The sequence below is a fragment of the Pithys albifrons genome, chromosome 11 (assembly GCF_047495875.1).
Source record: "Pithys albifrons albifrons isolate INPA30051 chromosome 11, PitAlb_v1, whole genome shotgun sequence".
NCBI lineage: Eukaryota > Metazoa > Chordata > Aves > Passeriformes > Thamnophilidae > Pithys > Pithys albifrons.
The window spans coordinates 10589450-10650107 of record NC_092468.1 but is presented as its reverse complement, the minus strand read 5'-3'; the positions used below and the strand labels follow the sequence as shown (position 1 = coordinate 10650107).

At 40.6% G+C, this 60658-nt stretch overlaps 3 protein-coding genes across 6 annotated transcripts; 2 read left to right on the top strand and 1 right to left on the bottom strand.

Moving 5' to 3' along the window:
* The first annotated feature begins 884 nt into the window (after nucleotides 1–884).
* LOC139676825 (thiamine transporter 2-like) lies at nucleotides 885–9579 on the top strand. Its single transcript, XM_071566173.1, has 6 exons — nucleotides 885–964; nucleotides 3582–3747; nucleotides 4074–4890; nucleotides 6274–6466; nucleotides 7834–7975; nucleotides 9202–9579. Exons 2-6 carry the CDS (start codon nucleotides 3598–3600, stop codon nucleotides 9379–9381), a joined length of 1482 nt encoding a protein of 493 aa, XP_071422274.1. The 5' UTR covers nucleotides 885–964; nucleotides 3582–3597; the 3' UTR covers nucleotides 9382–9579.
* Nucleotides 9580–14810: 5231 nt separating this feature from the next.
* Nucleotides 14811–22263, top strand: LOC139676828 (thiamine transporter 2-like). The gene is made up of 5 exons (XM_071566176.1): nucleotides 14811–14963; nucleotides 16964–17780; nucleotides 19109–19301; nucleotides 19783–19924; nucleotides 20707–22263. Exons 1-5 carry the CDS (start codon nucleotides 14814–14816, stop codon nucleotides 20827–20829), a joined length of 1425 nt encoding a protein of 474 aa, XP_071422277.1. The 5' UTR covers nucleotides 14811–14813; the 3' UTR covers nucleotides 20830–22263.
* A 1911-nt stretch (nucleotides 22264–24174) lies between these two features.
* AGFG1 (ArfGAP with FG repeats 1) lies at nucleotides 24175–60112 on the bottom strand. Of its 4 annotated transcripts, XM_071566166.1 has the most exons (14): nucleotides 59606–60112; nucleotides 51047–51140; nucleotides 40397–40512; nucleotides 39705–39867; nucleotides 38542–38698; nucleotides 32815–32934; nucleotides 30972–31181; nucleotides 29986–30169; nucleotides 29292–29371; nucleotides 28907–28999; nucleotides 27554–27601; nucleotides 26002–26160; nucleotides 25298–25389; nucleotides 24175–24922 (listed from the first exon to the last, which is right to left on the bottom strand). In XM_071566166.1, exons 1-14 carry the CDS (start codon nucleotides 59770–59772, stop codon nucleotides 24863–24865), a joined length of 1743 nt encoding a protein of 580 aa, XP_071422267.1. In that variant the 5' UTR covers nucleotides 59773–60112; the 3' UTR covers nucleotides 24175–24862. The 4 variants fall into 4 exon arrangements, with proteins under 4 accessions (XP_071422267.1, XP_071422268.1, XP_071422269.1 ...); XM_071566167.1 differs by lacking the exon at nucleotides 27554–27601 and having other exon boundaries at nucleotides 59606–60111; XM_071566168.1 differs by lacking the exon at nucleotides 32815–32934 and having other exon boundaries at nucleotides 59606–60111.
* Nucleotides 60113–60658: the final 546 nt, after the last annotated feature.

The window sequence follows — 60658 nt, the reverse complement described above, 5'->3', positions numbered from 1 at the left end:
AGCTGGGCAACTCCTCTGACCCAGCAGGAAATGTCATATGTTTTGCATATTCATGTTTGTGTCCCTAAAGTTACTGTTCCATTTTACTCTGTATGAACCAAAATGCTGCCTTTCTCTGATTGGATAACTTACTGTTATTTAAAAATATTTACAAATCACATTTTCCTACTATATTGGTTGCATTCCCAAGTAATTATTATATGACTCATTCCAGACCTACATGTTGTAGGACCAGGATGGGAGTGGATCTAGATTTGTAGGCACATGCTTTTTGTGAAAATACGTACATCTCAGAGAGTGTGCTCTGCTGTTTAAGTCCACAGAATCTTCTGCAGCTGACTATGGGCCATCTCCATCCTCAGCAGAGCTGTGAGAACCTGCCTAAGCAAAAGACCTGAGAAATTTGTCAACAAACAAGTCAAGGGTGCTTTACTTTTTAAACTTCCCAGAATAGTATGAAACCCCATCTATTTAATGGGGAAGCATTCAAATCTTACAACACTGGTATTTGCTTTCTCTCACCTCTGCCATTACCCATGCACAGCTACTGCTTCATCTTTAATACAGACCAGTTTGAAGCAAAGGTGGGTCTCAAACCACATATAGTGTCAAATAGATCCAAAGTTCTTTGGGAACAGAATTATCTCTATTGATTTTGAGCCAGTCAGACTCCAAAGTGTAGTTTCAGTCTTGATTTACTGCTGTCTTTCTTTGGGCAAAGGCAGGCCAGGATTATCTGGCTGTTCCTTTAAGGGTGCTGAATGTGGATGCTGCAAGAAAGCCAGCTGGAGGCGATTTCAAAGGAGGTGTCAGAGCAAGCTGAAATACCAGAAAAACAGGAAAACACTAAACCCAAACAGAGTCCAGTAGCTGCAATACTCACAGGACAGCCAGAAGAAAGATTGGAAATACTAAAAGGAGACTTTTCCTCTGGAAGTAAGAAAGAAGAGTTCCAGCAGACAAGGTATGATTATATATGAACTTTAGAAATCTGAAATCCTGCAGTGACATGACAAAGTGGGAGCAAAGAAGAGCTCCCTGGGCGGGGAACTGGGGAACTGGGTCAGGCAGTGTGGTAGAAGAGCTGACAGCTCTGGCACCAAGAATTGCTGGAGGAAACAGAGGATTGTTTTACTGCACAATGACACCAAGGCATCCTACATATCTTCCAAAGTTAAGAAAAACCTAGATTTATAAAAGACATTGACCATATGGAGTGACCGAATGGGAAGAAGTTGGATCATTGCTCTTTAAGCACCAAGGTACAGCTCTTGTGGTCAGGTTTGTGTTATGAAGGTAGACAAGTAGTGGTTATAGGAGCAGCTGGAGCGCTGAGCTGGGGCTGCACTAATGGCCAAGGGCTGGGGTGTGAGGAGAACACACACCTCACTGTGGATGGATGGGGTGGGACCCACCTCCCATTCCCCAAGGGCAGAGTGAGCTGCCCCTGAGAGCCCTCAGCCCACCACCTTTCCCAGCTCAGCACCAGTGGCAGGGTTTTTTTTTTTCTGCTCAGTTGCTTCCATCAAGTGGAAAACTTCTCCTCTGACTTAGTTGCCAGCCTAACACAGGCACCTCAAAGGGTAAAACTACAGATTGGAGGTACAGGTCTAGCCCAAACTCCCAAATGGTGCACGTGCTGGGGCTGGAGGGATGCAGTGGCCAAGGCACACCTGAAGTTTGTCTGTATATAGCTCAAACCATAAATCAGGAATTAGGCAGAGTCCTGTCCCCAGCGGGCAGCATCAGAAGGGCAGCACACAGCGCCCTGGGAGCCCGGGGGAGGCAGCAGCGCTCCCCACTCACCTCCCAGCGTGGGGAACATTTTGAAGCGATCCCTGAGACCTGCTGCCTTTGTGTCACACAGCCTGCTGCGGGGAGATCAAATATGGCAAGACCCGAGACAGACTGGAGCAGAGAATCTGGGCTGGGGAGGGAAGAACACAGCCTGGCTAAGTCACAGAGCTAACTTGTACAAAGGTTCTTCATTACAGTGCTAGAGATGCTCTTCACTTTGCTTTTTTTGATACCTTTCTCAAATCTCAGGGTATCACATGAAGCGTTCATGTGGCATTAGGGTGCTGTGAGCGTTTAATGATCATCACGTGAAGAGAGAGCAGGGGGATATTGTGGTGACTAAGTGAGCATGATGCTGGGCGGGACCAGAACTAGTCCTGCCAAAGCTGCGCTTGCAGCAAGCTAAGATTAAACAACTGGGGAGGGAGGAGAGCGTAGAAATACTTCCTTCCTTGAGCACTCGGAGTGTCTCACACTCCTCCCGTACAAATTTTCCCTTTGCTGAGGTCGCCTTGCCCTCTAGTGGTTCACACTGCAGAGCTGACACAGAGCTGAGTTGGTCTCTGCTGTAAATCCTGTCGTGCCTGTGGTTTCAGCCGTTATGCAGCAAAGGGAATAATTCCAGCTCCCTTTGATCCGCACCCATTTCTTCGTGCATCAGGCCCTTAGTAAGATGTGCTGTCATGGCATGAAGTTTCAAAATAAGATGGGTAATGCCTACTGCCTTATATATTATATATGTTGCATCCTGTAAGAGGATCCTCTGCCCATCCAATCTGGAGTGAGGTACTCATCAGGAAATGAATATTTTTGGCTGAATAGATCTTTCTTCGTATTTTACAAAAAAAGTGAGGAAAACACAACTTCATTTTCAAGATTAAAACCTTTGCCTAAGAGAGAAGTTCTCAGAAGGGATGGAAATCCAACCTACTGATTAGCAACCTCCAAAGGGCTCCAAAAGATAAACTGTACACGTTTAGATTCCTAGCATTGCCTATACCAACAAGAATATGGACTATAATTTACTGTCTGTTTCCTTTGCATGCCCCCATTTCACCTGCTTTAACTTCTCTTTGGGCTCTGTCCAGCACAGTAGCAAATCTTAATCTATTCCACCATCTCACCTAGAGAACAAAAATGTCTGCTTCATTTCATCTTAGTATGGACTATCATCTTCCATGACCACTTTTATAGATGGAAAATATGATGTCTTTATGCAAACTGGACTTCTGATGCAGTTAATTCCAGAATGTCAATTAATGACTCTCTGGCTTAACATCCTTTCTGCATTTACTAACAACTCCCAGCTGCTGGGCTCCAGAGTTATCAGCTCTCCATAACAGGAAAGCCGCACACATCTAAGAGGTGAAGAGAAAAAACAGCAATTGTGAACTAGTTGATTGCCACTCAACAAGGTGCTTGGCTGTGGTCAGTCATGGTGTCGAGGGAAATCTCCATGTTCTGCTGTCTTCAGCCACTTCTAGAAAGTCTAGAAAGGCTTTTCCTGTGTTTGTCGTTGTCAGTGCAGATTGAATGACAGCATATTTTGTCTCCCAGATCCTTCTGATTTATTTATTCTTTATGCACTTTCTACAAAGACAGAGAAGCAGCAGATACATGTAATGAAAAGCTGTTCACTTTAACTTTATAAAGAAAAATGTTTGCCAACTGACTGCCTCTGAAGAGCACTCCTTAGCATGAGAAACCACAAAATAGAAATTAATTACAAGACCACTTCGCACATGCATAGGCAGCATCATCCCTCTAACAAAACTTCTCCTCAGCTTTGCTGCAGAGGCCATGTGCTGCTGGAAGCAAGAGAAAAGTAACACTTGGACTTTTCCCACCCTGATCCTCTGCCTCTATGGATTCTTCTACATGATGAAACCATCAGAACCTTTCCTAACACCCTACTTAACAGGACCAGATAAAAACCTGACCATGCATGAGGTATGGTTTTACTCTGATTCTCTCATTTGGAGCTGCAGAAGTAGAAAAGGAAAACCTTGTTTAAAGTTTATAAACAAAGATCAAAAGAAAAGCACAACTCTAACTAGCTCTGACAGGTTACAATTTGCAGCAGACAGCATAAATAAAAGATCCATTTAATGGATCTAACATCCATTTGCCTGCCCAACAGTCCCATGCTGCATCTGTGTGGTTATATATTTTATGAACACCTTCAGAGCAAAAACTTCCCTCTACAAAGACATTCAAAATACTTGAACTTTCTTTCCCTTAGAATAAAAACAAAGCCATTTCCTCTTTGTCTGTAGGTTACCAACCAGATTTTCCCGGTTTGGACATACTCCTACCTTGCACTCCTGTTCCCAGTGTTCCTGCTCACAGACTATGTGCGCTACAAGCCCATCCTCCTCCTCCATGGCATCAGCCTCATCGTCACATGGCTCTTGCTCCTCTTCGCACATGGGGTGGTGGCCATGCAGGTGGTGGAATTCTTCTATGGGATGGTGACAGCTGCTGAGGTGGCCTATTACGCCTACATCTACAGCGTGGTCAGCACCGACCACTACCAGCGGGTGACCAGCTACTGCAGGAGCAGCACCCTGGTGGCAGCCACTGTGGCCGCCTTGCTGGGACAGCTGCTGCTGTCCTTGGCACACGTATCCTACTTCCACCTCAATGCCATTACTTTGGCTTCCGTGGCCCTGGCATTCCTGTGTGCCTTTTTCCTCCCGATGCCCCAGAAGAGCATGTTCTTCCACAGGAAAGACACCTCCCAGTCTCTCCCAGCACCTGATAAAGTCACGGCTCCGGCCGGTTCTGAGAGGCCCTCGAGCTGCCAGGAGGACATGAGCTCCAACTGTTCTGGCAGGGGAACAACACCCCCACAGCAGGCTGGCAATGCCAAGCCCCAGAGTCACATCCTAAGTGTGCTGGTGCAGCTGAGCAAGGACCTGAGGGATTGCTACAGCTCCAGGAAACTCCTCTACTGGTCCCTGTGGTGGGCTCTGGCTACGGCTGGCTTTAACCAGGTTGTGAATTATATCCAAGTGCTCTGGGACTTCCGAGCCCCCTCTCACAGCTCTGCAGTGTACAATGGAGCTGTTGAAGCCATAGCAACCTTTCTGAGTAAGTTAATGTCTAAATGTTGATGACAAAGGTAGTCTCTTACTTTAGAAAACTGCTGAAGTCCCATTGCATTGCAGGTGCTGCAGGGAGTCTTCCAGATCTAGTTCTTTGATCTACAGCAGTTCAAATGTGAGCTCTGCTGGTTTTTCTTTAGGACCAGACAACCAACTCTATTTCACCAGTATGCAAGAAAGCATGCAAATTACAGACTTTACATCCAGCTTGTAAATCCATTCAGAGGCACTTGTGTGTCTTTGGATGAGGCTACTGGGTGTGCTTTTTGCCCAAAACAAGTACCACACTGTTCCCATAACAATGCTATCAGCTTTCACAGATGAGAGAAGTTATTCACAAATATTTTCCAGAAAAAGAACATAATCCTCTCATTAAGATCTTTTTCTAGTGAAATACTCTCATGCAGCCAGAAAAAAAAAGAACAGTTTTGGTGACTGCAAGATACGGAGATTGCAGCAAATGTCCCTGTTGGATTCCTTATGCTACTGATGTTAAATATTCCACTTTCACGTCAGGATCAGATGTTCACAAGTAAAGTGAGGTTATCAAAAGGTAACATCAGAGAACACCACCCTGTCTTGGCAGGGTTTCATATACTCACATCATGCTGCTGTCGAGAGCTTGCACAAGACTTTGGGGTGTGATCTACCAGAGAAAAAAAATACCATAGCTCGTCATTCAGGTTACTCTCATTGTCATTAGGGAGAAACAGATACTACTCTCATCTTGAGGTAAGCAATTAAATAGACCAAGTAAATCATGAATTAGAATATTCATGATTCACTCCTGTAGTGTTCATTCCATGACTAATTCCTCTTTCTCACGAAATTGCCCATTTCTCTGTGTAGAAGTACAAAAGATTTTAGATCAGGTACACCTTCTAGGAGGCCCACCAAGAGCAAACAGTGCCTATCCTTTCTCATTTCCTTGGATATAGTCTCCTGATACCTCACAAAACTCACTTTTTTTGACAGCTTACCTCCTTTCTGAGGTACAGAGAGCTAAATAGTTAAATTAGGTTTTTGGAGAAGCTGGAAGAACTTTCTCCTTGAGCTCAAAACTGTGTTCCAAATTCTTTCCCTAGAGATATGTGCAGGGTACAGACAGCTAAATAATGAATCCTTCTACATTACAGTTTATCCTGTAAAGTGGAATAAAGCACCAGAATGGAATGGCAGAGATTTGATTTGATTGTCTAGAAATGACCAGTCATCTGCACGGCTGTAGAAGTCATTAGAAATGCTCTCAAACTTCAGATCTACTCCGCTTTACTATTCAGCATTGCCTTCTGGCCTGTGAGGGTGGCATGATTTGATGATACAGGCTATGGAACAGATACAGCAATTACATGTTTTTCTTTTTTTCTAGGCTCAGTAACAGCTTTCCTAGTACAATATGTGAAAATTAATTGGGACGTTTTTGGAGAACTGGCTTTAGGGATCTTCTCTGCAGTAGATGCTGGTTCTCTGTTTCTCATGCACTTCTCTACCAACATCTGGGCATGTTACACTGCCTATCTCATGTTCAAAGCCTGCTATATGCTCCTGCTGACAATAGCAACGTAAGTACAAAACCTGGCAGTGCACATTACGCACAAAACACTGACCCTACTTCGAGTTTGCTTTGGGCACTCCTCCTTTTCCTCAGAGAGCACCTGATGCTAGACATAACTGTTTAGCTAAGGACAAGGACTCTTAAATGTTTGGTTACGTTGTTTTTGTTCTTCTAAACAACCATGAAAGAAAAATCATCCAAAGAACGTTGAACATTTAGCCAGGCAGAAGTTAAACAAGGTACAAGGTAATGTTATTACTAAAGGCAATAGTAACAGCAAAACATAGAAGCTGTTTTCCTTCTTTCTGTTATGAGAGATACAAAGTCAGCAATAGGGACAAGCCCACCTTGACACCACACATGTCTAGACCACCTGCTGATAAACCTTTTAGCATGCCATGAACTGCATGAATGCAAGAAGAGATTGGATGTAGAGTCCCTCAACATAATTTTATACACATAATCCTTAATGATATTAGCATGTAAAGAAGGAGTAAAAGAGAATAGTGGACATATAGACTCAGACAAGATCTCTTAGGAGACAAAGCTATTCTGTTGCTAGAAATATATAAATAATGTCAATAGCAAATATTATATATAATCTGTGGAATAAATATAAAACATTATTGCTCCAGTTATTTTATTGCTTGGAATATCTTTAGACATACCACACTATTTCATTAACAGAAATACCAGATGTATTTCATGTTAAAACCCAAAATTAATCAGAAACCATTTAAAAAAACCTGCTAAAATTATAATGCATGGCAACATTATGCCTATCTTGAAGGAAGCCAAGAGAACTCTCTATTTTCAGTTTGGTGGATTGCTACTACACTGTAGCAAGTCACACCTGGACTACTTCAATATATTCTACCAAAACCACTCCAAACAAAGAAGAAGAACAACCAAAAAAAAGGTACAAGCTTACACAAAAACCATGCTAAAATCAATGAAAATGATTCTGAAGGAATAATACCCTTTTGTTCAGATCGAAACTTTGGAGGTAGATACTGCCAACAAAGCTGTTCTAATTATTGTCAAAAAAAGATATTACAAGTAAAATTGTACAGGCTCTTTCCAACCATGGAGACTTTACAGCCTATGAAGGCTGAGAAGGAACTGATGTTCTACCCCATCACCTGACAGTATGGTTTGGAAAAGCAGCATAGCCAAGTCTAAAAACCTCAAAATACACCATGGTAGTGAAGGCTTTTCATTCTAGAGAAAGCAAGGAGGCAAACAAACAAATGAAGCATCTTTTACTCTGTCCTTGATGTACCATCTTCCTGAATCATTTCTCTTCACTGACTGACTGGAGAGCAATAGCTTTCCACCCAGTGCAAAGTAACTGACCTGCCAGTCTCACATTAGGTTCCAGATTGCCATCAATCTGAGCATGGAACGCTATGCCTTGATGTTTGGATTCAACAACTTCATCGCCCTGGTGATTCAGACCATTCTTACAGTCATTGTTGTGGATTCAAGAGGCCTGGGGCTAGACATAGTGACTCAGGTAAGTATTATTACCTTATTACCTGTCTATGCTTCACCAGTTCATCTTCAAAAGTTTACCAAGAAAGGTATTCCTATGCCAAAGGACAAATTAATTCCTGCTTACTTCTAGAGAAATCTAAACATCGTGTTCTTCCCTCATGTTAGTCATCATTCTTCCCTCTTGTCTTTTAATAATGTATTTAGGATTAGAGATGCTGGTCTTTGACTTTTTAAAAGGAGATACACCGGAACATAATTATTCAGGCCCTGCTATCTGACCAGTTTTGGTAAATTATAGGACACTGAATGACACCTTCACTTTCCAAAAACTGGCTGGTTTTGTCAGATGCAGAATCAACATAACCACATGTTATTAGTGCAGCTCAAACCAGGAGACACAGCCTGGATTATTGGAGTTATTTCACCTCAAGTGAAAGGGACAGCTGACTTCTCAATCCAAATCAGGAAAAAACATGGTCTGTATCTCAACATGTATTATAATTTTCTGCCCACAGCTTGGGCACTTAATTTGGGATGGGATACCCTATCTCACAACAGTGGCTGTAACTTTAACCAACCCAGTGCCACCCATGCTGAAGTCAACTGAAACATACTGACTTCTGTGTTTTCTCACATGGGCTCTCAGCTGGGACAGCTTCTTACTCTTGTGGATTTGAAGATGACCAAAGCTATTCAGATATTCTGTAAAAGTTACTGTAAAAGAATAAGGATTGAAACAAATATTAAAAATTAAAACATAAAAATTAAGGACAGGAATATGTAGGGCTTCATAAATAGCCTTGCCACTGTTGTTGGAAATAGTGATACAAAGTCACAGTGTACTTACAGAAACTAGTGTGCTGATGGCACTGAAATGTGCAACCAAGAGCAAAACAAAGATGAGTTTTGACTCTTCACTTACATTATTCATGACTATGTGGGTAATGAAGCTACTTCTACATTTTGCACAAATGGAAAAAATTCCCATTCCTATCCCACTCCCCCTCTGATGTTTATTAAGAGGCATAAGGAATGAAAGCAAGGGGAGTTCTTCATTCCACAAATACCTGCTGTTTCATGGAAAAGCTAAGATTTTGCTTAATCACAGAGCAAAAACTTGAACATAGAGCAACTGTGCCAGAATACAGGTAAAGAAATTCATAGTGTCTGTCATCTCCAGAAGTAGCAGCATTTCACTAATGTGCTTTTCATGAATTCTTCTGCCTTTTTCTCTCCCTCTCCCAGTTTTTAATTTATGGCAGCTACTTTGCAGTCATACACGGGATTTTCATGATCAGAAGCATTTGCGTGCTTGTCTCAAGCAAATGCAAAAGAAAAATAGCAAGATGTTGCGAAGAGAAGCTGAACCATGCAGAGCACAAATCCAGAGAGCAGATTATCCCAGGCTATTTGACACGACTGTAGGAGGCAGGCAGGCTCCTTGGCCAGGCCCTCCTGGGAGCAGAGCTCGGGCTGCAGAATGCAGGGAGCAGCAGCGCCAGAACAACGTTGGATACAGCCTTAGAAGTGGTGCTGAATCACTGCCGCACTTCAGCACAACATATGCCACCTGACAGCAATCCATAATGGCCCTGTGCCAAGAATAAAAGATAAGTTGCTTTAGATTCTTATTTACTTGCCTATAAAGAGCTCACAGAAACACAACCATCACCTTTTCATCCTCTCCCCATGCATGATGGCAAAGATGACAGTTCACCCTGCCTTGCTTGTTCTGGCTCCTGTGTGCAGTGCCAGCAAAGCTGCTCCCATCCACATTTGCTCCTGCACATGGGTGAAAGGTGTCCTCCCTTTGCACATTCTTTGTTCTGAATGAAGCAACAAGGATTGTGTTTGCATCATCATGTTCTTTCCTGTCCAAGTACAGATGGGTGACAGGCTCCTCTTGTCTAATTGATCAGCCCACGTCTGAGGGGGCCCTGTGCTTCCAACAGCAGTGTTTGCACAACCAATCCCAGGAGTTTCACTGCAACACTGCTAAGCCACGGGTGTTGCTTGACCCACATTTGAAAAGCTGCAAACACTTTAGTGACTTCACAGAAATCTCTGTCGAGAAGGGAAAACCTTCTGAGCCCAAACAAAATGAAAGAACCCCTTTCCTTTGTGCTCCCAGTAAAATTAAATTCAGGACTGACTGTGTTCCTCTTTCAACAGGAAAAGAAAAAACTATCAAGGGGCTTAAGTAGTATGGACTAAAACCACAGAAGTATATTGTGGAGAAATATGGCTGATTGCACACAGGAAAACTCCAGATTAACAGGAATATCCAACAAGATTTATAACTGAAACAAACATCATGTGTGCTTTTGAGTGCCAAATAAGAGAGGCCCCTGATCTTGCCCAACAATTTGGCAGTATCAGCATCTCAAAGTTTATCAAGAAGCTTCAGGTCCTACAGCTAATTTAGTCCTGCACAAAGGATGGTTAGTCCAGAAGAAAAGAGAGACTATGAGTTTTCATAATGAACACCTAATTTAATATGAATAATATCCATATGCTAAAGTTATTTATGTACTGCTGTTTTCTTCTATCTTCCAATAACTACATCTAACTAATAAAAATAGAAAACATAAGTTACAGAATAGTATTTTCCTGTAAGAAACACAAGTTCTCATTTGCACATACCTGCTTTTTATACCAGTCACATACTGCAAGGAGACAAAGTGCCCGGAGGTGAGGGCAGGCAGGAGAGAAGCAATTTGTTACAAGTCACAAGAAGCAGCAGTAGGACCTGACCAAATGGACTCAGCTAATTCTTTATTTACTATAGTGCATTGTGTGGACATCATCCTCTGTTGTGATCTGGCTCTAAGCAGAACAGTTTAACCAACACAGTCACAAAAGTGAGATATGTATTTAGTGTCCTCTGAGCAGTGAGTATCTGTTATTCCCGCAGAACTGAGGGCATGATACTCCTGCCTGAAGAAACAGGGACAGGGTCCAGGAGAGCAAGGACTATTTTGTCCTATTCTTCCTTGTGAGTAGGAATCTTCGAGGCATTTAGTTTAGAACTAGGTGCCAGTCCTTGAATAAAAGTTAAATAGAGTCTCTGTTTAAATGAAAACGAAAAACTTGATATTTTGAGCTCCATGGCCACTGTCTCAAAACACCTTAGGTGCAGAAAGTTAACCATGTAGCATCTGACAAAAGGAATCAACAATGCGTGAAACCTTCTGCTATTATAAAAAAAATAATGCCAGTACTTGGTTGCAGGAAAGGAGCTACAACAACTGGTAGAAATATCCATGAAAATTCCTGTGTTCTGGTTAGAGCTCATGACCTTCTGTGTTTGTGGAATGCCACTGAGGAGCAAAGGAACCAAGCAGACACAATGTATTTGGCTTGCAGCTGTAGAGAACCCTATCTTCAGAAAAAATAAGACCTTAAGGAAAAAAAAAGATCCATTTCTATTCTCTCCAATTTCCAAAAGAAAGATTTTGAGTTTGAAAGTTGAGGGCAGAACTGTGGGAGAAATGGGGCTGTAAGAGGGCAGCTCTTAGGAGTGCTAGGAAGAGAAGGCAAGTCCTTGTGCAAATTGGAATAAACTGCACAATCAGAGATTACATACAAAAGATTAAGATGCACACATCTACCTGTGTGTTCATGTACCTACACACATACACACACACTGGAGAGCAAACAGTTGAGGCTTGGCAGGTTATAAACATGGCTGGAACCACAGACTGCCTAGCTCTGCAGGAAAAGGAAACTCAACACATCCACCTCTCCTTGCAGCTTTTACTGTTTAAATGCTTGTCTTTCTTCCAGCATGTCAAAGGATTCCATGTAAACATGAAACTCCAGAGCTGGGCACATTGGCCCCTGTAACTACAACTCCCTTGAAATACGACACTAACTGCCTTTGAAAGAGTAGTGGGTTTAGGCCCCAGTCTTAAATGAAGACACAGTCCAGCAAGCTGGTAAGGCCACTTTGGGCAAACAAGGAACAAATACCAGCTATTCAAAGCACTCAGGTGTTCCCTGAGCACTGTGCAGGCTACCAGAGAAACACCAGCCAGCAGCTGACCCACCCAGCAGCACCTTCCCCAGGGTTCTTCCCCTTTCTCAGAAGCCCTTGGTAAGGAAATAGAAGGAAGCACAGAGGTAAACCTGGCCCCCCTGACCACTTGCCTGTGTGGTTGCACCACACACTGGAGCACTGAGAGAACCTTCCAAACCTGCAGAAGGCTCTGTTGAGGTCACAAAGGGACCCCTCCTGTGCCACGGCCACAGCACCCACTCCCAATGTCAATGAACATCCTACCAACAGGCTTCAGTTGACTCCATCCTCTCATGAACCTTGGAACACTGAGTCCAAGTCTATGGTCTAAAAAAATTGGGTATGGGATGGCAAAATAGCAGCTTTTCCCTGAAGCAGGTCTGTTTTGATTTTTTCAGCTTAGAAGCTGGGTTTGGCAGCTTATCTTCCTGTCCATTTGTCCTTAAATTACAGATCAGTCCTTATATAGAAGTAATTCCTGGCCATCTAATAGTATGAGGCATTCCATGTCCTACCTCCAACCCCCCCAGCAAAGCTAGGATGGTCAGAAGAAACCCCATGAGCCCAGAGGCCACTGCACTGTGCACAGGGGAGGACCAGTGTTAGCCCAAACTGCAGAACTGGTGCTCTGTCTTATCCATTAGTCAGAAACCAGAGCTTTTAAAGGTATTTATTAACATAAAGAATGCAATCCTTGATTGCTTTCCTGCCATTGCAGGTTTTATTAATTATTAGCTACTATAAGTACTATGCTTTATCATAAAAATACAACTCAGTAGGCTGACAAAACCTGTAAAGGAGAATGCTTCCCCTGCAATCTTCATGGACAAGTTCTGTGAGCAAGAAGAGCTGTAAGGAGTCATTTTTATTCCAATTCTGGTAATGTTTTATGAAGTTTACAAAGAACATTACAGAAAAAAAGAGACATGGAAATTTCTTACTACCTCCAATCCTAAATGGTGGTTTCTGATCTTCTCTGCAAGACAAAGTCACCCTAGGAGGAACTGCACAAGAATCCACAAGAAATGCACCACAGCCACAACTCTGACAGGTAATTCATTACCTTTGGAGTTATTTGGGAGTATGCTGGTTACTCACTTGCTCAGGGCATTTGGAAGTGATGTAAGATTTATGCTGATGTTACCGATCAGCCCATGGTTTAATGTACTTTTATTCTGAAAAGAAAACATATCAAAACATTTCAAATCAGGTCTTGAGTCAAAGATAGCACAGGTTATATTTTCTATACAATGATTTATAAGAGAAAGATGGTAACTGGAGGCAATCATTTAAAATCAAGTTTCAAGGGTTAGGGCTGTTTTTGTAATGTTCCTCTGAGGTCACAAAAATACTGTCTTTATAACATACTATTTAAGTTTTAATAAATACAATCTCACAGTGCAAGTAGAAGCAGTTTAGAAAACTGCCTGCTATAAAGAGGAATTCAACAATTTAAAAGAAATAGCTTGTAACAGCATGATTAAATATCAGTTAATGCTTTGCTTTCATTCCCTTATGATTCAGAACGTTCTTGTTTCACTTGTTTTCAGGATCAGTGAAACTGACTTTTCCCCCCAAAACAAGTAAAATAAGCTTAAAAAACCAAATCTCTTTAGACTTTTTTTGCTGTTAACTACAGTGAAAAAAACAAGTCTCCTTTTCCTTTTGATCACCACTTTTAAAAGTCAAGATTTCTCTTTTCTAAGTCTGAGCAGGTACCACGAGCAGATAGCTTCTGAATCTTTGTTTAGCCTCTCAAATGACTGGAGTGCAATAAGTATTATGAGTATTAAAACATTTTGAAGAAACTGAGGTCGGAATGAGCTGAGCTGGCTGGTGGCTTCTCTTGTCTGCAAGAACACTTGCACTGTCATCGTGCCACTTGGCACTCAGGCTGCAAATCAACACAAGCCTCCATGAATATGCTGAGAATGAGTTTAATCTCAGTTTGCCTACTCATTTACTGGGAAACAAGACTGTAATGGAACTTTAATCTTCCCCTGCAGCACATGCACCCAACCCTAAGGACGTCACCAAGAACAACCTTTGACAGACAATAACAGAGCCTGGAGTTTGTCACAGCCAACGCACCTTGATCTGAGTTACTCATTTACCCGCTGCATCTGCGATCACAGGCAGGTTCACGGAAACACTGGCTTGGGCTTGTGTCACAGCTGGGGTCACTCCACTCACGACACAGAGTTCAATGGTAAATGTGACAGTGGTTTAACAAGGCTCAACAGCAAGGTACACTTGACATGGTGCACAGAGGACAACATGAGACAAGACTGTCAGAGAGACTCTTTAATTAAGTCATGGGCTTCTAAACTCCTCTCAGACAGGAGTCAATGTGCAGCTGTACCCACTCCTAGTCCCAGATTTGTTTAAGTGCCTATGTCTAAAGGATTATACATGTGCAATCAATTAGCCAAAATTTCAAAGCTGAGCAAGCTATTAGTCACTTTCCAAGGATCTTTTGGGGCAAGGAATCTCTCAACCTCCAGAAGTAACTGAAGAGGCGACCCTGCCCAAGGGGAGATCCAGGCATGCAGCTCCACTGCCCTGTGTGGGAGCTTGAGGTCACTGATTCACAGTTCCATCTGCATACCAGCAAGACCTGTGGGTCACCATTCTAGGCAGCCCTTGGCTATCACACTGCCATTCATTCCCCAGTGTCCAATTAAACTGGATGCCACCATCACAGCCCCCACTGCTGATCATGGCTTAAGGGGTGGGGAGTGTAGCTTTAGTTAAAAATTAAACTTGCAAATGATTTTTTACCAGTTGTGAAGAATATCTGTTCATTTCTTTGCCATCTTTTTTTTCTTTTAGGTAGGCTATGGATTCCTGGAAGGAAGCCATAAGCCATAGCTGGATTTATCCCACAGTGATCATCTGTGCAAATGGATTTTTCGCCACAATGAGGCCATCAGAAGCTTTTCTCACCCCTTATCTAACGGGACCAGATAAAAACCTAACGATTGAAGAGGTATAATAATATTACTCCTAAGTAATAATTAAAATGCTTAAAGCAGTAAGTCTTAGAGCAATAACTGAAAGGAAGATGAAGTGGTCAATAACACAGATATATTTTATCTAGAAATTCATAGTTAGGATCTACTGGGAAAGAGTAAGGAGTCACCTCTTTGGCAGAAGGTCACAACATTAAAGTCCCTGCATTCTTAGGACTGAAACCTTTGGGAGTTGTTTAAGCAGTTGGTATTTTGGGCAAAATCAGGTCCCCAGCTCCTCTCTCCACCTAGAATCACAGAGGAGCACCAACACTGGCAATTAGTTATCATAGAAGTGATTACACTGACAGTAACACACTGATAGCAAACACAAGAAAACTAAGCAACCTTCCCCTTATGAGCTGTTAAGATTATTACCTACATTATAGGGATGTTTTATGCATTCATTAACCCGTGGGGGCCAGGCGCGCATTCAGAAAAGTTGGTGTATTTTTGACAAAAACATGCACTGCAAGTTTCCTTGCTCTGCTCCTCTGTTCAGCACTGGTGCTTCAGCAGTACACTTCCCAGGAAAAGGGGACATGGTTGACACATGGCTGAGTCATGGAGCTAACAGAATAATTAGAAGACATAGGCTTGGTACACCCACATCCAGATAATATGAATAACAGTCATTCCTGATACGCAGTAGCAAATGTTAAGGCAGAATCTACCAGTACAGTGTGAACCCAAGGTTTCTTCTAGAAAAGGTATTTGTGGTTTAGGTTGTAAGGGTACTTTTTTCTCCCCCTTTTTTATTATTATTAATTCTTAACCACAAAGGGAAATTTTACCTCTCATATAAAATATACAAATAGCATCACAGAATGCCTTAATTCTGATTTCAACAAGAATACTTAACTCAAAAATAAGCATAGTACACATACTGGTTCTTTCAGCCAAACTCACCTCCAATGAGCTAATTCCACAAGGTAATTTTCAGTCAAACACTTAGAAATTCTAATTAAAATTCAGAGAAACAAAAGAAGTTACACAGAAAGATACAGTGAATCTGCTGCTCACCATGCAACTCACTCCAGTACCTGTTCAGAAGTAGAACATGACCACCTACTATTGTACCCCCAGCATTTCATGCAGTTCCTTTCCAGTCTCATTGCTTAAGCAGAGAACAAACCATCAGGAATGGACAGCCCCAGCAGAGCCCACAATTACTGGGCAAGACCTCTCCAAAACAGGCAACTTACAGACACAAAGTTCATTTTGTGATGTGCATATAAAAGGGGATACCTGCACTAAGGGTATGCAAAATGCCTGGGCAAGCACTGAGCTTTAGTGGCGACTGCAAACAGCACCTTCCAACCCAAATGCAGAGCAGTTTTAGAAAAAAGAGAATTTCTTTACAGAGCATCTATCTATTGAAGTCAAACTGAAACTTACCAAAATACTGTTTCATCAGAGACTTGTTTACTTCTTATACATTAAAAAGGTGCAGATAACCCGGTAGCAGGTGCACATTGACAATGTGCAGTTCCAGTTACATTGTAAGAAGCACATGTTTTAGGGGGGTTCTTTCTAATTTTTACAAGGGAAAGGGATGACCAAAGGTATAAAATGGCCCAAGTAAAAAGTTAAAACTAAATAGGTGCTCATTTCCAGCTACTGTGGGGAATAGGATTTGGAAGAGAGACAGCTTTTCCTCTGACATAAACAGTTACCCACTGGTTTGAACAACTGCACAGTAAATCTGCCTTCCTTATAGGCCTTTACCAGAATTAATTTTTAAGCCAATCTACCTGTTTCTGTAGCAGAGTGTAACATTACTGTCATTGCCCCTATACAGAGCATTTACTGTCTTGTAACTTAAGGCAGTTGAAGGCTGTACTGTCCATAGAATTCAATCTTTCCTGCCACCGCAACTATGTTCTTTCCTCAATGACATCATTGAAAACCTTAAAAATCAGTATTTTTAAGTGTTGGAGGGGTTTTTTTAAATATTTCTTCTTTTACTCTGTTCTAGGTTACCAACCAGATTTTCCCGGTTTGGACATACTCCTACCTTGCACTCCTGTTCCCAGTGTTCCTGCTCACAGACTATGTGCGCTACAAGCCCATCCTCCTCCTCCAGGGCATCAGCCTCATCGTCACATGGCTCTTGCTCCTCTTCGCACACGGGGTGGTGGCCATGCAGGTGGTGGAATTCTTCTATGGGATGGTGACAGCTGCTGAGGTGGCCTATTACGCCTACATCTACAGCGTGGTCAGCACCGACCACTACCAGCGGGTGACCAGCTACTGCAGGAGCAGCACCCTGGTGGCAGCCACTGTGGCCGCCTTGCTGGGACAGCTGCTGCTGTCCTTGGCACACGTATCCTACTTCCACCTCAATGCCATTACTTTGGCTTCCGTGGCCCTGGCATTCCTGTGTGCCTTTTTCCTCCCGATGCCCCAGAAGAGCATGTTCTTCCACAGGAAAGACACCTCCCAGTCTCTCCCAGCACCTGATAAAGTCACGGCTCCGGCCGGTTCTGAGAGGCCCTCGAGCTGCCAGGAGGACATGAGCTCCAACTGTTCTGGCAGGGGAACAACACCCCCACAGCAGGCTGGCAATGCCAAGCCCCAGAGTCACATCCTAAGTGTGCTGGTGCAGCTGAGCAAGGACCTGAGGGATTGCTACAGCTCCAGGAAACTCCTCTACTGGTCCCTGTGGTGGGCTCTGGCTACGGCTGGCTTTAACCAGGTCGTGAATTATATCCAAGTGCTCTGGGACTTCCAAGCCCCCTCTCACAGCTCTGCAGTGTACAATGGAGCTGTTGAAGCCATAGCAACTTTTTTGGGTAAGTAAAAGTTAATTAGCAAGTACTTCTAACCCACCCTATGCCGAGGCATTCTTCAGCATCTTTGGTGCCTTTCCCTCTCTTATAAGGAGCAAAGTCAATAGCCTGTGATGTGTAACATCCAAATAGTGTGCAATGCATGTTTTACTATAAATTTCTATCAGTGGGCCTTTCAAAAACTACATATTATATATATATATATATATATATATATATATATATATATATATATATATGAGTGCTTTTCCTTCCACCAAAGTGTGTTTTAGCTAATTCAGCTTTTAGCAGGGCCAGGTGATCTCCAGACATCTCTTCCAACCTCAGCCATTCTGACTCTCATCAGTTACTTGGTCCACCCCAATGACATTCCTCTTTGGCCACTGCAGGATATGGCTAAAGTGAAACTTCACTGACATGGCTGTGCAGTACCAGTGGAACTTCCTTTCTGAGCTCCCATTCACATGTCTTCCCCTTCATTCCAGGAGCTCCATCCCACATTTCTACAGGGAACTGTTAGTTTACTTTTCCTCCCTGCAATCAGCATGAAAGTTTGTTTTACTGAAGCTACTCCAGTACTACTCATACTAGTTTTGAGTACTGTTCCCAAGGGCTTTCTTGCTTTTACACCCTCCAGCACTTGACGCTATTCCAGAGAACAGAAGGCATTCACAGTACTGTGAACCTCTGCTTATAGCAGGGATGGACAAAGGGGTTGGTCTGCTCTAACTTAAGGAATTCTGATGAAGAGCACATACAACCACCAAATCAAGTCCAATTTGCTAACCTGCCTGAAAACATGGAGTTTGCTATACCGTGATACACCGAACTAAGGGTTTTGCTACATGTGATGGTCAATAAGGCATTGACAAATGCAGTTCCTGAAGTTTTTCCACCAGAAACTGACACTTTCATTAAAACGGCAAGCATGAAGGACAACGGATTTTCATTTTATGAAGATCTTTACATGAAGTAAGTTAACTCATTATGCCTATTTTGCCATAAAATACTTGGTGGGATTGTTCTTCCCTTTGCTCAGTTGTCAAAAAATGGGAGAAACAGCAATAGACTGTGCACAGATGCCTCCTGCCTTGGGCACGAGGCACTTTCCCAGAGCACTTCAGTCAGCAAAGGGTTTGTAAGCAAGGAGGAAAACACCCAAACAAACAGAATACTCTTATGCCACTAACAGGAAATACAAAACACACCATTATCAGAGTCCATCATGACTAACAGGTTGAAGAGCTCCTGGCTTGATCCAGCTACACAGTTGTGCAATGACTCTCAAGGATAATGTTTCAGAGTTTTAATTAGTACTTTTCCATTTTTAGGTTCAGCAACATCCATGGCAGTTGGCTATGTTAAAGTAAACTGGGATCTATCAGGAGAATTGGCTTTGGGAATTTTCTCTGCAATGGATGCTGGTTCCCTGTTTCTCATGTACTTCACTGGGAACATTTGGGCAAGTTATGCTGGTTACCTTGCTTTTAAAGCTTGCTATATGCTCCTTATAACAATAGCAACGTAAGTACAATACACAACTGTTCTAATTAAATGTATTTAAAACAGAGTCAAATTTTGTAATTTATCAACATTTTACTGGAATTTTCACTAGAAATTATAGGTTACGATAGCAGCATATATTTTTCCTAGCCTGTATAAAACTGTGCTTAGAATCATATGACCTGACCATTACAAGAGTACACTTCAGGTCAGAACTAGGTAGCTTCTGCATTTGGCTACTCAATGACCTATATACAAGTGTCCTCTATGTGACTGAATGAATACATACCAGTATTTAACAAAAATATCCACTTAAAAGGTAAGTAGTATGCACAAAAGTCACAAAGCTAGAAAAAACCAAGAAACTTCTGCAAAAATGAAGCTGTTAAAGCTTAATAGCCAAGACTGAAGTGACTTTGTCCTTTGAAGAGTCCACTGTGCACATTAAATTGCACATATCCTTGCTCTCCATAGTTTCGCCAATCTGTGCGTTCACTGGCAGGTTTCAGATTGCTGTCAACCTGAGCATGGAGCGTTATGCTTTGATGTTTGGCTTCAACAACTTTGTTGCGCTGGTGATTCAGACAATTGTAACTGTTGTTGTAGTTGATTCAAGAGGTCTGGGACTGGATATCAGCACTCAGGTAAGCTACACAATTGCTTTCAGTTCCCCACCTCTCTTCAGAAAGTGGGTTCTGCTCCAAGTTAGCCTTTGGGAAGATACCAGGTAACATGCAAGCATAGGGCAGTTACTCACTTGGAAAAAAGGCTCATAGAAAAGGGAACTGGCATAAACCACTACAACCTACTTGCCCCCTAGTCCTTCCAGTTTTGCATCTCTATGAAAATATTCTTAAAATTATTGCAGAGGGGAAAGAACATCACCTATTACTCAGGGTATTTTTGTAATCAAAAGCTTACTATTCACAAGTTTATTGTCAAAATACCCTAACCAGAAGCAGGAAGCAAAACAAAAGCCAATCAATGAGTCCATTACTAGGGTAATTCTGAGTCATGTAACTCCAGTGGATGCACCTTAAAAGTTATGTTAATTTTCAAAATTACAGTAATTTTCATTAAATTACTAAACTTGAAGTTGATACATGTCCTGAATGAGGTCCAAGCAAGTCTTTAGTTTTCATCTTTTCAGAGAAAAGACACAAGTATTAGACAGCTATCCTCCCTTAGTGAGGTGGGGAAGGGAAGCATGTAACAGAATATTCTCTCCCTCTTTTACAACCTCAGACTTCCTACAGTATGTAGTCAAGCAGTCAGACTTCTTGAGTCCTTTCAAATGGGATCACTTTGGGCATGGGAGACAGGGGAAGGGAAGGCAGCAGTTGAGGGACACCCCTCAAGTTATTGTCTAACTGCTAAAGCAGGTTTTGACTCTTATTCCTCCTTCTTCCCCACCTCCATTTCCCAGTTTCTCATTTACGGCAGCTACTTTGCAGTCATAGCTGGAATTTTCCTCATCAGAAGCATGTACACCATCATCTCCATCAAAAGCAGAAATACCAGTGTGGCTGGTGAAAGCACTGGTCATTAACAGCAGAGACAAGAAGAATGGCTGCAAGCAACAGTGCAGAAGGTTCCATCATCTAAACAAAAAATTAGAAGAAATATGTTCAGTCAAGCCAAACTGGTCCAGGTTGAAGCAGGCTGTTTATGAGCCTACAGCACAGAGAGCTTTGACAACAGCAATGCATTTTGCCTGTTTTCTTCATCAGCAGTTTAACTCAAAGTTAGTGACTGACACCCGAACATCCATTAATGCTCAGTGAGCACAAGGACAGGTGCCTGAACTTCACACCACAAGAACCCACAGAACAGAACTTCTGACATTTCACTTCTACTATTTCCATTAATGTCAGTTTAGTCCCCAACACAAGACCTTCAAACATTCCTGGGGCATATCAAGCAGCAGTTGCCCCTGCCAGCAAGGTATCTGTTGGAAAGCTTGCCACAGAGCCCCCTCTGGAAGTCTAACACTTTTTCAAGTGGGAGTTGTGACACAGATTTTTAAAACAAATTACACATATAGCAATAAACCATTTTTTCCCCTCAAATATGCTACTCAAATGTTGGATTACTACCATGTGACTTAGTATAGCAATGCTGTCACTTTACCAATGGCCAAATGCAGGCATTTCAGATTCCACACAGACAATGCACTCCTCAGAAACATTAAGTTACAGGACTGTAAGGAAAACACATCATTACATGCAGATCAACTGCTACGGATGCAGCGACAGCCGTACTGTGAGTGTGTTGAAGGTGTATGAACACCCTGACCTTCCCTTTGAGTGTCTGCCTTGATAAGCATATGGAATAATTATATCCAACAACTGCTATGACCCACACACACCTTTGGAAGTAAAGAATCTCCTAAACTAACTTATTTTTAAACCATGGGGAGACACTTCAGTTACTACACAAGCCAGTCTTAAATGACATGACAAAGTTTAAATATAACTAGAGCTCATTAGGGAACGTTCTTCCAACTGTCCACTTTCTAGTCAACTGTAGCAGACAGCAGTAAATTCCATTGCATTCCTTTACCACAACTTAAGAGATGTGTCAAGACTCAGAATCAACTGACCCAGTTCATCTCACAGAAAAGTAAAAATCATCAATTCCTTACAGAACACCTTGAAAAGCCACTTGAGCTCATCCTTACGTCCCAGTAAGTTCTCCCTTCAAGAGAACACAGTACTTGCATCACATAGCTTTCTTTCAGGAATTCCAACGAAATTTGGTCCTTTTAAAATTAGTTTTTTTCTTCAGCACTTGTTTCAACATGGAACTTGGATGTTTGCAGCCATTAAACAACTGTGAACAGCAGTATCTAGACACCACATCTGCCTTACAGAACTCAAGATAGACCCACTCCTACAAGTGTAGCATCTTACACATGTAACAGCCGACATTTTCGGATAAAAGACCTCCTGATCCAGGAGGTCTCCATATTAATTTCTGTGTAAGAGGGCTTAAGTTATCATGTGAAGCGTTTTGATGCTAAAGCACGAAAACATAGCTTCTTGGCAACTGTGCATGAGCAGTTGTGTGAACAACTGCAGAGACTTTCAAGATAAAAATATTTATAATCACAGGTGAAGAATTCCTTTTGTAAATATAGCTATTTTTAAAACTTAATCCACAAAACAGCTATGGTGTCAATTTCTGCTCAATATAAATAAGACTCTGTACAAGACTTTCAGCTGCTTGTCTGGAGTCTGAAAAACATAAAATTAGTGAACACAGACTAAACAGATGTGGTTGTGTGTAGGAAGAGCTGAAAACTTTTTATCTGCATTTAACCTAGTTATGAAAAATATGGTATTCCACTGCTTCTGCAGCACAGTCTAGAACTGCATGCCTGCCATACTTAAATCCATTTTGGTATCTTAGCAAGAATCAGCTTCATTTGGATCAGGACAATTTCAACAGGTGCTGATCTCATTAGCCCTTGCCAAAGCCTAATTTACACAAATAAAGGTGAAGCAGGCACATAACACTGTTAGTCTCATTTTCAAGACATTTGGTTGATTTGGTCCAGTTCCCTGCACTAGGATACTTAAGTGTTCCACAGGCCCTGCTGACCTCTTGCAGTTCCTCACTGTACTGCATTTACCTGTTACTACCCCAAAACAGCTCAGAGTGACAACAGGGAAAAACTACAGCTATTTATACTGTGCTAAAATACAACGGAGGGCATCATTAACACTCTGCTAACCCTCAATTGCTGGGCATTTGTTTAGTGAATTTCCCAGAGAATTTTGGGATGAAACTGTACACAACAGTCTGTCCAGCAGTCTCCATCAGAAGGAAAAAACAGACCTTAAGTCTATTTTAACGTGAAATATGACAACAAGACAAACCCAGGCATTTAAGCAAGGAAAGCTATTAAAGGCAGCTTGTTGTATGAACTGCCTGTGCTGTGCTTGGGATCTCCAAAGTCAAAAAACAAACAGAAATTACAGCCCATGTAGAAGGCAACAGAAGTCAAAAGCATTAGCACAAATGATTTTACAAGTGGAGCTCAAGCGTTTCAGATGTCCTAGAAATAAACAGATCTAACAATCAGGCAGTCAGTTACAAGTGAAATGTCTTACCTTAAAGAATTTTCATGGTTAGCTCAAACAGGCTTACACACCTTTTTCAAAAATCAATCTCATCTTCTTTATTCCTCTTATCCTCAAAGGTGTAAAATTTTTTCTCCAGCCGGTCCAAAAGCTTCAAGCTTGCAGTTTAAATATCCAGGATATATTTGTATTATTTGCTTATTTCCAGCATTACACTTGAACTTAAATCAATGGTTTTCTGTGTTTAAAACCACATCACCAACTACTCTGATGCAGTTATATCTTACTTGAACCTTAATACAGACTAGACAAGCCAGACATTTTTCCCCCCTCTACAAATTCCATTCTAGAAAGGCAGGAAACATTTCCGTAAATTAAAAGAAAATTATATATTTAATATTCCATAGGAGCTCTTACTAATATATATGTTTTTAATAAAAAGAGTGCTATTACATCTGTGGTACCTTGGCCTGCTGTCACATTTTGTTCTGGTCATAACTAAGGCTTGTTTAAAGCCTGTCATTAGTTACCCATTATCAGGCGTCTTTTGCAGCAAACCGCCCCCCGTGCTTCCAGTGTCCTTCACTATAGATATTCTATCCAAATAATCCAAGCTCATCTAACACTCCTGTTTGATGGGTCACTTCACTTGAGCTACAACAGCAAGCTTCATCACAGGATACAAAGAAACATTTTCAAGTGAAAATTTAAGTGTACCTCATGCTCTGGATACCTCATCTGTGTACAAGATTTGCAGTATGCACAATTTTATCCAATAAATGTTACTGCACAGAAATAATGCTACACAATTGTTTTTTCTAATATTTATTTTTTCACCTGCAAACTGTAGCAAAACATGATCAGCTTTATTATGCAGACAGGTATCCCTCTAACATTAGAGATTTAGGCATGTATAAATAGAAGAGCTCTTAGGAAAGGAAAATGTTTTGAGAAATGAACAAACCTTCAATTTAACTTCATGACTTCCAATACCAATGGTTAAAATGATGCAGCTCATTCATTCCAAGAGATACAACAGCACCTTGAAGTGGCTGATCTATTCCCCAGTAACATTTTTCACATAACAATGTGTTAAAGTTACAAATACTGATATGCACAAATAGCTATTTTCTAAGAAAAATATGTACAGTACTGCAGCATAATGAATGTGGTATCTGCAATAACTTATTAGCCAATTTAATATACATGATACCGCTACTTTTTACCTGCCAGTTCACAGGTTCAAGGATGTTACCACAGCCCTCTGTTTTGCACGTTATTACCTGGTGGGGGGGTTGGTTTTCTTGGTGTTTTGTGTTGGGGTTTTTTTTTCTTTTTGAAATTTTTTAAAGGTACACAATGCAGGCTTTTATTTTTACTTCTTAAAGACTTCTTTTGTGTTTAAAGCTAATATCAGTGAAACAAGACAACAGTGCAAGAGGCGCAGAGATGTTATGTGACCACATAAGAGTTCTTTTGGGTAAAGTGTCTATAAGGCTATAAGAAAGGATTGGTTGATGAGCGTCCTGTTGGGAACTGTCCCGTTGGTGCACCAGCCTGGGGGAGAAGGACAGAACAAAAATAAGGCAAGTATTTAAGACTTTTTTTTTCATATTTCAAGTCATAAATGCAAAATATATAAAAAACAGAATAACCTACTGGGAAATATTTCTGGTTTATACTACAGTCTCTTGTTTGGTGCTTCTCTGAAGTTACATTACTATAAGAACACAATATCCAAGTATCTGTTTTGAATTGAACAGCCTTACAAATGCCATGTCATAATATTGACTTACAGTTAGGAGAGGCACATGCTGTCTTCCCTTATTTAAAGCAAGAAAATCCCGGTATTTTTGTACATCTCTAAATTAAGTGTTACAGGTTATGTTTCTTTGGACATAGAGAAGTTATTAACATCATGCAACAACTCACCATAAAAGGGTTACTAGGTACTCCAACAGCTGCAACTTGTCCAAAAGGAGTTACTACAGGCTTTGCTTGCCCAAATGCAGCAAAACCTGCTCCTTGAAAAGATAAGTGAAAAATATTAACAATAGTAAACAATCTTCAAAGAGCATCTTTGGTGCAGCTCTCACCCAAAAATAAGTGGAAGCTTGAACTGCGGACTCAGCAGGACTGATCCTACTTAAACATCACCACAAATATAAACCTCAAACATGGTGACTGAGCTTTTAGTTTATTTTCAACTGTTTGTAACTACTAACCCATTTCCAATTTTTACATATGCAATTTTTTCAATGTTGTTTTATCGTATATATTTAGGGAGAAAATACTTTGCACTTTTCTCTTGCCTGTGTTCCATCAAGTTAGAGAAAGTAATAATGTGTTGCAGGCATTCCAAAACAGCCCTTCTTGCCTAAAAATCCTTTAGGTCTGGGAATACTTACATTTTTAATACAAGATTATGGTAAAATTTCAGTTTTGTCATTGCACAGCTGCACACAGCCAAGTCAGAAAGCTCAGCTACAGAGCCAAAATAGTGTGGAAGCCCCTTATCAACATTAGCATCAAGTTCATGCAGAAATAAATACACATTCATTATTGCCAACTTATAGACAGATCATTTTTTTCCTGTTTCCATTTCAGACAGGATTATCTAAAACATGCAGACCTACCATTTGGCTGCTGAGCAAAAGCAGTCTGTTGAGGGAAAGCTGCCTGGGTCGGGAACGTGGGCTGCTGGAAGTTGCCACTGTAACTAGTAGGAAGACTGTAGGAAGCAGGAGTTCCAAATCCTGCAGGCATGCTCAAGGATGCAGTACCAAATGTTGCGGCTGATAGGCAAAAAATAACATTCAATTATTCACAAGAAATCACTTTTTCCATGAAACTAATTACTATAATGGCACATCAAAAGTCTCCTAATACCTCAGTGACCATACAAAAGTTTGGTTCAACTTCTACAGCCACTGAACTGATTTTTTCACTGGGATCACCACCACCTAGGTGTATAATTTACCTTTACAGTTTAAAAATGAATGGAGTCATACAAAATTCACTAGAACCAGCACATTCAGATACACTTTCTGAAGAAGAAATGTTTTTTGTTTTCTATGTTATCATATATTTCCCCCAGAGTTTTTTTTCTAGTAGAAGTCTGCACACATCAGAATCAAGCACATTAAGGCAGCCTAAGCCACTCTGTTTTTCTCCTTCTGAGAAAAGCATGACAGGATCTTTCTACTTCAAGCTGCGCTACAGGAGGTTACAAATCAGTAATAAAAAAACCAAAGCACCAAATCGAAGGGATACATGCATCCCCTTTCTTGATCCCATCCTTAATGGCATAAAGGAAATTCTCACCATGCACAATATTTGCACATAAAGTTCCTACTGCAAACCCTCTTATTGTGGAGGTAGCACTTAAAAAAAAAATCAAACAAACCAAAACTTTTCATCTGATTCTCTGCTGAACATTTCAAGTAAAGAACGCATAGGGATTTCCACATGTCTTCAGCAAATAAATAGGAGCACATTAGGTGCAAAAGAGTAGTAACAAAACCATTATTCAGTCTTTTGGGAGTTATTCTTGACAGGAGAAGTGTACAGAAGGATTTTTGGTACAAACCAGGTATTCTATGCTAGTTAGACAGGACTTCTCTTTTGAAATGTTACAAGTTAGATTTTACGCAAGCTCAACTGTTTAAAAAAGTTAATAACATTAATTTAATGAGTATAGCTTAACTAGCAGTTGAAAAAATTACCCCAAAAGTATTCAAGGGCAAGACATTATACATACATAAACTGCTGACAAAGTGCACACAAAACTGATGTACCTAACACTGTTCTCAAGTTACAGTGAGCAGAGGAGCTACTCAACAGTCAAACTTGCTAAAACACAAACAAAAGCACAACAAAATGATCAGTGACTGGGATATCCCAAAAGGCATCAAACTACTGTTGGCAGAAACTTCGAGTCACTCATTAGCATTACATTGTGACCATGGAGGAGGATATCAATAATGGTTTTGTTTTGGTTTCTCAACAGTTTGTCTCATGTATGCTCTTCTCTCCCTTTGTCCAGTTGCCAAATACCCACACCCATTCCATTTTAAAAAACAGAGTCTTCCAAAATTCTTGGTGCAGAGAACCAGATAGCTGTCAATAAGCTTTTACAAGCAAGAACAATTAGCCACAAGAAACTTGATACCAAATGTGGCCACCTACCAAAATGAGCCTGAGGAAATATGTGAGAGTGCATTGCTCCCGAGAGGCCTTATGGAAGCCACAAAGAGACCAGACAATGTCAAATCATTTATACACTCTTGAACAGTCATTTCTTAGTTATAAATATATATAGAGAGAAATACATGTATATGTACCAAACAATTCATTCATACCAGCAATAGATTAAACTAAAAAACACATTAGAAATAAACACTACAAATTAGATCTCCCATGTAATAACTTGAAAAGTTCATGCAGCAAGAAAACATAAAAGGACAAGCTACAGGCGACATCTTACATCTACTAATAACTATTATGTCCTGTCACCTAGTTCATAACATCAGGAAGGCTTCCAAAGGGCTGGAACCCCAGCAAGCCAAGGACGGCAGTTTAGAAGGTGGAAGGACAGAGTTGCCATGTTCAAAGAAATTTATCTAAAGAGGTAACAAATTTTTAATGGGGATTCAAAACAGCACAATTAGGAATGAGATTAAAGTAAGGGAAAAATATTTTTGGCATTAAATACCTGAACAAAAGGGACTGAAAACAGAATTAATTTTAGAAGAGAACAAAAATTTATCAACTCAGTTCTAACTCAGCCTGATCCATTTAATTCAGCCTACCTAAATCATTGAGTAAACCACAACTCAACAAAAAAGTGCACACACCTGGGATGTCCAGCTAATAGATAAAAGTGTTAAAATTTAGCAGTGACTCTGGAGAGGAAAATTAGCATAAGCTAGCAGCCATCTAAATCTAACTTCAGTGTTTTAAAGTAGTACAAGTTTGCTTTTTTAAAAAGTGATTAAGTTTTCCCTATGGAATTGAGATTTTACAGACCAGTGCAAAGATGAAACATGCTTTACAAAAAAGAATACCAATATACTGGGTAAGTGGACAGTTGAGGAGCCAACAGCCCCAGAGCCTTGTCTTTCCTGGTTGCAGCTCTGGCTCTTTGGCTTTGAGAGCTTTCAGCACTTTGAAATAAAGACATAAATTTAAAAAGGGGGTTTATTACCATGCTAGCTGCAGGGCTTTCAAGATCCCTGATTTCAGGGCAACCTTCTATAAAGCATGTTTCAAAGCCAAGGTTATAGTCTTGGAAGTTACCCAACTGGTAAAACACAAACTACAAATAGGCAGAGCTCAAACACATCATTTTGACATTTTTCATGACCACCATTTGAAGTCCTAGGATTGAGCCTTGACATTGAACAAATACACATGTCAAATAGACTAGAGACAGAAATACAGAAAGTATTTAAGAAACAAACTACACAGTTACATAACAAAAAGAGAATCAATGCAATTCTTGAAAAAGTTTCTCAAACACCTAATGGGTTTTTTCCTAACCTGTTGCTCCTCGGCTATTGGTCTGGAATGGATTTGTTGAAGGTGCCACTGGGGCAACAGGTGCAGCTACAAATGGATTTGTGGAAGGTGTTGCTGAAAGATTAAGAACATTTTTTTAAATAAGTATTTTAAAAACCATCAGCCAATGTGAATCACACAAATTTTATACAGCTTTTATACAGAGATACAGAAATATCTAAAATTACACGAAATTATTAGGAATTTATAATGAAATGCACGTCAAATTAAGTGTTTTAAGAGTAGAACTTTTTTGGCACCCTTTAGTAACTTCAGTATTAGTAGTGTCAAAGAACAGCACTATCAAATAAAAATTAGTATGTAGTTTTCTTACAGTCCACAAAGGGTGTCAGCAACACTTAAATACCTCCAAATGGAGCAGGCACACTCGAAGATGCAGGCTGTGTCTGTGCAGTAGCAGCCACAGGTACTGTTCCAAAAGCATTGCTGGAAAAAATTCATAGAATTCCTTCAGTGAAGTCATGACTGCTTGTTTAACAACTAAATACAATTTAAACTGTTGCTGGCATGTAGAAGAAAGGGGATGAACTCTCCTGTGCAGTTTGCAGGCTGCAATACTCCTCACTGATGCTACAAACCAACAGCAGGAGAAGGAATAATGAGCAAAGCCCAACAGCATAAAGGTTGCAAAGCAGAAGCCTTAGGGGCATTTGCAATACCAAACAGCCAAGAGGTGTTTGGTATTTCTTACTTCAATGATCTAAAAAAGAAGTGGGTGGCACTATTTACATTAAAAATACCTTTTTTTCAGGGATGATGATATGCTTTTGAGTATGCATTCGAGTATACTGTGTAGGAAAGTTTAGTATGTAATGACTAGAAAGGTGCAGAGAACATTCTGCTGATAGCATTCTTAATTTTGTCTTACCCTATCAATCAGTACTGCTATTATCTAAAACAAAGGACTCGGTTTCAGCAGTACCTCTAAACTCATTTCCCCATTCAGATGAGAAACAAACAGATTTGAGAAATGACCTCGAGCTACTTTTGTGCACATTGCTGAAGTCAATGCAGACACGGAGCAGCTTTTCCCACAGTACCTGCTGACGTTACTGGTGGCAGTGTAGGCATTACTAGAGCTGGCTGTGGAGCTGAACACGCTGTCCAGCTCGGCCAGAGCCGCGTACTTGTCTGAAGATGCACTTGATTGATTAGGGGCTGACAGTGCAGGACCTGCTGATGCTGACACTGCTGTACTGAAGCCACTTCCTTGCTCACTCCCACCTAGAAAGAACAAGCCAAACTCAAAGGAATGAAGATGGTTTCACTTTGTCCTGCTGACAGAAATAAGTCAAAGTCAATGGACAGTTTCAGACTTAAAAATTACATGTGCACTAGAGCACACAGGAAAAAGTATTTAACAAGCCATTAGTTATTAGCAAAATGTCATGATTCCATAGATATTCTGCAGCTCAAAGAGTCTCTGGTTTCCCTGGAAAAATAATTCATCATCATCAACAAGAAAATTTAACCGAACACCTAGCTTCAAATAATCCACTTCAGGGCAAAGCTCTACACTACAAAACTTACCATCTGAGAAGCTGAATAACTAGCTTTTTCTCCTTAACTTAAAATCAACTGTATCCAAGCATCACTGCTATTATTTTATAAAAAACTAAAGCCCAACCATTTTGTAGCAGAGAGTAGAAAGCTATTCTGGCAGCTCTCTGCAACAACTGCAGCTCTCCACTCAAGAACCTTCACTCTAGGTTTTAGTACAAATATAAGATACGTATTTCTATTTTTTATGTTATTGCAGCAATGATTATTTAAATACTTCAAATTACATTTCTTCATCTTGATGGGAAGTAGATTTGTAAAAAGCAGTCTTATGATGACATCCTTCTGGAAAGATGTTACCCTTAAAAGTTACATCTTGCACATTAGGAGTATAATGACATGAAAGTCTACTGATCATTTAGAGAAAGGACATTTTGAAATCCAGTTACTATTTTGACAATCAAAGCCATTCTTGTGGTAACTCTACACACAGAGAATAAACATGTCAAAGAATGAAGTTTAATACCTTGCCCTGCACTGAAGATATTATCTAAGTTAGCAAGAGCTGCGTATTTGTCAGCTGACTGGAGATTCAGCTTATTCACTGCAGCTTTACTGGCTGCAGTTGCTGTGGCGTTGCTCTGAGAAGCATTGAAGGCTCCAAAATCGGCACTGGAGGATTTGGGGAAGTTATCAAAGTGAGCAAAGTTAGCATTCACTGATCCAGCACTTCCACCTGTAACAAATTAAGTTAAACATGATCAATATCCCACAATTAGAGAAGGTTTCTCCACCTGTAACTGGTGGCACATTAACCCCCAGTTTGTAGTTTCCTGAGACAACATGTTTCCCTGCCCCATCCCACATATTCAAGAATGTTTCCCATTTCCTTCAAAGTTCACTAGGTCATCAGAAAAAAAAAATCATACATTTTTTGGTCTTCAGATCAGGGACAAAGTCCCCAAACTTCAACAGCTTAAATCACGGCCATAATTTGATCTTGAAAACTATGTGCTATTAGCTGTTAAAAGTGATTTCAACAATAATATTTTTCTAGAAAAAGCAGTGTATGTCTCAATCTTTAATATTCAAAATCCAGAGACTTCATTTTCCTGCCACATGTGGCTAATGAATAGCTACCATATGCATTTACTTAATGGTTCAATGGTTAACCATTTCAGATGTCAGTCATCATCCTAAGCAAAAAAAGTGCCTAGAAATCTATGAGCAGTATGGTTTCATGCCAAGGTTTAGATAGTTTGGTTCTCTGTTCTCCAGAGTATTTTTAGACCACACCCAATCAGGAAAGAGGTGATGGAGAAGACACACAACGCTCTTTTATACCAACTCTCCACTGACATCAGAGATACATAAATCAGTTTCAGAAATCTGATATGGGTCCACACAACTGAACTTTAAATCAAATATTAAACCATGAGCTTCCAACTCTTCAGTGTCCAGACAATTTAATCTAGGGAGGTCATGTACCTAAAATTACATGGGTTGTTCCATTAAGTGTAACATGTTTTACAACAGGTAGTTGATGACTGCACTCATACTACAGAACACATGACTTTCTAATAGCATAATCAACAAGTTACAACATATGCAACAGTAGGAATGGGAGTGCTATACTACAATGGCATAAAATGAAGCAAGCTGAGTTTTCCACTGCGTGGAACTTACTGTGTACAGCCTGGAGAGGAAAAGCTGAAGTAAATTCACCAAAACTGCAGCTAGATGAAAGCGTTCTGAACGCTGGACAGCCAGAAATTGTGTGTGGGTTAAAGTTAACATAAGAAGGGAGAAAGAAAATTTGAAAAAAAAGTTTAAAACAACACCACACTCAAAAGAAAAAAAAAAGGAAAAGAAAGTCAGTCAGCCAAAGATCTAGACAAGCAGCAAGTGTAAGCTCAAGCAGAAGTCCTAAAGCATGATCAAATTAAAGGAAAGCAAAATAAATCTTAGCAATAGGCTCTACACATGAAGTCAAACATACTGAAGTGTGTGCATATGTTATACATACACAGAGACACACACTTTTTGGTACTGTGACATGCTTTTGGGTCTACTGAAACAGAAGAGTCAATTCAATATTCATCAAAAGCAGTATGGTTTACTCTTTTCATAGTTATTTCAAGTGTAGAGCTAACAAACACATAGTGCCATAAATCAGACTTATGAGCAGCATTAAGGGAAAAAAAACCAACAACAAACAGAAGGAATTCATTTTGAGTTTCCCCAGAGCTTCAGATGGCTTGCTCGCATTAAAGCAGGCAGATGCAAGAAAAACTCAACTTCAATACCTTCCAACATAAATGTAAGGATTATTTCAATTAAGGATTACTCAAAAGTGCTAGGAGTTCTACCTGTATTTTGGGGCTGAAAAGGAAACTGACTTGCTGTGGGGAAACCTCCAAAATTACTCGAGCCACTAGGCTGTCCAAATGCATCAAAGTTTGCAAAACCTGCATTTGCAGAGTTCTGCGCTGTAAATCGCAAAGGAACAAACATGTTAATGGATATGGGAAATAAACACAAAAACAGATGTATTAACTGAACTCATGGTCATGACAGTCTCCCAGTCGTATGTCCTGCCACGTGCTTGCTTTTTACATGAAAAAAATTATACATGCTATTCTACAATTGAAAGTTGTCTTTGAACAAGCTTTCACAAGTCACCTTCACAGAGCTGCTCCAGTTAATGCTACTTCTGCCCTCCTCACACATCCTGCTACTCACAAATGACCTGATGAAGTCCACTTCTGCTTAACCCTGGAGTGTTTGCAGTGGTGGCTGCTCAAGGGAAAACAGCCATAAAGTGCAGAACACCAGATATATACTTGTGGAACCCTAAATGCTAGTTTTCAAAACTAAAATATGTGGGATAAGTGAACAAAAATTAGAAGGTATTCTTGTAACATATGGACAATTCAAATTTTTCATACACCAAGTGCTTCTCCCTTAGGTGAATTTACTTTGGCACCATTTGAAGAGTTTTGGCTAGGTTTATAAATTTATCTAACTGGAAAAATCAGTCTTTAAAAAAAAAAACTAAATCAGAGTACAGAAATATGGAAATCAAATACAGAATATGGAAAATCAAATAGATAGCATTCATACAGTGTATCCACAAAATAAAATACAAGGGAATTTTAAACAGAATTTCAGTTTTCGCCTTCCTTTTGTGCCATACCATAGGAGAAAAAAAAAGTTAACACTAATGTGATTTCCAACAGCTGGACATTCAAGCATCTACAGCCACAGGAATTGCACGCCTAACAGATTAGCTCCACAGAAAATCTTAAACTCTATTAAAACAAGAAAGGAAAAAAATGTTTTTAATCAAATGCAAATCCAACCTCTTTATATAGGTAACTTGAGTTACTATCTAAAGAAAGCCCATAAAACACCTTCTGAAATATCAGATGGCAATACATTATATTTTTAGGTCAGAATTTCTTTATTCTAGAGGAATTCTGAGGATGAAGAATACACAAAAAGAATAAATTATGCTGATTGCTTTAGTACCATTACTTAATAGTCAGATAGCGCTAATAAAAATTGGCATTATTTCACTTAATGTCTATTTAAAAAAGCATCTGCACTATATATTTATAAGCCAAAAGAACATTCTAATACAAACCAGTGCATTCCACAATACTGCTACGATGCACGAAGTGCTGACATTTTCCTTCACAGAGGACACTGGGAGAGAGGGGTGAGGCCTGTCTGGACTTGATATCACTTTTCATGAAAAGTGTGCACATGCATTAGGTTTACAGGGCAAGGTTCTGGTAGCAGGGAGTGGCAGGGGTGGTCCCTGTGAGGAGAGCTCAGAAGCTGCTCCCATTTCTGAGCTTCAGAGGGCTCCAGAACAGTCCTGTTCTGCCCAAACCCAAGTCCATCAGCAATGCTGGAGGCACTTCTGTGGCAATGTATTTAAGAAAGGTTAAAAGCAACTGTGCAGCAGCTGTGAGAGAGAGGAGTGACAATAATGCAAGAGAGAACACTGCAGACACCAAGGTCAGCTAAGAGGGAGGGAAGGACGTGTTCCAGGCACTGGAGAAGGTTCTCCAGTGGCCAATGGAGAAGACCATGGAGAAGAAGGCTGTCCCCTCCGCAGTCCACAGACACACACTGTGAACACACATCCATGTGCGGCCTGAGCAGAACCCCCACCAGAGCAGGCAGGGAGGTCTGGAGGAAACTGGAGCCTGTGGAATGCCCCTGCTGGAAAGGCTCCTGGCAGGAGCTGTGACCCTGCCTGAGAGACTGTATCCCATAGAGCGGAGCTATGCTGGAGCAGTTCTTGCAGAACTCAAACCCATGAAAAGGGCCCACATTGAAAGAGGTTAGAGGAGGACCATATCCCACTGCAGGAGGTAGCAGTGACCAAGATGAAATATTCTGAACTAACTGCAACCCTCAATCCCCATTCCCCTCAGGAGGAGGAGCTACAACACTCAGGAGTGAAATTAAACCTGAAATAAGGGGTGAAGGTGGTTATGGTTTTGGTTTTTTGATTTTTTACTATCTACTCTACTATTAATTGTCAATAAACTAAGTTAATCTTCCCCAAGTCAAGTCTGTTTTGCCTCTGACAGTAACTTTCTCTTGACTCATCAGCTTTTTCATATTTTCTCCCCCTACCCTGCTGAGGAGGAGAGTGAAAACATAGCTTGGTGGGCACTTGGTAGCCAGGCAAGGTCAACCCACCACATGACATTCAACAAAAAAAAGTATCAAAGAAAAAGCAAAATCTTACAAAGTTATTTTCACTTTGGAGTGTGTAAGGAGAAAAAGTTGGCACAAATAGATGAAAAATTACTTCTATTTTTGTATCATCTGTATTGGTTCAAATAGCATTTTGCAGACTGCAACTCCAAATTCCACAGTTTGAGTTATTTTACATTACAAACCAGAAGCTCCTCAAGAGGAATTAAGAATTCAATTGCACCTTGCTTTAAAATGAAAGTGAGGCTTTCATCCTGATGTATTAATTGGATAGGGATACTGAGAGAATGATGTTTAGCTGTCCAAATAGGATTAAGCACATAAACATCACTCAGAATTATAGCAAAATTATTCCTTTTAACGACTCACACAAACAGAACACTATGTCAAGAATCTTAAATGAATTATCTTTTAGGTCTAGATTAAAAACTGGAGTATACTGCATTACAGGACATTTCATTTTACAGCACCAGTTGACACTTGCAAATGGGCCCATGTTCAACCAGCAGACCTGTGAAGATCCTTCAGCAGTGTATCAGATGTTAATCTTGCTTTATTTTATGCAGTAAATTTTAAACCTATATAAATGTGGCACAAAGGTGAAGATCAGGTAAGACTTGTACTCTCCTGTACCTGAACAAGATGTAGATTGGCAACTCCAAAATTCAGTTCTCCATCCAAAAACCCAAGAACAGTCCAAGTAAGAAAGGAACTGCAGTAAACTGCAGACTGGTGTGGATTTACAGCTGCTGTTGAGACTGCAAATCAATGACGCAGTGCAAAAGCCAGATGCCTAAAGCCAGCTCAAGTACGACAGTATCAGGCCTGGCAATGCAGTCTGCTCTGTGAGGTTTGCACTACCAGGAGGGCAATAATGGCATGAAACACTGTAACAAACAAAATAAACTAAAGTCCACATATATCCAAAGACGAATATAATTCTCTAGAATAACTATGTTGTACTATTTTGTTTCTTCTAGATAATGTCTCTTCTCCCATGTTTCTGTGGTAAGAGCTGTGCTGTGTCACTACACCTTTTTAAAATCTTTTATGCAGGTCTTCCACTCCATTAGTCTACAGGAAATCTACATGCCAAAAAATTTAATCTTTGTTGCTATTACCAGTCTGTGAACTACAGACAGAATAGTTATGCACCATCTTTAAAACACCGTAATTTTGCAGAAATTATGGAACTTTGTAAATTAAATACAGAAAGTAAATGTAAGGTCAGCATGTTTGCCCTTCAATAAGCAACAATGTCCTGAGCCAGCTCAGTGCATTAAAAAACTTGGAAAACAGGAATGTATCAAAAGTCACAGTTCCTGTCTGATTTTCAAGTTTTACACTTAGACTTTACAGATTACAGCACAAGTTTGTTCATATTTTCATATCAGCTGCTGCACTCAACTGTGCTTTAGTAACAGAAACAGTAACTTCTACTGAGTGATCTGAAGTCTGCTGGTGCTCTGCAGTGATTTCTTTAGTTAACCATAGTGTACTTGAAGGGAAAAAGCAAAGTCCATTCGCTGTAGGGATAGCTAAAACCAAGGCACCAGAACATAAATCTTGAGAGAGTAGTGCAAGTTCTTCCATCCTTTGCTGCAGTGTGCAATTACTAACAGAAATTATATGTTTATACAACTCCTTAATGAGCATTTCAAACTCATTTTTGCCAAAGCTGGCAGAGTGATTAACCCTCCCTGTGTCCAAAAGGAAGAGTCTTAACATTTTTTTATTTATTTCATTAACACTATCCTGTAAGTTACTGCACAGAACAAGCCTTAGGAGCATTTTACCCTGGGCAAGTCAGAAAATATCTTCAGGTAACAAGTCTGCAATACACATTCAGCTACTGCACACTCAGAATCAGGCTTCTGTCTTCAAGAAACTGCCTGAAACTGTTCTGGGTTCTAAAATTTATGGAAAGAAGTCATGGGAATTACCACAATAGTTATTGAAACAGAAAACTAGTCAGTAGAGCTGAGTATTTCTCTCCATTTATATTTTCAGCTCTTCTTCCAACAAGAAATTAACAGACTCTTTCACAAGATTATATTTATTCTAGAGCATTCATACAACATTTTATCCTTCTAAAAATTACCCAGCAGAGATGCAATGGAATTTAACCTAGATTGAAATAGTGCTTTAATGGAATTTTCATGTCCTAAAATCCAGAAAGAATAAGTAAGTGTATATAAATAATCATTCAGCAACAAGTTTGGAAAGAAGTTATTAAAAAGAATTATCTGCAGCCTCTTCAGTAACTGTGTACAACACTGGCCAGTCAGCACTAGTTCTCCCAGTTAAAACATACCTCCAAAAAGATGATTAACATGAAATCTATTTTAAGGATTTTACAAACTACACAGAATAAAAATTGCTGTTGCAGTGTTACTGAACTCAACCAATTATTTCACAACATTTGGTTTTGAAAGTTAACTTTGATAAATCCTTGGTATTTTGCTCAGTTCCTCAGGTGTGAATCTTTGGTCCCGTCCATCACACTTTCTCTTGGCTGTTAACAGCTTCGGGACTGATTTGCAAGAAATCTCCCTTATTCTTGGTAGCCTAGCAGCCCCTCAGTTTCTCTCAGAAAAAACTCGATGTAAAGCCCTTACAGACCAAGCAGGCAAAGGTACTTTCCCACAATTACAACACAAGTTAGCAGCAATAAACTTCAGTGACCACAGAATCAAGTTTCTCTTTAGGACAGACTTCTATGGCTCTAGATCTATGGCTGAAAAAAACCCCTGAGGGCTCAATATCTTTTACTGAAGTAATTCCCTAAGAATTCAAGGCCTCCTCAGTCAATATACACATTCAAGGCTCACTTATTCTTCCTGAAACTACAGAACACTATCCACATGGGTAGTACTCAGTTTTCAGAGAGACACACAAAAGAGGAGGTCACTAAACTGAGGAAGCCTTTTTTTCTTTTGACAGATTGGCAGTTTTTATCAATGCATGTGAGCTCCTTTAAGTCTCTGTATCTGCTTGCTTTCTGTGAATGCTCTTCCTAATAATTTTCAGAAAGAAAACTGAAGGTCTAATATCACTTTCCCAACATTTTGTTACTCATCCTCTCACTTTCTCCCCCAAAGACTTTGAAGCTTAGTAGTAGGCAGAAACAGTCTACTCATACATATCCTAGAAAATAGCTATAGCAACTCCCACTTCGAAAAGCAGAATTGTCATTCTTTGTGTCTTCAACCTTTCTTTTAAAGCCTTAAAAGAAATCTCAAGCAACACAGCATTAAGGCACAGAGATTACATACACCTCATGAAGTCTAATCCAAACCCATCAAAATTAAAACTACATTTTATACATTGAAAAGGGATACACCGGTCCCAGTACCTACCTGTACGACTGTTGAAGTGTGCAAAATTAGCAAAATTTGCTGTAGCAGTTGGCTGAGGAGGAGCAGCAGCAAAGATATCTGAGCCAAGGTCACTGAGGAGGTCAAATTGTTTCTTTTCTTGTTGCTGCTGTCCTTGAGATCGAACTACAACAGGAGACTACAAACAACATTTCAATTAGCAAGTACAAAAAGTTGGTATTTTACCAAAAACTGACATTTGCAAAGTACTAGAAGGATTGGCCAAACATATTTCTTTAAAAGGACATTTATTCCTAAAGTTTAAAATGCTGTACACAGCACAGACCCTTCTCCTATAGTATCAGGAAGACTATCTAGTTATGCTACTAACTGTGGCTTTTAAAGGCACTCTGCAGCAGATTTTCATGGTTTAATAGGGCCTAGAAGGACAAAGTAGCAATATTAGTAACTTCATAATTATGTATTTAAAACTGCAAATACCGTACAAATACAAGCAATAAAACTGAATTTTACAATATGAAAAATAGTTGCTTACTACAGTCTGGAAAAAAATTTTAGCATTCAGTACAGTGAGAGAAAAATCGAAGAATTTCATAGCAAGGCTTCAAATTTCTACTGTCTGAGTCTCAAGAGGTCCATTCAAGAGTTGCTTGTATCCTGAAGGCAGTTTTCAAAACAAACTGTCTTCCCTCCAAAAATCGAAGTATATAGTGTGGTTTGGCTTTACATAAAGCACACAGATGCTCCCTGAAAGCCACTTGATGAAAGACAGTTTCAAATGCATAGGAAGTAATAATAAGCATGGAATGCTTACATCCATCCATCCATTCATTACTAATCTCTTGGTTAACAGAATCATTCCTTTTACTGTTTTCAAATAAAAAACAAACATGAAAACAACCACATTAGGTTCAGAGATATTTAAGCAAAAGATAATCATTATTAAACTTACCACACTAGAAATTCCTGCTTACTGAAAATAGCCATTAAAAACCCATTTGGTCAATAGGAACAAACTCAATTTAGTACCTAATCTGCAAACACTGTATACTTCAAAATACATAAAATAAAGCTGTCAATAGCAATCATATTCGTTCATACAGATCACCATAGTTGCTATAGCAAGAATTTTCTGTGTCACTAAAGAGGAAAACAAAATGCAGAGCAGTCCTGTCATTACTCACCTGGCTGGGCGTGCCCTTGTTTAAGTGCAGTGCAGGTGCAGCTTCTCCCAAGAGAGATTTGAGTGGCTTCACCTCAGGTGTGCTGCTTGTACTACTGGCAGAAGACCCCGATATGGACGCGTGGACCGAGGCCACCACCTTGGCCTGCTCTGGAGGGACATACCTACATTCAGGAAGAGCAAGTTTTTACAAGCTGAATATGAAAAGCTCCACTCAACATTTATAAGACTAAAGTGTGAGAACCAGTAGATCTCAGCTTTGCTGCTTTAACCACTGACCCTGCTGTAGATTCTGTCAGTAGTTTGCAAAATAACTATTCAAATATGCCAGATAGTTCTTTAAAAATGGACTGGAATTTAAAGTCATCAGTGCTTTTAGCACTTATTAAATACAAAGCACATATGTCTTTCCCATCCTAATAAAAGTCTGCTGCACTATTACTTTGCACTGTTGTTGACATCCCCTTAAGCCATTTCTGTTCCATCAATATGAACATTGAGAATTTTTTAGTTTGTCTTCTCCGCTTCCTGTAGGAGCTCTGAATAAAGTTCAGAAGTCCTTTTACTTTACAGAGCAGTGCAGTCCAGTCCAAAAAGCACACAACAAGAAAAGCACACTCCAGAAAGAGAGAAAACAGTCCATCTTCCCTTCTTGTCATAGAGGCAATCTTCATAATTGTAAAGGTATCTTACCATCTTTTCTTTTCATATTTTTCCTGTAGAAATTCCTTTACTTTCTGTGGATCCCTGAAGTCCGGAATTGCTGATGACCTATCATCAAATAGGCCTAGCCAAATCTGTTTGCACACCTTAAAAAAAAAAACAAAACAAAACACAACAACACAGATTCATCAGAGAAAATACCTTAATTCAAAACCTACTTAAGTTGACTATTATTAATACATAAAACCTCTAAAAACCTGTGTGGCTGCACAATTTATCACAGTCACAGAATATGCGGAGCTGGAAGGGACCCACAAGGATCACTGAGTCCAACCCTTAGCCCTGCACAGGACCATCCCCAAAAGTCACACCATGTGCCTCAGAGTATCATTCAAACACTTCTTGAACTCTGGCTTGGTGCTGTTGTATTTCAGACAGAGCTGGTTTAACAGCCTGGTGCACCATGTACTTGTCTAAATACTTGAAGTTGAAAGACCATCTGTCACAGCAGGGCACGCCAATCCTTGCATCCAATTTCACCACCCAGTAGTGCTTTTACAAAATATTTGTAGAATGTAAAATACAAAGCACCTGACTACTTCTTGTGATCTTTTAAGACTCTTCTACTTCACCTAATTCTACACATTCCCTTACCTGTACTTCAGGGTTTAAAATAAATTGTGTCAACAGATTTCATATGCCCTAAGCCCCAGATGGTAGATTTTAAAGGATCTGAGCTTTAGTATTTATACTTACAATTACTATTTGAGTACAGGAACTGCTTTTAAACAGCTTTTGTTACCATGATGCAGTTTCTACAATATCACATACATTTGTGAGAGAAGGAGTAATGGTACTCTTGCTCTGTTTCAGTTTTCTAATTGCAGCTGTGAGTGAGCAAAAGTTGAACCACTGGTAAAGTTCACAGTACATTCAAGCTTCAATCCATGACAATACCAAGAGAAAAGGGGTTCTCAAAATTAAAACAAGACGTATGAGTTTTAAACTAAAATGTTTTAAGCACTTCAGACTATTCTGCAAGCAACCTGAATATGCATCCAAAGGTAACACTCAACATTAGCTACTCTCAAAAATCAGTCTGCCATTGCAGAACAGGTTTCTTCCAGAGATGCAGAGTTGAAAAAGCTTTGGGTTTATGATGCATAACCTTTCTTCCCACACCCTTTCTGAAATAGTCTTGACCATCCCTCTTACATGGTTCCCACAAACATGCCCTCTATCCCTGCAAGTGACAGGTTTTCAACACTGTCCCCAGTGACCTTCAGGAGAAGCACATGCTCTATCAACCAAGAGCTGCATAAACACACTGCTCTGAAAGCTGGCAAATCAATGTAGAAGTTGTCATACTTCCACTTCATCATCTTCCCCAAACAGGTTTTCTTCTTTACCTGGCCAGGGACCACTAGTCAAATTAATAAATCTTATAGGTCATTTCACAGATTGCTCAGGATTAGAGATTAGACTGACATCATAACTATGTATTTCATACTCGATGCCTCAGTTTTATATAGCCTGACTGCATGTTCAACACTCCACAGTCCTTATCATCATCTACTGATAGAGACAAACAACAGGAAACACATCTAATGATCAAAAGATAGCTCTAAATTAGATATTTAAATACTCATCTAAAAATAAGATCAGTAGTTCCTACCTCACATAAACTCAGCTATTCCACATTCATTAGCAATTGTACTCCACAAAATGGTTAAGTTCAATGCACTGATCTGAGTTCTCAAAATTAAACAGTCATTTGCAATATGGTAATAGAGAAAATTAAATCTTAATAATCTCTTTAATACTTTTTCATATAAACTTAAAAATATGAACTTAGTCAAGAAAGCCACATGTCTGTTTTAAAATAAAAGCCAATAGCATGGCATGAATCACTGTTATAATGGTGCCAATCTTGCACATAAACACGCCTTTTCACTGACAAAATGTATGAAGTCAGAACATTTCAGTGTACAGCTTTAAACTTGCAGAGGATAATCTGAGGTGGGCCAGCAATAGTATTTCCATACTTAGATTTGTGAGTATAACTATAAAAGTAGCAGTCATATGATTGCCAGGAGGAAGAGAAGCCCTGCTTGTGGCTATTTACAGACTCTCGAGCAGCAGGAGGTGGTGGTGTCTAAACCTACACAGTCCCCTCACAACCTCATTTTCAGTATTGGGAGGAACATCAGGAAACACCAAAGAAAAGAAAACCTGCTTAATTTTGGACAAGCAGAAAGACAAGTGTTACACCAGCCCCTACTTATCCCACAACTAGCACAGTAACAGTCCGGGCTGTACCAGGATAAGCCATTTGCATCCAGCCTGAGATGTGCTAGCAAATGAAAGGAAAGGTCCTCCTCCCCACCCATATCAGCCATTCAATTACTCCTCCTATGGCCACCCAAAACAGATCAAAGAAACTCATCACAATTACCAGAGTACCACCAAAACCTGTAGATCAAAGCAACAATCAAACCACAACCCAGTCTTTGACCTTCCTCCCAGTCTTCTACTTCATCTTCACCCTGAAGTACCTAAGTATTCCAAGGGGAAAAGAGAACAAATGACATGAAAAACCCACCAGGTGTCAAAGTCTGAAGCCATGTTAACTATTACGGATGATCTCTCTGAGAAATCATAAAACAAGGTCCTGTGTGACTTTAGCTCAGTACGAGCTATGGAGCTATAGTAGGTAACAGTGCTATGAATATGCAAACAGGGACGGAGGAGGACTGTGCTGAGCACCTGTTAGTTTAAAATGATGCAAGTTTCTTAAAGGCATCTGCTCTTGCACTGCATTGCAATTTTTGCAAACCTTCGCAAAGCACGCTCCCAAAAGTGTTTCCTGGAGCAACTAGTTCTTTCTAAATACCTAACCACAAAAAGAAGTAACAACTGAAATATGCCTTAAGTCACTATTGCAATTTATTTAAACAAACTGCCAGGCACTCTTTATTGTTTCTCTGTTACCGGCAGCAGAGAAAACAGTTTTACTAAAGGACAACACACAACCACCAAGCAAGAGAACCTACCTCGCCACACCCGCTTCAGCAAGAAGTTCTCACCGTAGCAGAGTCTGACAGCAGGAGCCACACAAACCCAGCATAAAACATTTTCTACACTACATCAGAGATACAAATTAAATTTCACGTAGGGTATCTTTACCTAAACAGTTATTAGAGAAAGTAGAATTGCTTAAAAGTTCTTAAATATGGACAAGTCATAGAAGCCAAAAACAGACCACCATAAGAGATTAAAGTAGTTGGATTTGGATAGTGGGAATGATGAAAATGAACCATAAAACTGTGAGTGGGTATATACCATGAGTGGAATACAAAGGGGTAAATCACATACTCATAAGGGCATTTCAGATCATGTTTCTGCCAAAAAAGGATGGTTTTGTCTTCCGACTTCATCTTCGATGACCTTAAAGGTCTTTCCTAACTTACATAATTCTGACTTAAGTCCCTCAAAAGCCAAATTTTATAAAGCTTTAATATCACACAAGAAACCACTAAAAGGCCCAGTTTTGTCTCTCTCTGTATGAAGTACCACACAATGCTTTGAACATCAGCAGCCATTCCAAGCCAGCATTCAGAGCACAATAAAAGGCCCGTTGTGTTTCTCTGTTTGCTGGTGACCTGAGTGCTCTTTCTAGCTATACTTCTGTTACCATCATCTGACTTGACAGGGACCCACAACACTGCATTGATTATGCTTCAAGGGAGCCACAAAACACAATTTTCAACTACCTACAAAAACACAAATGGCAGTGCTGTGCAATGCCACAGGCTGAAATCAAAATTGAAAAATAAAATTGAAGAAACACTGTTGTCAGAGACAGAGCTCATATCATCATATAATTGTGTGGTTTTTAAATAGTTATCTTACCATAGTAATTTTAAAATAAGTCACTAACAGTCCCAAATCTTGTGCAAAGAAGTAATTTGCTGTGAGAAATTGTTTTTTCTGTATTTTTATTGATGAGGCCATCACATTTTGTTATTTCAAAACTATTTAAAAGTTACTCTTATGATAAAGATGAAGGACATTTATGCCACACAACTTCCAGTTTATGGTGGGGAACGATCACTCAGGATTTACATATTTGGTACCCTGATTACTCACCACTAATTCACCATCTGAATTTGACAGATACCAAGAGAGTAACTATGACTGAAAAAATATTTATTAGAAATACAGAAAAATCAGACTGGCAACCTAAGCTGCCAATTCTTCATCATGAGCTTCAGTTCTATGTTGTGTCCAGCCCGAGAGCTGCCCAGGCAGGACACCTGAACAAATCAGCCCAGTCCACAGCACGTGCTGACCCTTGCAGGACATGAGAGCAGGAAGTGCAAAAAGGCAGTAAAGGAAATACAAATCTGTACGAACCCAAGCTTTAAATGATCAGTTGCTCTACTAAAAACACACAGTTTTTTTCTTAGTTTTTTAATACAAACTCACTGTTTGGGGAAAAAAAGCCCAACAAAAACAACAACAAACAAGGAAGCAATTGTTGTCCATTTTTGCTTATTTTGAAAATGTATGCTTTGAGAAATTTGAACTTGATATCCCAAAGAGCATGTATTTCAAAAGACCTCTCTAAATACATCAGACTTGCAGAGCTCATACAAAAAATGCTATTGTCCAAGCTTCATGATACACTTTAAGCTTTATTTTACAGAATTACTAATTCCCTTGCTTTTACAAGTACTACAGAAAGTACCATGCCAACTCACCACACAGTTACACAACACTGCTCTTAAGGTATTGGGCCTAAAAATTCTATGACTTTCTGAAATTCTTCTACATTGCACCATCTCCCTGGGGATACTCTGGTTCAACCATTTAATATTAATATTGTTCTTTCTGCCACAACAGCACAAATAAGCCTCTTCTCAAAAGCTGTTCTTTCACCAAAAGCTCAGTTATACTCCTTTTGATAATCAAGGCTCTATCAAACAAAATGCTCTGCTTATAGCAGAAGAGCCTTACAAGCTGGAGCCAAGAGTAAACATTCAAGTTATGTGGAAGCCCCTAGAAACAGTGGAACATATCCAACAATCCATAACCATTGTCCACTGTCCCTGAAAAGTATAATTAGTCCATGTCCACTGGTTCACCAATGCAGCAGGGAAAAAAAAGGACAGCATTGAAGTAAGAATGATTAAGCGTCTGCAGCATTTGGGAGTCTACTTTTATTGACAGAAGCAATACTCCGAAGTTTTGCCCACACTACACTGTGGGGGCTGCAAAGGAACAAGATAAAACAAAGTTCTACCTTGTCTGGTTGTCAGCAGTTGTCTTCACGAAATTTAACAGTCCCTGAGAATCCCTGTAACAACCCCTTTGGGAAGAACAGTACCTGTCCTTTGCCAACAAGCAAGGGATGTCATTAGACATTTGGCAATTAGATACTGGGATGTTCAGAATTAGATCAGTAAAGTAAAGCATGAAGTAAAGAGGGAAAGAGAATCACAACCAGCTTCAACCTACTCACCCTGACCTAGATAAAAACCCAGGAGGTAGCAAGGCAGAAACTGTGAGTTACCATAACTTAAATATATTGTTGGAAGGAGAAACTGGGCCAAGTGCATATTGTATGTTAGAACAACGTCTTTACCTGTATTGCTCCTCATACCACTGGTTTATCTGAATCTGCACCCCACAGCTATTCCATTTGAGGTAGAAACTGTTCTTCCTAGAGTAGCTGTATTTCCCCACTTTGTTTTCCATGCACTATTTACATTTGTGGTCCTACAGTTTGAGTAATTACCCTTGTTTTCAGCTTTGACAGAAAGGAACAAAGAATACATCCCATTCAGTTCACATCTGGTACACCACAAAACAAAGTTGACCAGGAAGACTTCTGGTTTAAAACCCAGCCTCCAGTAACATTTCATGCTTTCAGAAGTTCCAAGCAGGGCTCAGAGAAATACATGTACCTGTTTACCACAAAAGTTTAGCATTTGTTTTGCTTCTAGGTTTGTTGACGTGTTTGGGGTTTTTTTTCTGTTATGTTTTTACAGAGCTGGGCAAGTGGGGAAGGACAGGCACATTCAAAAACTGCTAATAAAAAAATGAATCAGCAATATCCATCAAATTTTCCAGACACACAGAATCTGAGATTCCAGTTTTTTCTGTTCCAGTGCTACACACTTCAATTACCAACACTTTACCATGTCCTAACTATTTCACTGATACAGATCTCAGTGTGAGTGGGAAGGCGGATATGGGACAGACAAAGGCCTTCTGCTTACACAACACATGGAACCACCACACTTCAGAAACTCCAGTTAGCATAGTTGTGATAGTTAGGAATAACAAAAATACGGCTAGACCCACAAAATTAAAGTTCTTGCTCATGAAGCCTCCTTCTCCTGTATGCAGTGAAGGCAGCAAGGGAAGGAAAAGCTCTAACAGGACATGTACTTCTTTCTGCTGGTAGAAGTTGCACATCAATTAGGGAAAGCACACTCCTTGACCTACAACAATTCTTCAGACCCAGACATATCACTGCATAGGAAGATTACACATGTCAGTCTAGTTTAAAAAGCTCTAATGAGATATTACCTTTCAGGAGGCTGGTAAATGCCAAATTACACCTCTTCTCCCCCTCCCTGACAATAAAATATCCTTAGTTATGCACCAAATGCAATGCTGACAGTGCAAAGAACTGCAGATTACCACACAACAAAACTATGTTCCAAAACATAACACTCACCCCACAGGAAGAAAGATTTGGAAACAGTTTCCTTATGTAAGCAAGTTATAGCTTTGTTTAGTAATTCTGCACTTCTGATGTCAATATTATTCATTAATCTCTGTAGGTTAAAAGAATTTTATACTGCCAGTGTACTGATTTCAAAGGCAGTTTAGGTCCAGAAGTTATAGCTGTTTCATAAGCAGAGTCAAGCCCGTAAATCCTGCTAACAAAGACATTGTTCTACACACAATCAGCTCATGTATCTCTGTATCGTATTAACAGAACCAGGAATGTACTACAAGGACACCTGACTGCACAGCTCATGCTGTCAGGACTCATCAGCTCCAGCTTAGTACTGCTCTTTCCACTCCAGGGTTTTTAAGCCACATTCCATAGTAAAAGAGATCCTAGGAAAGCATTCTGGTCAGGCCTAACGCCAGCTCTGAACCCGCCTCATACTGCTACCAGTGCTGCAAGAATGCAAGAAACTGGTACTTGTGCAGGTACTGCTAAGAGTCAGGAAGACTGGCCCCTAAACAAAAGCGAGCACTGTTAGAATAACATCAAGCAGCTGAACATACCTGCATCCTATTCCACATATTAGCTCAGGTAAACATGGTCTTTTCCCCAGAGAACACCAATTTTCTAAATACAAGACCATCAAAATCTTTTTCTTTGACCACAGGCATATTAGAATGGGCTATTTGGAAAGGTTATAAAACAGCTGTCACTTTTCAAAAGGGTAAAAGAAAAATTAACTATGTAACTGGTTTGTCTCATAATACTATTTTTCAGCTTCAGGGAAAAGTTTCTGAATAAATATTCACAGCTATAATGGCAACATGAGATTAGCACCACCTCCACTTTCTGCAAACAGCAAGTTCACTTCCTACTACCACTGCACAACTGAATCAGAGGCCTAATCAACTTTGGCATCATTTGAGAATGAGTATTCACACACAAGCACATCCATATCACTCTCTGCCCATTATTCCTAACATGAAAATGTGAAAATAACTCACACTGCTCTTCACGAAGAGAAGGAGGAGGGGAAAAACCCTACCCAATGAGTCATGATTGCCTTTATCCTTCAAAAGGACTTCAGAAGGCACTTGAAGAATATCAGCTGGAAGATGCCTCTATTCTTGCTGCAAGTGAGATAACTCCTCCATTAGCAAAACCAGAGTATGGACATCTGTTTATACCTATAGATGCGTAATCAACATCAAAATATAGAAGTCTTCTAACACAGTAAAAGGATTTGAAAGTGTATTTGAAGCAGTAAAAACTCATCCAAAATAAAGTTCAGGTTACCTGTACCAGAAAGACATTCCTTAGAAGTGTTTATACAGGGAAAATGATGTCTTACCTGAAAAGAAGCTGTTCTGATTAATCTCTTCCCAAAGCAGTTGCTTTGTAGAAGTGAATGTTTTACCCATGTGTGCCACAGAGAGGGTAATTTACAATAACTGGCAAAAAGTTAGTGTTTCAGACATTGGGAAGTATTTTGGATTTGTTAGTTTGTTTAGTTTGGGTGTTTGCTTGTTTGTTGGGGTTTTTTTAGAGAACTTCAGCCTCATACAATACACTGACCTTACACTCTTTGAAGGAGAGTGGAAAACTACTTCATCTAAGAACAACTCACCACCTTAATAACTACATTATCTCATGGAAGCCTTCTTATTGTTTCCTTTCTGTCCAGAACAAGATCCCTATTGTACACTCACCTGGAAGCAAGAAACCCTACCACAGAGGCCTTGGCTGTGTTGGACAAAGACCAGAAGAAAAAAGTGGGAATGAAGATATTTTAAAAGTTACAGAAAAATGGAAGTTAAACCTGATAGATTGCAAAAAGTTGAGCTTTATATATACACAACTGTAGAATTAAAAACTTTATGTTACAACATCTAAGCTACTCAGTGACATGCTGAACAATTTGATGTTTGAAAAGTCTTATTCTAGGAAATTTCTTTGCATAGACACAAGAGCCTCCTATGCTGAACTGCAAACTAAGCAACAGGTTTTTGTGAGGTCAGATGAATTTCATCTGTCCAACAGTTTATCTTATCTGCAGATAAGTATTCCAAAGTCCAATAAGAGAAAGCAAAATGCTTATTTAACTAGTGCAATATAAAGCACAATAAAGTGAAAACATGTTTAATTAGGATTTAAATGTCTACCAGTGTTTAATACAATTACAAGTTCTGTTCAGTATTTGAGCAACTGTTTAATCTACTATCTGCAGTTACAAGTATCTACTCAGTTTCACTTTAGAATTAAGCCAATAATCAAACAACCCAAAACTAAACTCAGGAGGGCATCTTCATTTATTATGCAACTCATTTAAGTGATTTCAAAACTGTTATTAAGAGAACTACAACTGCAAAGACCCTTGCTTTTGAAACAGAGCCCAGCAGTGCAGACATCTGTGGACACTACCTATGTCAATAATAAATTATGTATCAACTAAACCATTATGATTGGCAGACTAGTCAAGTCTATAACAACAACTACACTAATCAGCTGAGCAGGGATCACTTAAAGTTCCAGACCAGTGATAACAAACTTATAGCACTCTCTATACATGGCAGATTCAGTGAAAAACTGAAATTAAAACAAATGCAGGGAGGGAAATACAAACACATACATTTTCGTTCACACTTGTTGTGAAGCTTAAAGCAAAGCCAGAGTTCACACTCTAACCTTATGGAAAGAGACTCCAAAATACTCTACACGAATCCACAGAAGATTCTTTATTATTCTCCCTATGCAAAAAAAGCAATATGCCATACATACAGACACATACAGATAGACACATATATGCAGAGCTCTACAGCTTTAAAAAACCCAACCAACCTAAGCCATCAAGAGTATTTTATAATGTCCAGAAGAGTTTAGACCCTGATCCAGCTCTGTCTGGAGAAATCACCCAGTAACAGTCATTCCAACAACTAACGCATATTTACTAGGACAGAAAAAGAAATTGCTACTTCTATTTTCATCCTTCAACCTGACAGTTAAGAATGGGCCAAGTTAAGAAAGTCAAGTATCAGCATTTCAGCGAATGATGGGATTTATCCCCATGAAGCATCACAAGAACACGCTGAGAAGACGCTCTGTAGCCTACAATCAATAGTTCTACTAAAAAGAATACAGATGCAATCAACGTGAAATAGAACTTTATCTAGTTCGAACAGAGGCAGAATCTGCCCCTAGAACCCTCAATGCTACAGTATCGCATTAAAATTCAAACTTCACCCTCAAACTGAAGACAGCAATAGCCACATCCTGGGTTTTTGTATTCCAGGGGTTCCCACAGAGCCCATCCAACATTTACCTTGGATTTTTTTCTTCTATTAAAAAGAACAAAAAGTCAGTACACTAGAGCTCCTTCTTCTCAAACCTGGTACAAGCCACTCACTAGATTACAATCTTTAGAGGAAAAAGAATTCTCCCTTTCCTTTCTCTCTTCAAGAACCTTCAATAGGGACATACTTTTATTAAGAGGCTATTAAAACTATTAAGCAACCTTCTGGCCCCTACTCTGAAGAAACACAGCTACAAGATGTATTTTTGTATTTCTTTTTGTCATGATACAGTCTTTCAGGAAACACTGCTGCAGCAAGTCTCAAGTTCTGAGCTTGCAGGAAAAAAAAAAGACATACAGCTGCGTATTGCCTTATGCAAAACCAAAAGAGAACCCAACTCAGAAATACTGATCATGTGAATCTGGATAGTCTGTGTTGGGCAATAATATGGAACACTACAATGATCAGCTACACAGTGAAACAACTTCTTCAGAAGCAACACTTCAAAAGATGCTGGTTTCAAAAAAAATTCTGCCTAGTTTTTGCTATTAAAAAAATTTAAAAATCAAGTTTTCCTTAAGTAGTATTTTAAAGTTCAATATTTAAGTGACAAAACTACTTTATTCTCCAAATAATACTTACTTCATTTCCATGTTTCTGCAGAAATTCTATTTCCTGCTGCGTGAATGTAGTCATTGAAATTGACTTCACTCTATGGGGTGGATTCAAGCCCCGCCTAAAAGAAGAAAGAAAGATTCAGCATTCAGGAAACTTGTCATCATACAATCCCTTTTAACATTACAGCTAGAAGTTGGTCAGTCTTAAAGTCAGGAGACATCTCAGAACACACCCAGTTTTGGTACTGCAATGCAACTTAAGGCTGTGTAAGCTCCTCTCAAAGTAACATTCAGCATGCGAAGTCAAATAATTGAACTTCAGGGAAGACCAACGTTCACAACCACACATGCAAACTCTGACACTTTCTATGCAAATTTATGAAAACATTACTATTTTTTTTTAAATCCTCATCTGCTTCTCCAAACTTGTTCACCGTTGTCCCCCTTCATGTCTCCATCTTGGGCTCCTCTATTGTAGTTTTCTTTCCCTCCAATTTCTCCCTCATTTCAATCTCTTCTTGCTACAACATCTACCAGATTACCAGATTTCTTCACACGCAACTCCCCAGCTCAGTCTTTGTCTCTTGCTTTAACCTACATTTCCTGTTTTCTCACAGCATTTTCTCCTAGTTTACTTTTTGCCCCTGCATCCACAGGGGCTTCTTCCTCTTCCTCGAGCACTACACAAGTAACTGCAACAAAAGTAAAAACACAGTGTTTTTAGTGTGCTCTCAAATGACAGATACCATTACTAAGGCCACTGTTCAGAACTCCAGCAGCTCAGCCTTAAGCCAGGACTGGCACTGCTGTCCCTCACCCAGGCTGCTGCAGCGGGGCCAACAAACCAGCCACTTGTGCTGCCACAGCCTGACGTTGTCAAACCCAGTTCAGTCAAAACCTGCAAGCACAGAGAGAAAACCTGCTGAGCAACAGCACCAGGGTAAGAAAAGCTTGCTTTCTTTTCAAGCTCTTTCTTTAAATACATTCTAACTACTGCTTTTGCCCACAAACACAATAAAAAGCAAGCTGTGTTTTGCTCAATGGATGCAAGAACATTTACTTCCCACATATGCCAAACAGTGGAGACACTCAGGCAATACAAGGGGGCTATTTTAACACTCAAGTTAATCAGGCCTGGATTTCTGAAATACCATCTTAAAATCCAATTAATATACATTAGCTGTGAGATATCAAAGCACACAAAAAAAACTTCCCAGGGATGTAATACAGGTCTAACAAATTGCTAAGAAAATCAACTGATAGCTTTACTGCTTATATTTGTTCCTACGCTTTAATTCTAAATTTGGATTTAAAAAAAATCACTGACATCTAATTTAGGATGACTAGTGGTTTTCTTTAAACCCTGTGATTTTACCACAAACACTGACTATAAATTAAATTGGTATCCATCAAAACACACTATGACAAAAATCTGATGTTCCAAATATTAACACACGTTACACTCAACTTCTAGAAAAAATTTTTAGCACTACAAGTTTTCTGAATAAGTCTAATGAGAAAATATTGTTGTGCTTTTAGTTTGCAAATTTACCATGACACTGTACTGGCAAGAAGACAATTCTGATCCTGCATTAAAAAATCTCCACATTTTTAGTTAAAAGTTGAATACTGGTTAGAACACTAAGCAGTAAAATGTTAGCCTAAGTTTCATTAGAAAGCAAACTTGAGAGAATCATTCTTTGAAACATTTGGATAAGCAATTTATTGTATTTTACTAAGAAATGCAATGAATTTGAGTACCTTAAAAGCAGAATTCATATACAAACCCATAGGCAAATGAGAATTAATTTTACAGAATTGCTTAAGCAAATTTTTTAAACTTTGTTGTTTCAGAGCTGGTAATAGTATTAGGTTTGGTTGGGGTTTGTTTATTTTTAGGTTTTAAAGACACACCTTGGTCTGTGCACGTAAGCAATTACATTTCACTAAGTGACAGTGTAGAATCACATACTGAGTGACAGTATAAAACTGAAGCTGGCATCCCCCTGGCATTTCACAGCAATATGCTCCATCAAATATTACCTGACAGTCACTGTCCCCTGCCTTTACAGTAAAAGCGGTTGTTTCACCTGAGACAGTTCAATTTATGCTCCTCCTATTAAATATGAAGATGCACAATTGAATCGTTGCAAACTATTTAATAAACTTTTTAAAGGCCACAACTATTCACAAGCACATTCACATGTTTTTCAGCACAGGCAGTGTATCTAAAATTCCCACCAGTTCCTGCTGCAACTTCATTTTTGCAGTAAGTACAGTTTAAGTGCTCTGTTGTATCTGTGTTTGCAATTTAAAGGCACTGAACAAGTTATTTAAGCAGTACTTTCTACTGATCTACTAAGGCTCTTCATAGCATTTAAATCAGCAAACACGTATCTACAGCTTTATTAAGCAGCAATATTAAATGTACTTAAGGCCTAGATAAGATTTTGCTTAGTGTAACCAGAGACTTCCTCCATGCCTCCCTCTCCACTGAAGAATGCTCTGCAGTTTCCAGGCTCAGGTTATAAAGTTCCCTGATACACACATTGTATCTACATGAGCTAAGATGAATTTTCCTTTCTTTTACACCATCCTGCTAAAGGAGGAAGACACACCCCAGTCGTAAAGGTCAGATCACAACACAGAAGTGTCAGATGCCTGGCATGATGAAAGAGAGCAAGTCACCACAGCAGTGATCCAGGAAGACTGGAAATGCTGAACAGACCTTTAACTGCCACGAATGCGAAGAGAACTATCAAGGTGCAGCACTTATACATTCACATACTTATGTTTATTTAACATGGAAAGGGGTGGGGAAAGAGAACCTATGAAAAGCTTCCTCTTATGCTGCTTTAACATCAGCCTGGAACAAGGAATTCAAGAGAAGAAGCCGGACACAAACACAGCCCAACCATGTGTTAACTTCCTAGATAAATTACTCTGATTCTACCAATAGAACAGCAAACGCACTATTTGTTTATGATTTCTAACTAACAGAAAACCCATGAACTGCCTATAATCTCCCTAAAACAGAGCAGTTATGGAATTTTTGAAGCAGAATTTGAGGACCAACCCTTCCTTAACTACTTGATGACCCAAATGATTCATAAACAGCTCATGTACATATGGGGGAAGTTTACTGGTAGACAGCCAAGCAGAATTATCCCTTATGAAGAATTAACAAACCTTTTTTTTCTGGGGAAAAACGTTTCTTTCTATGTATTTGACAAGTGCTTTGCACACTTCTAATGCTTTACAGTATTCCCTATTTAACAGGAGACAGAATGGATTATAGTCCTTAGTCCAAATTAATCATGTCTAAATTTAAATTGAGACTGAACAAATATTTGCAACCTGCACTCGTGTAGCAGTACCAGTTACTCCCTGCTCCACAACAGGCTCCCAAGGAAGACAGCAACCAAACAGCACGTCCTCCAGAAGGCAACAATCTCCTAAGAGGCCCTGAGAAAAGATGACGGAGTAAGACAATTCTGCCATTTGCACTTATCCGGCACAGCACAGCTAGAACATCCCACACAGAGATCCCACTCATCATTGCCAACTTCTCCACGCTCAGCAATGGTTATTACTGTGGAATAGCACTGTGACCAGAGCTTCCAGCCAGGAGACTCTTCCCTGGCCCTCCACTGAGTCCCAGCTTACTGCAGGGGCAGCCGCAGAGAACATGAGACCTCTGTTCTCCCGAGAGCTTTGTTAAACTGGGGCTCTTGCAAACAAAGGGAGCTTTAAGGCCACCGACACAGGATTCTGCAGTCTGGCAACTGAAACATTAAACATTCAAAACACTGTCAACAGGCAGTGGATATTTGTTACTAACATAATTTAGCAGCAAATTATAGTTGAACTTGTGATTGTTGGCAGAGCAGCCATTCCTGCATTCTCCTCAAACAAGTGTCAGCAAAGTTGTCTGCAAAGGCCAGGGCTGGGAAGGGACAAAAATTAAGTGTCCTCTGCAGGAACAGAAGGTCCCTCCTATGGGAGGAACAGTGGGCAGACGCCACTCAACACTGCCAATGGCCCCTGTATCAGATTTAAGATCTCGAGCCTAAGCCAGTAAAATCTGATCCCCTAAAAAACTACGAAGTTAATGAGGCAATTCAAATGCCAAGCCATCACAGAACACCCTACCTCCCTAGGTGTCCAAAAACAAACTTCAGAAAACTCAATGTCACAGCATTTGTTTTTATTTCTATGCTATTGTATGAAGAAAAGAGAATATAAGCAGCGATGGCCATTCCTGATACTTGTAGACCTCCCCAGAGACCCTCCACCATCTCACAACCTCATTTATTTTTAACAGCAGAAGGCTCATACACACATTTTGAAGCACAGTCAAGGTTAGTTTTTTCTTAAACAAACCAAACATTCTTTGTGAACTGCACAGCTCTCCAGCCCTGAAACTGAAAACAAGAACTACAGCAATATAGGAAATAACCTTAAAGACATGTATATACACACACACAAAACACATAGAGCCATTTTCCAAACATGGGCCAACACGAAAAAAAGAATCAAAAAGTCATTCTAACACAATCAGAATCACCTTCATTCTAATACTGTTTATTTGGACAATTTTAATTTCTTCAACTTTTTTTTCTAGGGAAAGGGACAATAATTCACCACAATTGCACAAAAATTTTAAGTTTGTTACTAGTATATCTGCCATCAAATACTCCCATCTGGCTGATACAGAAGTCTCTCACCTATGAAAATTCTAAATTTAAAATTTTGAGTAGGAATATTACCAACAGCCAGAAGGCCATGTGATCCAGTAATTGTAAGAACTAACATAAAAGGGCCTTAGCGTTCCTCACAGTACCTCTGTGTTCTAAACATTCCTTGTTGCTCCTTCCTGACACAAGACAGAAGTGAAAACATCTGAACAAGAGACTTCCTCAGTAGGCTGGGAGGGAAGTAAGAGGGCAGCAGTGAAAGGATAGGAGTGCCTTAATTATCACATCAGCAGATACAAAAAAAGAGTCAGGATTGAATTAAAAAAAAAAGTATAACACAAAACTTGTGCAAGTGGACTCTTAATCATAACAGGAGCATTTTCTATCAGTGAATTTAAAAGCATGTTCTTTTTATGAAAGCTCAGAGCACACTAACTAGCAGTAGTACAGAAGTGCTTGAAAGCAGAGATGCACAGACAGCTGAGACACGAGGCAGAGGCATTTGATAAGACAAAGGGAGGGATGTCACTGTTGCACACATGGGAGCATCCTGAAAAACAATAGTCACAGCTACCAACATAATCCTTTGAATCAAAGGACTTCTGTGACACCAAAAGAATCTCTCTGCCAACATTTCCTGAGATGCTGTTTTGCTATAATAAAGAGAAATCTTCCTGTGTTGTATGACTGTAATCCTTGACCCGAGCAAACTGCTCCTCTAGAGCATTTCCTCCCACTCTCAGGGAAGAAATGACAGTCGGATAGTTCTACATATCTTGTGTTCATGTCCAACACCAAGAAGCTGAGTTACCTTGTGTGATCTTAGCATACTTTTTTCTTACATGAGTATTTAAACACAGGGGACAGGCAGAAGTATTTTAAGAGGAAGATATTCACACTACTATTCATGAACTTTCTCCTGCATGCACCATTTTGCACAGCAAAACTTCTGCCATGGTAAACTCAGTCTGATAAGGCAACTTAAACCCCAGACACGACGGAAAAGAACCTCCTCTGTGTCATTCATTTTAACTTGTTGTGACTCACCTTCAACACTGAAGTCAGAAACAGATCTTTTTAGCAAAGTCACTAGTTCTCCCATCATTTTTAGCAGTACCTGAACAAGTTAGACATTCTATTTTTGGAAATAGCAAGGAAATAGTAGTTTTTAAAAACTAAATCTAGTAATAAATAGCATCACTGTTTTTGTGCACATAAAATACTTAGTGGAAGTCTAGGATGGATCCAGAATGAAGGTTTTGGATTTGAATAGGCAGTCCTTGCCAGGACAATGAACAAACACTTGACAAAATGTGTAAAAAAGTTATCCTGCAGTTTTAAAAAGTTCAGAGTTAACTGCATCTAGAACAACACGCCTGTTTAAGATGATACTGAAGTTAGCAACCACTTTTTTATTAATTGAGAAACCCTTCTAAAGGACACTTGTAAATGTACTAGTGTTTTAATCTTGCACTGGGCACTTCATACTCGAAAAAACTAGTCTACTTGACTCCAAGAATACTTCCTGTACCAGACTAGACAAAATTAATTAAAACAAGAAGCAATGCGAATCATTCACACAACATACAAACAAGAGGAAGTACTAAGATTATTTAAGCCTTACAGAAAAGCAAGTATTATGAGGCAGAATGCAAGCAGCCATTAAGAACTACAGAAGCCACAGTACTTCTACCACTTATTTGCCATTATGTCATTTGTTCCCAAGTAATTTCCCTCCACTGAGGAATTCTACAGTGAAAAGCATTTGGAAATAAACAAATTGTATGAAGGATTGTTCTGACAGAAGTGTTAAAAATAACAGTTTCTAGTTATGAAACAGACATGACCTACACCAAGTCTCATCACTAACAAAAATATGCCAGTGGCTCAGTTCTGAGGTGTTAACCAACTCATGTGACCTTGCACACACAATTCATGAAAGCTTTTCCAAGTCAATATGAGCGAGGGAACTTCAATTTATTTCAGAAGAAAGCTTTAAGTCCTACTAACAATCCATTACTCCAGCTCTAAGTGTAGGTGTTACTAGCTGTAAGAACCAAACATGTTGTTTGTGATTGCTTTTTTATAGCAACACAAAAACACTGCACATTTCGAATGAAAGGACTACCTGCATTTTATTTGAATACCAATACATTAACCACTTTTTGCAGGAAAGCATCCAAATGATGGTCCACATCAAGTGGCAGCTGCCCCCTGATTAAGAGCTGTTTCACTGCCTGTACATCCTTTTGGTTACTGTAAATTGGACTATGCACTTTAGTAGTCCATACCTCCCAGTCAACAAATAAAAAGAATAGATCCGCCTGAACCCACGCTAAGCATCTCAGCAGCAATCACAATTTGTCTACTAAGGTCGAGAAGCCTGAAAAATAAAGACAAACACCCTCATGGTGCAGTTTTATCATGCTGTCAGTCTAACCAGTAAGAACATGTGCAACCATTAAATAAGCTCAGTGCAGTAGCTTGAAATAGTTTCACATGCCAGCACAAATAACGGTTTGCTAAGAGAGCAAACAATAGCCAGAGCTGGCTGATTGAGTAGCATGTATGTGTGAAAAACTAAAGTCTTTTTTCAGTTTCACAACCTAAATGTATTTTCTGTATTTGCGTCAAGTCTGTTCAAAAGTCTGCACAAAGTAAAAAACCCCAAGTAACTAGCTGTGCAGTAGCACAAAAGGCAGCTTGTTCCATGTAAATTCGGCAGAGAACTAACATGTTTGCTTTGTTTTGAAGCTCAGTACGACTACTTCTAAAACACCAGACCTTACTTGGAAGGCCTATTTGGGGTATTAAGGGGACAGGAATTAGTGCAAGCTCCTGAATGTCTTTTACGAACTCAAACCCTTACAACCACCAATCTAACCTTTGACATAGTATTTATTACTTCTTTGGCTACTTTTTGATTCTTTTTCATTCCACAAGCATAATGCTACAGAATCATAAACAAGCAAATAGATACAGTTAACAAAGCAGTAGCACTGAAGACAGCAGGCGTTTTCCCCCAGGTTATGTCTGTATGACTGAAATTCATAACTGACTCCTCTCAACTGTTAGTTTCATACACACTACCTCGGAAGAGGACGGGTGGAAAAGGAAGGAGGAGTAGTGGGGAGGCCCATGCAGGAATGAGGAACAGGAAAAATGCAAGTACTTTATCAGAGCCAATCCCTTTCCAAGGTTTGGATTTATAGTTTGTAGGAAGTAATCGATGTAAGGGGAAAAACTCTCACCTTCTACTGTTTTTCTGATCAAGTCTCTGAAACCATTAAGTCTAGGGTTTATCCACTAAACAGGAGCTTAAAAAGTTGTCTTACAAACTACTACCAAGGATAACTTGATACACAGAAAGGCAGGCTAGTGGTTTGACTTATGTTAAAGTAAAATCCGTATTCACGACAGGGTTGGTGTCTTCAAGGCTATCATGACAGTGACCTGCTCAGCCACGTGCCTCTTCCCTTTGCACAAGTATTCTCTGCACCCTTGTTTAATTAACCACCTCTCCGACACGTCCGGGGGGGGGGGTTGGTGCTCCCCCTGCCCGCCAGAGGAACCTCCCCCGTGCTCAGCCCCGACCAGCGGGGCCGTCGAGCGCCCCAGTCCCGCACACCCCGCCGGCCACCGCCACCGCGGGGGCTCCCACAGGCACTTCCAACGAATGAGCCGGGGGAAAGCCTCCCGACGGCCTCCTCCCCTTCCCCGGGAGAGGCCCCCCCGCCCGCCGCGCTCCGACGTGGCCGGGCCGGCCGCAGGAAGGGCGAGTGCGGGGACAGCGAGACCCGCGGCGGGGCCGCAGCGCCCGCCGCCTCCGCCCTGCGACCCGCGCCGGGGGAGGGAGCCGGCGGCGCCGCCCGCACTCACTCACTCACAGGATGCCAGAGCAGGACGTGCACACGAAGCTGCCCACGGTCATGTCGGTGTAGGTGGGGCCGCGCTGGTCGCAATCGAAGCACTTGCGGTTGGGCGGGAGGCTGCTCATCTCCCGCAGCAGCTTCAGGTGCTTCTCCTCCTGCTTCCGCTTGGCGCTCGCGGCCATGGCCCCGCCGGAGGGGACGGCCCGGCACGGCGCCGGGCCCCGCTCACAGCCCGGCGGCGGCGGCGCTCCGGGGCCCGGCCGGCGGGATGAGGGGCCGAGCGGGGCGGGGGGACAGGCAGGGGAGGAAGGGGCGGGGAGGGCACAACCGGCGCCCGCGGGCGGGCCGGGAGCGCGGCGGCTGCTGACGCGGAGCGGCGGCCCCACGAAGGAGGGAGGGAAGGTGGGAGGAGGCGGGCGGGGGCCGCGGCGCGGGGCAGGCGGCGGCACCGGGCCCGGGGCGGCGGAATGACGAGCCCGAGCGGAACCTGCGCGACACCTTTATGAGCTCAGCGGCAGAGATGGCGGCTCCCGGCGCGGCCCCACCCGCAGCGCCCCCTCGCGCGCCGGAGGACGCGCTGCCCCCGCGCCCCCCACGCCGCGCCCCCCGCCCGGGGCGGGGCCGAGACACCCGGCGTGACTCGCCGGGGCGCGGGGACACAGGGACGGGGAGGGGAAAATATCAAATAAAATATCAATAAAAAGTGCCGGTCGCCTTTTGTCAGGGAGGAGGGGACCGCCCCCCCCCGCCCCAGGGGTTGCCCGCCGTCCCTCAGCGGGCTCGGCCGGGAACAGCGGGGCTGCTCGGCAAAGAGAGGCACTGGCCTCGCCCCAGCGTTCCCGCTGTCCCTGTGTCTCCCGAAAGCCTGGAAGTTTAGTCACGGAGGGTGGCGAGAGCGCAGGCGATCCCGGCTCTGCCGGGGGTCCCGGCGGGGGGTCAATCCGGGGACTCATCCGTGAGGGTCGCCGGTGTGGTTTGCATAGGCAGGGATTTGCGAGAACGCTCTCGCGGGTCTCTGCCTTCTTTTTGTGTGACGGAGGTGAGAAGTACACGGTGCCCCGCTGGGCA

What these genes read in the sequence shown, in the direction of transcription:
- LOC139676825 (XM_071566173.1), top strand. Translation starts at nt 3,598, where the DNA reads ATGTGCTGCTGGAAGCAAGAGAAAAGTAACACTTGGACTTTTCCCACC. An exon ending in AAAACCTGACCATGCATGAG is followed by an intron (nt 3,748 to 4,073) that starts GTATGGTTTTAC and finishes CTTTGTCTGTAG; the next exon opens with GTTACCAACCAGATTTTCCC. An exon ending in AGCCATAGCAACCTTTCTGA is followed by an intron (nt 4,891 to 6,273) that starts GTAAGTTAATGT and finishes CTTTTTTTCTAG; the next exon opens with GCTCAGTAACAGCTTTCCTA.
- LOC139676828 (XM_071566176.1), top strand. Translation starts at nt 14,814, where the DNA reads ATGGATTCCTGGAAGGAAGCCATAAGCCATAGCTGGATTTATCCCACA. An exon ending in AAAACCTAACGATTGAAGAG is followed by an intron (nt 14,964 to 16,963) that starts GTATAATAATAT and finishes ACTCTGTTCTAG; the next exon opens with GTTACCAACCAGATTTTCCC. An exon ending in GACTGGATATCAGCACTCAG is followed by an intron (nt 19,925 to 20,706) that starts GTAAGCTACACA and finishes TCCATTTCCCAG; the next exon opens with TTTCTCATTTACGGCAGCTA.
- AGFG1 (XM_071566166.1), bottom strand. Translation starts at nt 59,772, where the DNA reads ATGGCCGCGAGCGCCAAGCGGAAGCAGGAGGAGAAGCACCTGAAGCTG. An exon ending in GCCACCAGTAACGTCAGCAG is followed by an intron (nt 29,372 to 29,985) that starts GTACTGTGGGAA and finishes AATTTTTTCCAG; the next exon opens with CAATGCTTTTGGAACAGTAC. An exon ending in TACCTAGTAACCCTTTTATG is followed by an intron (nt 24,923 to 25,297) that starts GTGAGTTGTTGC and finishes CTTCTCCCCCAG; the next exon opens with GCTGGTGCACCAACGGGACA.